The sequence below is a fragment of the Plecotus auritus genome (assembly GCF_963455305.1).
Source record: "Plecotus auritus genome assembly, chromosome: 1".
Classification (NCBI taxonomy): domain Eukaryota; kingdom Metazoa; phylum Chordata; class Mammalia; order Chiroptera; family Vespertilionidae; genus Plecotus; species Plecotus auritus.
This window is the reverse complement of record NC_137770.1, coordinates 171,978,565-172,049,008: the sequence shown is the minus strand read 5'-3', so window position 1 is coordinate 172,049,008 and position 70,444 is coordinate 171,978,565. Positions and strand designations below refer to the sequence as shown.

Sequence of the window (70,444 nt, the reverse complement as noted above, 5' to 3'; positions counted from 1 at the left end):
ATTGGTCCCACCTGCTTGTAGCCAAGGCTGTGGAGACAGACACAAACAAAAGGAGTGGTGGCTGGCTTGGAACTTCAACCTGGTGTTGACTACTTGACAGGAAACTGAGAAGTGGCAGACAGAACAGAAGAGTGGGGTCTTAAACCAGCCCGCATGGGGCATTAAAACTCGGCTGAAGTGAATGACACTTCACTTTTTTATTTTTTATCTGTTATTTAAAATTTTTTAACTTATTTTTTAAAATCTTTTTTTATATCATTTTTTCTTCATTTTTTATTTTTTATTGTTATTTTATCTTATTTTTTCTTTTCTTCCACCATTTTCTTCCTTATTTCTCACTTTTTCATCCAGTTTTCCCTTCTCCTGTCCCTGTGTTTGTTTTTTCCATCCCTTTCTTTTTACCCCTTGTTAAAAATTGATCTTCTTTATCTGCTTTATGGATGAGTTATTATTATTGTAGTCTCTGTTTGCTTACTTATATATCTGATTTCCTCTCCACTGCTCCAAGTCCATGTACCTTTCTCTTTTATCTTCCTTTGTTAGTCAAATTTTTATGCTTTTGTTTTTCCTCTGCTCTCTTCTTCTAATTGTTTAATTATTTTTACACACTAAACTCAAGCCTATCTGCTCTCTCCTCTATTCTTTTCTAAAAATAAATTAATATATAAATTAAATAATTAAAAAATGTTTTATCTTTTTATTTATTTATTTTACTTTTCTTTTCTTCTTATCCACTCATCCTCTTTCTACCTCTGCTATACTGAACCATGGCCTTACCATATTCATTTAATTCTTTAACCTTCCTTTCTATATATAAACTCTGCCTCTGCAGATTCTGTTCTTCCCCGCCCCTTTTCCTGGGTGTTTGTTGTTTGCATTTTTTTTTTTTTGCTTTATTTGTTTGTCTTGTGGCATTTTCCCCCACATATTGTTTTCTTCTGTCTTATCTTTTTTCCCCCTCAATATCATTTTTGCTTTCTTTTCTCTCTCCCAATTCTCTTTCCTCTGGTGGTCATTTTTATTGGGGTTATTGGTGTTGTAAGTACATTTGTGTTTTGTTCCCTTTGTGTTGTGTCTTGTCTAGTTGTATTTTGTGCTGTTCGGTAAACATGGTAGAGAGCGAGCCACATAACAAGACACCCTGAGAGGAGACTGCATCCTCGAATGGGACATTAATACTCAAGACCCAACTACTATATTAGAGAACCCAAATATCCCAAGTAGGGGGCATCACCCAGCCCAGAAGACCTGAGAGACTGCACCACTGGGTCCCACGAAACATCTACAATATAAGACAAATTCAAAAAATCTGGGTGGCATAGCAGTTTGATCTAATACATAGAAAGAATCACAAAGGAACAGGAAAAATGGGGAGACAAAGAAACAAGCCCCATACAAAAAGGAGGAATCACCAGAAAAGGAAATAAACAAAAGGGAGGTAAGAAGTTTGTCAGAGAATGAATTCAGAGCAATGGTTATAAGGATGCTGAAAAGGATGGAAGACAAATTCAACAACATGTAAGAATCAAGAAGAAAATGAAGAAAAATCAAGAGGAAATGGAGAATGATATAGCGGCAATAAAGAATACAGTGGAGTGTTTCAACAGTAGACTAGAAGAAGCTGAAGACTACATCAGTGAGTTGGAAGACAAGGTAGAAAAAAACACCCAAGCAGAGCAGCAACTGGAAAAAAAATCTTAAAAAGCAGAAGGAGAGCCTAAGGGAGCTTTGGGACAATACAAGGCAAAACAGCATCCACATAATAGGGGTGCCAGAAGGAGAGGAAGCTGAACAAGGAATAGAAAACCTGTTTGAAGAAATAATGACAAAAAACTTCCCTGATTTTGGGAAGAAAATAGTCACATGAGTCTAAGAAGCACACAGAGTTCCAAATAAGATGAACCCCAAAAGACCAACACCAAGGAACATCATAATTAAATTGGCAAACATCAACGACAAAGTAAGAATCTTAAAGGCTGCCAGAGAGAGACAGAAAGTTAACTACAAGGGATCTCCCATTAGACTATCAACTGATTTCTCAACAGAAACACATCAGGCTAGAAGGGAATGGAATGAAATATACAAAGTGATGCAAAACAAGGGACTAAATCCAAGAAGACTATACCCAGCAAGGTTATCACTCAAAATTGAAGGTGAAATCAGGAGCTTCATAGAAAAAAAAAAAAAAAAAAAGGCTAAGGAAATTTATTACTACCAAGCCAGCAATGCAAGAAATGCTAAAGGGACTTCTTTAAAAAGAAGAAATAGAAAAGGAAGAAGGAACACAGGCATAAAGAAAAAAAATTGCAACAAAGAAGTACCTATCATTAATAACCTTAAACATAAATGGATTAAATGCTCCAATCAAAAGACATAGGGTAGCTAAATGGATAAGAAAACATGACCCATATATTTGCTGTCTACAGGAGACCCAATTCAGAACAAAGGACTCACACAGACTGATAGTGAAAGGATGGAAAAAAATATTCAGGCCAATGGAAATGAAAAAAAAGTTGGGGTAGCAATAGTTATATCTGACAAAATAGACCTCAAAGTGAAGGCCATAACATGAGATAAGAAGGGCCACTTCATAATACTGAAGAGAGCAATTCAACAAGGGGATATAACTCTGGTAAACATATATGCACCCAATACAGGAGCACCCAAATACGTAAAAAAACTTCTGGAAGGCATCAACGGAGAGAGTAACAGCAATACAACCATACTAGGGGACTTTAATACCCCATTGACACCACTGGATAAATCCTCTAAACAAAAAATCAGCAAAGAAACAACAATCCTAAATGACTCACTAGATCAGATGGAAATAATTGACATCTTCAGAACATTTCACCAAAAGCTAGAGAATATACATTCTTCTCAAGTGAACATGGAGCATTTACAAAGATAGACCACATATTGGGGCACAGGCAAAATCTCTTCAAATTCAAGAAGATAGAAATCAGATCAAGCATCTTCTCAGACCACAGTGGCATAATATTAGAATTCAACTACAATAAAAACAATAAAAAAAAAAAATCAAACATGTGGAGGCTAAATAGCATGCTATTAAACAACTAGAGGCCCGGTGCATGAAATTTGTGCACTGGGAAGGGGGTTGTCCCTCAGCCCAGCCTGCACCCTCTCCAATCTGGGACCCCTCGGGGGACATCCCTCTCACAATCCGGGACTGCTGGCTCCCAACCACTTGCCTCCCTGCCTGCCTGATTGCCCATAACCACTTCTGCCTGCCAGCCTAATCACCCACTAACCACTCTCCTGCCAGCCTGATTGACACCTAACTGCTCCCCTGCCAGTCCGGTTGCCCCCAACCGCCCTCCCCTGCAGGCCTGGTCCCCCCCAACTGCCCTCCCTCCCCTGCAGGTCAGGTCGCCCCTCAACTGCCCTCCCCTGCTGGCCTGATCGCCCACAACAGCCCTCCCCTGGCAGCCATCTTGTGACCACATGGGGGCAGTCATTTTGTGACCACATGGGATAGCCATCTTGTGCAAGGGTGTGACGGTTAATTTGCATATTATCTCTTTATTATATAGGATGATTGGTTTACCAAAGAGATCAAAGAAGAAATAAAAAGCATCCTGGAAACACAACAATCCAAAAATCTATGGAACACACTGAAAACAGTCCTGAGAAGGAAGTTCATAGCTCTACAGGCCTACCTCAAAAAAATAAGAAAAAGAAAGAAAAAATGATAACAAATTATCTAACCCTACAAGTTAAAGAATTAGAAAGAGAGCAACAAGAAAAGCCCAGAGGAAGGAAATAATAAAGATCAGAGTGGAAATAAACGACATAGAAACCAAAATAATACAAAAGATCAATAAATCCAGAGCTGGTTCTTTGAAAGGATAAACAAGATTGATGAACCTCTAGCCAGGCTCACCAAGAAGCAAAGAGAGAGGACCCAAGTAAACAAAATCATAAATGAAATAGTTGAAGTAACAACCGACCTCACAGGCATACAAAGGATTGTAAAAAAATACTATGAACAACTCTTCTCCAACAAACTGGGCAACCTAGATGAACTGGATATATTCCTAGAAAAAATACAACCTTCCAAAACTCAATCAGGAAGAATAAAAAAACCTGAATAGGCTGATAACTATCAATGAAATTGCAACAGTAATAAAAAAAACTTGCAGCAAACAAAAGCCTTGGACTGGATGGCTTCACAGGGGAGTTTTATCAAACATTCAAAGAAGAACTAAAACCTATCCTTCTCAGACTATTCCAAAAAATTCAAGAGGAAGGCATACTTCCAAGCTCTTTCTATGAAGCCAGCATTACCCTAATCTCAAAACCAGATAAAGACACTACAAAGAAAGAGAATTATAGGCCAATATCCGTGATGAACATAGATGCTGAATTCCTCAATAAAATTCTAGCAAATCGGATCCAGCATTACATTAGAAAGATCATACACCATGACCAAGTGGGATTTATTCCTAGGATGCAAGGCTGGTACAATATCTGCAAATCAATAAACATGATACATCACAAATAAGCAAATTGAGAGATAAAAATCACATAATCATATCAATTGATGCAGAAAAAGCATTTGATAAAATCCAACACCCTTTCCTGATAAAAACTCTCAGCAAAGTGGGAATAGAGAATCATACCTCAACATAATAAAAGCCATATATGACAAGTGCTACCATAGTGATAAGACAAGAAGAAGAAATAAAAGGCATCCAAGAAAAGAAGAACTAAAATTGTCATTATTTGCAAATGACATGATATTGTACATAGAAATAAATCCCAGAGCTGGTTCTTTGAAAGGATAAACAAGATTGATGAACCTCTAGCCAGGCTCACCAAGAAGCAAAGAGAGAGGACCCAAGTAAACAAAATCATAAATGAAATAGTTGAAGTAACAACTGACCTCACAGGCATACAAAGGATTGTAAAAAAATACTATGAACAACTCTTCTCCAACAAACTGGGCAACCTAGATGAACTGGATATATTCCTAGAAAAAAATTACTAGACTTAATAAATTAATTTGGCAATGTAGCAGGATACAAAATTAACACCCAGAAATCTATGGCTTTCTTATACACCAATAATGAACTCACAGAAAGAGAAACAATAAAAACAATCCCATATACCATTGCACCAAAAAATTTAAGATACCTAGGAATAAACTTAACTAAGGAGGTAAAAGAGCTGTACTCGGAAGACTAGAGGACATTGAATCTAGGGCAATGGAAACTAAGAAGAAAGTAAACAAATGGGACTACATCAAAATAAAAAGCTTCTGCACAGCAAAAGAAACCATCAGCAAAACAACAAGAGAGCCCATTGCATGGGAGAACATATTTGCCAATGTTATCACCGATAAGGGCTTAATCTCCAACATTTACAGGGAACTCATACAACTTAACAAAAGGAAGATAAACAACCGAATCAAAAAAATGGGCAATGGACCTAAATAGATACTTTTTGAAAGAGGACATATAAAAGGATAAGAGACATATGAAAACATGCTCAAAGTCACTAATCATCTGAGAGATGCAAATAAAAATGACAATGAGATACCACCTCACACATGTCAAGATGGCTATCATCAACAAAACTTCCAACGACAGGTGCTAGCTAGTGAGGATGTGGAGAAAAAGGAACCCTCGTGCACTGCTGGTGGGAATGCAGACTGGTGCAGCCACTGTGGAGTACAGTATGGAGTTTCCTCAAAAAACTAAAAATGGAGCTCCCATTTGACCCAGTAATCCCACTTCTAGGAATATATCCCAAGAAAATAGAAACACCAATCAGGAAAGATATATGCACCCCTATGTTCATAGCACCACAATTTACGATAGCTAAGATTTGGAAACAGCCTAAATGCCCATCAGCAGGTGAGTGGATTAAAAAACATTGATACATCTAAACAATGGAATACTGTGCTGCTGTAAAAAAGAAAGAACTCTTACCATTCATAACAGCATGGATGGACCCGGAGAGCATTATGCTAAGCAAAATAAGCCAGTTGGAGAAAGATAAATATCACATGATCTTACTCATTTGTGGAATACAATGAACAACATAAACTGATGAACAAAAATAGATCCAGAGACATAGAAGCACTGAACAGACCATCCAGTCTCAGTGGGGGGTGGATGGTGCTAGGAAATCAACCAAAGGACTTGTATGCATGCATATAAACATAACTTATGGACACAGACAGTAGAGGGGTAAGGACATGTGCTGGGGTTGGGGGTGGCCGTGGAGAGGTCAATGGGGGAAAAGGAGACATATGTAATACTTTAAACAATAAAGAATTTAAATGAAAAGAAAATTGTCCCAGCAGCCCTGGCTGGTGTTGCTGAGAGGTTAGAGCATTGGCCTAAACACCAAAGGTTCACAGGTTTGATTACTGCTCAAGGGCATGTACCTGGGTTTCAGGTTCACCCACTGCCCCTGGGCAAGGCTGGTTTGGGAGGCAACCAGTTGATGTGTCTCTTTCACATGGATATTTCTCTGTCTCTCCTCCTCTCTCCCCCCTTTCCACTCTCTCTCTCTAAAAGCAATGGAAAAAATACCTTCAGATGAGGATTAACAAATCAAAGAAATTGTCCAAGCAATAAAAGAAGCTCTGTCAGAGAGATTATGCAACAAACATCTTTTCAGACCAACACTGGAGAAGCAATCCAGCTCTTCCACATGACAGATGTCCCCCTGGCAGCCACAACCTCCACACCATAAAATCACTCTACAAATGTGCTGGTGGGTCAGATATCACATGACCATGGTAGCATCCCCAGGATGCCATGGTCAGAAATTCATCAGTTTCCTTTTCTTTGAAACACTGAGGCACAAAAACACAACCTGCAGGTCCTGCCTTAGACATAGAACTATGGAGCAATTGAGCTACAATTGCCAAGATGACCTGCATCATTTCAGGGCCTGATGGAAAATAAAGTGCTAACAATGAGCCTTATTGGGGATCTTAAAAAAAACACACAAAAAACACATAAAAAACCCCCAAAAACAACCAACCAACCAACCAAACCCCAAACTGCATTCCATAAATTCTAATAATTCCTAAGATAAAGAGAGAAGACAAGATTTTAACCAAACGTAGCCTCATATGGAAATTCCCAGGGTCAAAGCCATGCTTTTCAAATTCCTCCAAGAGACCCAGGATAGTCATGTGATCCACAGAAAATCTCTTATTGGCTCGTCAGTGTCAGAACTTGGCCCAACAAGCACAATGTGGCTGCTCACCAATCTGTTGGTGCTGCTCTCAAGACCCGTTCCCTGCCTGTCCTGTTCTCTGCTCTGCATCACATGGAGCCACCTGGGCTTCTGTGCTCTGGAAATACCTCTTTTTCCTCTTCAGCCTGCAGTGGGTAATGACTCTGAATTGCCTCATTGTCCCTGTTTGCCTGTTGGGGTGTCCCAGCAGGACTATATTAACTATACCCTATTGCCCCACGTGGCACAGGTTGTGTTTTCCTGCTGGGCCCTGCCTGACACAGAGCCTTTCACAGGACAGCAACCTGTACCCAACCACAGCCTCTCTCCTGAGGAGCTGGACTTGAGACTCCGGATTAGCCGCGCAGCAGGATCAGGGGCAGAGAAAAGCAGAGCATTAGAGGAGGTAGCCACTGATGCCCAGGGGACAGAGCGGTTTTCTCTCCTGAGCAGTAACTGTGTTCTCTGTGGCATCTAATTTTGCAATTTCCACTTTGTCCTGCAAGATATTCTGGTTCCACTTCCTTCTTTATGTTCTTATGGCATACTTGAGTGTACCTCTCTTCCCTGTAAGGTGAAAGACCATAACCAAACCTGAAAGTTCTCTCTCTAAAGATGAAAATCCTGCAACTGTATTAGGACTTAGATGTCTCCAAGCTATAACTGAGGAAGGAGACTTCAAACTTTAAAAAGAAATGTTTTCTCTCTGTTCTAGGTTTAGGTAACACCATGAAATAGACCAGCTATAGCTTCTGGCTAGAATCAGGGATGGTGCAGTGTAGGAGTACAGCCTGGTGTATCTCTATCCAGTCTTTCACTTTTAATCAATTTGTGTCTTTTTAAAAAATATATATTTTATTGATTTTTCACAGAGAGGAAGGGAGAGGGATAGAGAGTTGGAAACATCGATGAGAGAGAAACATTGATCAGCTGCCTCCTGCACATACTGGGGATGTGCCCCTGACCAGAATCAAACCTGGGACCCTTCAGTCCATAGGCCGACACTCTATCCACTGAGCCAAACCGGCCAGGGCTCAATTTGTGTCTTTATATTAAAGAGGGTTTCCTGCAGGTAACATACAGTCACAGTTAAGAAGCAACCTCTCTCTTTAAATTGGAGTGTCTAGATAATTTAAGTGTAATTTGATTATCGATATGGCAGGCTTTAAATCTACCATATTGCTATTTGTTTTCTATTTCACCCATCTGTTCTTTGTCCCCCTTTTCCTTTTTTTAAATCTGACTTATTTTAGATTAGTTGAGTATTTTTATGGCTCCATTTTATCTCCTTTGGTAGATTCTTAGTTATAACTCTTTGGTTTTCTTATTGTATGGAGTGTGTGTGTGTGTGGTTGCTTTAGAGTTTATAGTATAGATTTTATCATAGTCTAACCTTAAGTAACATATCACTCACAAGAAGTATAAAAACACTAGAGGCCTGGTGCACGAAATTCGTGCATGGTGGGGGGTCCCTCAGCCCAGTCTGCACCGTCTTTAATCCGGGATCCCTCGGGGGATGTCCGACTGCCAGTTTAGGGATCAGGCCTAAACCAGAAGTTGGACATCCCTCTTGCAATCTGGGACCACTGGCTCCTAACCGCTCACCTGCCTGCCTGATTGCCCTTAACCACCTCTGCCTCAGCCCCCACACCCAGGACCCAGGCTTCCCTCCTCTGGCCAGCTTCAGGCAACAGGAACCTGGGCTTCTCTCCCTCTGGCTAGCCGCAGGCACCCGGGACCTGGGGGTGGGATTCCTCAGCCCAGCCTCCCCGCTCTCACAGTCCAGGAGCCCTTAGGGGATGTCCCACTGACAGCTTAGGCCTTCTCCCCTCGGGGGGAATGGGCCTAAGCCGCAGTCTGGCCTCCCTCTGCGGGAGGTGACCAGGCCAATCAGGGGAAGGTGCTGCCCCTATCACCCCGCCACTGCTGCTGCCTCTGGCATCCTCTGCAGGAGGCAATCAGGCTGATTAGGGGAAAGCGTGCCCCCATCACCCCAGCCACTGCTGCTGCCACTGCCAGCCTCCGCAGCAGCAACCTGCCCTCGGCCCTCACAGCCACCACTATGGCTGCCTGCCCTCGGCCCTTGCAGCCACCTCCCATCTAATTAGCATATTACCCTTTTATTAGTATAGATTACAAAAGGATACTTCCATTTCCCTCCTCCTGCCTTTGTGCTAGTGCTGTCATATGTTTTACTTCTACAAATGTTATATACCCCATGATATATTATCTTTGATTTAAAGTCATCCATCTTTTAAAATATATTTTTTAGAGGAAAAATATTTTATATTTTATCCAGTTATTTATCACTCAGTGCTTTGTTCTTTATTCTATAGATCCAGATTTCCATCTGGTATTGTTTTCCTTTGCAAGACTCCATTAATGTTTCCTATAGAGCAGGTCTGCCAATTATGAATTCTTTTAGCCTTTATATATATTGAAAGTCTTCATTTTGCTTTTGTTTTCAGAAGACATATTCTCTGGGCATAGAATTCTAGCTTGAAAGGTATTTTTTTCCTTTCAGTACTTCAAAGAAAATGTTCTCTTACCTTTTGTCTTACATTGTTTCCAAAGAAAAATCTACTGACATTCTTCTCCTTGGCCCTCTATACATAGTGTCTTTCCTTCTCCGGCTGATTTTAAGGTTTTCTCTTTACTAGTGGTTTTAAGCAATTTGATTCTGAAGTGCCATAGTGTAGTTTTGTTTATGTTTGTTTTGTGTGTGTGTGTGTGTGTGTGTGTGTGTGTGTGTGTGTGTGTGTCTTTTGGCTTTGTTGTGTGTCTTGGATCTGTGGGTTTACAGGTTTCATTAAATTTGAAAAATGTGTTCATTATTTCTTTAAATATTTTTCCTGCTTCTTTTTTTTGTTGGATCTCCAACTACAGGTAATATCAGGCCCCTTGAAATTGTTATTGTCCTTTTTAATTTTTTCCTTGCTGTCTTTCATTTTAGAAAATTTGGTTGTATTCAAAGTTATTAATTTTTTATACAATGTCTAATATGCTTTTACATAATAATATTTCATCTTAGATATATTTGTCATCTCTAGAAATTCAGTTTGGGTCTTTTTTTATATCTTTCATATCTCTTCTTAACATGCCCATGTGTTCTTCAACATACGGAATATAGTAATAACTATTTTAAGTTCCTTCTGTACTGATTATATCTTTGTTTCTGGGTCAGTTTTAAGTCCTGATATTTCTATTCATTGTGACTCATAAGTTCCGTTTTGCATGTCTGGTAATTTTTTTTATGGGATGCCTAAAATTGTGGTTTACCTTTTTATGAGTGCCGGATATTTTTGTATTTCTTTTTATTTTTTTGAGCTTTGTTCTAGAACTTAGTTATTTAGAAAGAATCTGATACTTCCGAGGCTTGCTTTTAAGCTTGCTAGGTGGTACCAGATCAGTTTTTCATCTAGAGATAATTTTGCTCTACTGCTGAGGTAACAACTTTCTGAGTACTCTGCTTGATGCCCCATTTGCTATGAGGTTTTTCCACTGGCTCATTGACAAAACTTAATTTAAAATATGAAACAGAGAACTGCCTGGGTTAGTGTGGTTCAGTTGGTTGGACTGTCATCCCATACATAGAAAGGTTGTGGGTTTGATTCCCAGTCAGGGCACATACCTAGGTTTTGGGTTCAGGTTCAATCCCCAGTTGGGGCATGTACGAGAGGCAACCTATTGATGTTTCTCTCTCACATTGATGTTTGTTTTTTCTCTCTCTCCCTCTCCCTTCCTCTCTCTAAAATCAATTTAAAAAACAATAAAATAAAATAAATAAAATATGAAACAGAGAAGAGTACAGAATTAAGATCTAGGAAGTACAATGACTGATGAAAAGTGTCTGAAATTTAGCCTAAATTAGATTATTGAATCCTTACCAGATAGGATTACTGCCTCTATTTATGGAGAAACTGATCTTCAAAGAGGTCCAGTGGCTTACCCTAAGTCACAGTCAATGAGTGTGGAGCTGGGAGCTGAAACCCTCCTGGCTAATGCTGGAGCCCAGGCCCTCCCTACGACCCTGCAAGGCCTCCCATTCAAACAGTTACTTTAAAGGGTGGGAATCATGGCCTCTTCTGGGCTCAGGCCACACTTAGTTAGGTCAAGATTTCTGTCCCATGGACAGACTAGACGATTTTCCACCAAATGGGATGAGGGAAGCTATACCTGGAAATATCCATTACTTGATAACTATTTCCACTATTAGTCTGAAAACAAAGGAGATGTTGTATATTTCACCACTGGGTTCTATGAGATTATGAATGAGTAAACTATGATTAAGGTTGATTAGGAAGAGAAACATGGGAAGGGAACTTAGCGCAGTCATTAGCTTTACTATGAAACAGGAATTTTAGGGGAATATAGGCAGGTTTAGGGAATTTTTAGAATTGGGGTCCATGGAAAAACATATAGGGCTACAGACGGGGAGAAGGTACATTTCCATAACACAAGGAAGCCAGGTGCAGTTACAGTTCCATAAGACAAGGGAGTAGCAACAGGTATATTTCCATAGGACAAGGGAACTGAAAGTAGCCAAAAAAGGTCTATATTTACAAAATAAAGAAGAAGGAAGAAAACCTAGAAGGAATAGGAGGACAATGTGGGGGAGGGCCTCAGGAGTCACTATAGTAACCAATTCGAAAGGGAATATTGACCAATCAGAGGGGATATCAGGACACAGGAACTATAGCCTTTATAAACCATGGAAACGGGAAGTCGGTGGGACTCTTTCCCCCTCCCTATGTGGGATTCTGTGCTTTGAGAAATCTTTCCTTTCCCCACGTGGGAGTCTGTACTTATCCATATCCATATATATAAAAAGCCAGTGACCAGAATGCCATAATGACCAGAACGACCTGAAGCTATGACGCCCAATGCCCACTGGAGCAAGCGAACTGGCCCGATCAGGGGTGTGAACCTCTCACAGCCCCAGTCCCCTGCTGGCCCCACCCCTGATTGGCCTGATGCCCCTCCCCCCAGCCATCCCTGCCCCTGATTGTCCTCCCTATTTCAATAGAGGGCAGGGCCAGCCAGCCAACCTCCTACAGACCCTCCCCCTGGTTGGCCCCGCCCCCAATAGACCCCCCCCATCCGCCTGCAGCCCTTCCCCCCAGATGGCTCCACCCCTGATCACCTCCCCACCCAATAGGGGCAGGCCAGCCCGCCAACCTCCTGCAGCTCCTTCCCCTGGCTGGCCCCATCCCTGATCAGCCTCCCCCACACCAATTGGGAGCAGGGCCAGCCAGCCCACCACCCACAGCCTTTCCCCACTGCTGGCCCCGCCCCCAATCAGCACCCCCACGCCAATCAGGAGTGGCCCCGCTGGCCAATCGCCTACAGCCTTTCCCCGTCAGCCCAGCCCTGATTGCCCCCATCAGCCGGGCCGGCTGGCCAACCTCCTGCTGTCTCCTCCTTCCAATAGGCCTGGCCCCAATCTGCCCCAATTGGGGCCAGGCTGGCCAGACCCCACCCGTGCATGAATTCGTTCTTCAATAAATTTCCACCTTTGCTATATCACCTTCTGTTCATGGATTCATTCTTCAACTCTGGCAGACAAAGAAGCTGGGTTCCAGTCCAAAAATTCCGTTTCACTACTATTGATACCAGGCCAGAAAGGCTTTCAACTTAGGGGCAGCGCATTAACCAATTTAAATAAAGGCTCTTAAATGCAGAGACGCCTCCGCCCCTGCCTCCCCTGCCACCACCTCTGTCCCCGGGCTGCCAGATTAGGGAGGCTCTCTGGGAGGCAGGAGGGGTCCCCGTGAATGGCTGGCTCTCTGTCAACAATGAGCCTGCTTATTCTTATTATCCTGTCTTTTAGGCCCTCTATAAAAGGGAAAGCCATTTATCATCCATCCCAATACCTCAGAATCAAGTGGCAGTGACATCGATACGGGAGGATAAGAGGGCTCATTCAAGGTGAAACGGATGATACCTTGGGGTTTATCACGCAGCACAAGGGGAGGAAGGAAGGGGACACAGGAAGATGGAGCCATGCCCCCCACAAAGGGACATGGCTGAGGGTGCCAGTAGCCTTTCCTTCCCAGAACACCAAAGAAGCCATTGTTACCAGCTATTTTGGCCTCGACATGAGACACCTGATCCCAGTTTAGAAATTTATTTCCACGGCAGAACTGAAGCAGTCTGTCCCGACACAGGGGAGCCCCGAGAGCACGGCCCTGCCAGTCTGTGCTTGGGACCTGGCTCTGCGAGTCTCTGACACACACAGGGTGACCCCCGCTGGGCAGCCTCCACGGGAGACAGCCACTCCGGGGTCCGCAGGAGTTCACTGTGCGGTTCGCAATGCCACGGCCCACTTCTCTCTTCCTCTGCCTCTTTCGTTGAGTCACTTTTCCAGCACGGAGGACCCCTCACTGAAATGACTGAAGGGCAGATGCCAGGGAGGGGATGTTTTGCTCTCGGTTCTCTGGAAGGTGGGCAATTGGTCAGGGCTCTTCGGAAAGAGGTAGGTCCTTGAGGCTGACTTGCCTGGAGTCAGGGCGCTAAGCAGATCCTGGTTTGTGTTTTTACTTTCCTGCTCCCTGGGGTAGGATGTTCGGTTGCAAGTTGGTGAGGAAAGATAGGCAAGGTGAGGTTTGTATTACAGGACCCAGTGGCACAGAGCCACACGGGACAGGAGCTAGTGGGCACGGAGCCCGTCAGGACTTTTAGTATCTCTGTCTCTGTGGGTCTGACCTCTCGCTGCCCTGGGGGAGGTGCCACACTCACTAGGAACCAGTGCTGACTAATGCCTGGAGATTTAACTTCCAAGCCCAGGGTGTCTGGGGTGAATTAGTGTAACACCTGATACTCTCCAGAGTTGATTTTTTAGAAAAGCTTTCTGGAGAACGAAATTCCCAGAGACCCGGTAGCTTAAAAAGTAACAATATTAAAAAAGAAAAAAAAAAGTAACAATATTGATGTTAAGCTGACATCCTGGGAAGAAGGCGGCTCCATAAGATGAGCTGCGCTTTAGTGTGGCTCCAGCCGAGCCCTGCCAAACCAGCAGGCTGCCAACTTCCCGGCGGCCTCCCGGGCAACCCCAGCCAAAGCTGTCACAGTTCCTTCCTTCAGTGACACTGAAGGGTGCAGTGAACAATCCCCCCACTTTGGGCTTTACTGCCTTTAAGTTACAAGAGGGTAAACAAGTAGGGGAAAAAGGGAGAGGCCAAGGTTTTAAAAGTTATGAACTTCAAAGGAGGAATAAGTACGACCACAGGAAAAGTGGTCAGAAATGTGATACCCTTTCCGTGAGAGCCCGGGAGACCCCAGCCTGCCAAACCACGGTATCCCAGGAGGCATTGCTCGGACTGAAGCTTCCAGAAACCTTTGAATGACTCATTTATTTTCCTGGGGCTGAAGTTGATGGGGTAATTGTCAGGGGAGGCTGTGGATCTGACTGATGCCCGAGCCAGCGGCTTTCACTGTCAGCCAGGAATTACCCTCAGTGATTACCCAGCGCAGTGTGCCATCCAGAGCCGCGTGTGCGTGTCTGTGTGTCTGTGGGTGTGTGTGTGTGTGTGTCTGTGTGTGTGTGTGTGTGTCTGTGTGTGTGTGTGCGCGCGCGCGCATGCTGTGGGTAGGGAGTAAGAGGAAGGATGGCCTCTCTGTGCTTTTAAATCCAAGTCAATATTTTTCTCTGCTTAGTGTTTATACCACAGAGTCGTCAGAGAGACATGAAGGCATTGAAGTTTTCTATGAGCTCAACCCTGCGCTAAGGATGAATTTCCATCCCCCCTGTAACGCCAGCTTCCCCAGGCCTCACCAGTCTGACAGGATTAGATTAAGGGTAATAGTCTAAATATCGCAGCCTTTCCCCCAGCTGCATGGCCTGGAGACTCCAGCTCCATTCAATTCTCACTCACTTTTGGATATTCCTCAGGAGTTCTCCGAGCCCCCAAGCAACAGCCCTTTATGCACTTCCGTTCAGGGTTCCCTGGCTGGGGACCAAGAAGCCCCTGAGGGTGGCTGTGCCTCTCCTCACCTCTGAACAGCGCCAGTGGTCTCCTCCACAGTGCAGATGTGGTGCCAGGCGCCTTGTCTTCTGCCTTCTTCCCGCAGCCAGGTCAGCAGGGCGCTGGGGAGGTGCTGTACTTCTGGAGGCCTCCGGTCCCACCCCCGCCCCCATTCTGTCACTTTTGCCTCCTTGGCTGCCTTGATCACACTGCCAGGCCATGCATACCTCTGTGAGAACATCTCCTCCATCTTCTGCCCGGAGCCCCCCTTTGCATGCAGTGCAGATAAAAACTCAGGAGGCCGACATCCTAGCCCAGTGCTTCTCACCCCTTAGCACTTATGATAGTCACCTGAAGGCTTTGTTAAAACACAGGTTTTTCTAAGCCTGATTTAGTCGTCTGGAGTGCGACTCAAGATTTTACAGTCTAACGAGTTCCAGGTGATGCCGACCCTGCAGGTCTGGGGACCACTTTTTGAGAGCCCCTGCTCTAATTCAACACTAAGCTGTCCCAGGACCCCGTCCCAACAATTATCTTGTAGGTGGCTTCTGCCCACCAACGGACTGGCACACCTAGGCATGTGCGGATCTTAGCATTATTTAGGAACTCCAATTTAGGTTCAAGCCAGCACTTCCATTACCACCACAGAAAATGAGAAAACACCGATCCTCCCAGGTTTTGCTTTTAAAGCAGGCACCACGTGCCTGCATTCTGGCAATTTAGGATTTGACTTGGGAACCTAAATTTGCACATTCCTTCTGTATGAATTGTTGACTGACACCACTCTGAGAGTGGGTTTCCCTTAAATGCTAAAGAATGACCCTTGTGTGACCTTCTCCCTCTGATGACAGAAATCATTATATTTGGGGATAGCAATTTTTTTTTTTTTTGGTCCTTGGTTAACAGGTGAAGTTACTGATGGATGGGAGTGAGGAGCTACAGGTATGCCTTGGAGATAGTGAGGGTTTGGTTCTAGGCCACCATAATAGAGTATCACAATAAAGTGAGTTTAATCTTATTGATGGTGAAGGGTCTTGCCTTTAATTTGTAAAAAACGCAACATCTATGAAGTGCAATAAACAAGGCACACCTATAGTCTCATCATGTATTAAATGGGCTGTGGGCCGGATCTAGGAGTCTAAACCATGTGGAACATTTCTGCTGAAAATGTGTTGTGAGGAGACACAAGCTCACCTTCCAAAGGGAACTCAACTTGCTGCGAATGAGAGTTTCAGTAACCTACTTTTGCTCAGTAACATGCTTTTGCTCTCCTATGTTTACCATTTGTCATGCTAGGGAGGAAGTCCAAATCATATCTGGCATTTGCTAGGCTGTTGAATTATTGTTATTATATTGGGTTTCCCATGTCTTTCCCGTGGAATTACAGAGATCAACACTATGGCGTCTGCTGGATCCAAGCCGACGTGAGGATGGAGAAGCCAGGCCCCTGGAGACAGCGCATCCACACTGCAAGCTTTAACCTATTCGTTTGTTCCAACTTTGGAGTTTGGCTTGAGGTGACACTGGGCACCAATGGGACCAGCGCAGAGCCCTGGGAAAGGAAGTGTGAAAGCGGAATCTTCCAGTATTGAGGAACTCTAGGGTCTCCAAGTGAATCTCATTCAACTCGCCCACTCTATAGATGAGAAACTGAGGCGCAGGGAGTCAGAGTAACCACACAGCCTGAGGGTGGCCACCTGGGGTCGGCCTCCTGCCGAGCAGGTGCTAGGTGAAATAAGGTCATGAAATACCAGGTTAATCATTAAATGGATACCTTTGCGGTAAGACATTTAAGCTTTAGTATGAGATATGTATTCTGAATCTCTAAGAGGAGTTACGGTAGACAGCCTCTTTATCCCTCAGAGCATTTTGTAGGAGTAATGCTGCATGGAATTCCCTTTGGGGAATGCTGTCCTATGTGCCTCGTTCTTACGATCTCCTGCCTGGACTAGTGCCCCGGAGAACAAATTTGCTTAGATCCCCATGTAAGGTGCACTGGGCGTAAGGTTGTCAGATAAATACAGGATGTCCAGTTAAATTCAATTCCCAGGAAAACAAATAATTATCCTATCTAATAAAAGAGTAATATGCAAATTGACCGTCACTCCAAGACACAAGGTGGCTGCCCCATGTGGTCAAAGATGGCTGCCCCCATGTGGACACAAGATGGCTTGCAGGGGAGGGCAGTTGTGGCCAGTTAGGGGTGACCAGGCCAGCAGAGGAGGGCAGTTGGGGGTGACCAGGACAGCAGAGAAGGGCAGTTAGGGGTGACCAGGCTGGCAGAGGAGGGCAGCTGGGGGGGACCAGGCTGGCAAGGGAGGGCAGTTAGGGGGTGACCAGGCCAGCAGGAGAGAGCAGTTGTGGGCAATCAGACAAGCACAAAGGGCAGTTAGGGGTGACTGGGCCAGCAGAGGAGGGCAGTTGGGGGAGACCAGGCCAGCAGGGGAGGGCGGTTGGGTGGGGGACCCAGGCCTGCAGGGGAGGGCAGTTATGGGTGACCAGGCCAGCAGGGGAGGGCAGTTAGGGGCAATCGGGCTGGCCAGGGAGCAGTTAGGCATAGATCAGGCTGGCAGGGGAGTGGTTAAGGGGTGATCAGGCTGGCAGGCAGAAGCGGTTAGGGGCAATCAGGCAGAGGCAGGCGAGTGGTTGGGAGCCACAGTCCTGGATTGTGAGAGGGATGTCCCAGATTGGAGAGGGTGCAGGCTGGGCTGAGGGACACCCCTCCCCCCCGTGCATGAATTTTGTGCACCGGGCCCCTAGTTTTAGTATAATATGTCTCATGCATTATTTGGGGTATCTATACTAAAACAATTATTTGTAGTTTATCTGAAATTCAACTTTGATGAGACATCCTATATTTTTATTTATTTAAATATTTAAAAAATATTTTTTTATTGATTTTTACAGAGAGGAAGGGAGAGGGTTAGAGAGTTAGAAACATTGATGAAAGAGAAACATTGATCAGCTGCCTCCTGCATACCCGCTACTGGGGATCGAGCCCACAACCAAGGTAAAAGCCCTTGGCCAGATTCGAACCCAGGACTCTTCAGTCCACAGGCTAATGCTCTATCCACTGAGCCAAACAGGTCAGGGCCATCAATCTGGCACCCATCTGGGAGAGCCTTCACTACCACTGCTATGGGTATTAGCTCAGGAGGAGAGGCAAGCCAGAGCCGTCAGCAGCAGGCAGGCAGGCAGGCAGGTCCTGCTTTAGGAAGGCGACAAGCACAGCTGAAGGCAGCAGCCTTTGGGGGGCTCTGTGCTGAGGAGGGAGCCCAGGTGTTCCTTAAACAGGAGTGGCTCCTAGCTACCCCATTTTGGAAATTTGTGGGAGAATTTTGGTTGTGATCATTGAAATCCTGCTGGCACTTGGTGGACAGAAATGTCTGATGTCCTTAATGAATGTGGCAGACCACAATTCACTCCATATGCCTTTTCAGTGTTCCATCTGATATGCATATAAGTAAGTATATTCTCACCTTTTTTGTTGTTGTTGTTAATCCTCACCCAAATATATTTTTCCGTTGATTTTTGGAGAGAGTGAAGGGAGCAGAGGGGAAGAGAGGGAGAGGAAGAGAGAGAGAGAAACATCAATGTGAGAGAGACACATCAATTGGTTGCCTCCCCGACGTGCCCTGACCGTGGATGAGGATCATAACCTGCAATCCAGGTACACACCCTTGACCAGGAATCAAACCCAGGATCCTTCAATGTGAGGGCCAACACTATAACCACTGAGCAACACCAGCCATAGCTATTCTCACCTTTATTAAATCCAAGCTTATTTATGTCTAGAGGCCCAGTGCATGAAATTCATGCACTCGGGGTGGTGGAGGGGGGTGGTGGGTCCCTCAGCCCGGCCTGTGCCCTCTCGTAGTCCGGGAGCCCTCGGGGTATGTTCCATGGGGAGCGGGCCTAAGCCGTCAGTCAGACATCTTTAGCGCTGCAGTGGAGGTGGGAGAGGCTCCTGCTACTGCTGCTGTGCTCACCAGCTGTGAGCCTGGCTTCTGGCTGAGTGGCGCTCCCCCTGTGGGTGTGCACTGATCACGAGGGGGTAGCTCCTGCGTTGAGAGTCTGCCCCTTGGTGGTCAGCGCATGTTATAGCGACCGGTCATTCTGCCATTCGGTCGATTTACATATTAGCCTTTTATTATATAGGACTAGAGGCCTGATGCACGAAATTCGTGCTTGGGTAGGGTCCCTAGGCCTGGCCAGCGATCAGGGCCGATTTGTCAGGCAACCGGTGGGGTGATTGGGGGGGGCACTGACACCTGCCTTGGCCGGCTTGGTGCTGCCCACTTGCTGGCCCCCCCCCCCTGCTGCCGTCACCACTGCCCACTCTCCAGCCAGACCCACCCCCCACTGCCACCCCCGTTGCCTCCCTCTGTAGAGCGACCAGCGGGGCAATTGGGGGGCCCCCACTGGCACCTGCCTTGGCTGGCCTGGGGCCTGTGGGCTGGGGGCAGCTCCTGCATTGAGCATCTGCCCCCTGTGGTCAGTACACTTCATAGTGACTTGTCGTTCTGCTGTTCAGTTGATTTGCATATTAGGCTTTTATTATATAGGATATGTCGGTGCAAGCAACTAACAAGTTTCATTTCTTCTAGAGTGGTCCTGCTTCAGCATTTATGTGTTGAAATATGGTATTTTATTATGAGCCACTTTACTTTTTTTTTTTTTAATAAATCTTTATTCAGATTATTACAATTATTTCTCCTTTTTCCCCCCCTAGCTCCCCTCCACCCATTTCCCACCCCACCTTCTGCCCTTACCTCCCCCCCACTGTCCTCATCCATAGGTGTATGATTTTTGTCCATTCTCTTCATGAACCCCCCATACCCCTTTCCCCCTGAGAATTATCAGTCCACTCCCTTTCTATGCCCCTGATTCTATTATATTCACCAGATTATTCTGTTCCTCAGGTTTTTAATTCACTTGATTTTTAGGTTCACTTGTTGATAGATATGTATTTGTTGTTCATAATTTTTCTCTTTACTTTTTTCTTCTTCCTCTTCTTTAAGAATACCTTTCAGCATTTCATATAATACTGGTTTGGTGGTGATGAACTCCTTCAGTTTTTTCTTATCTGTGAAGCTCTTTATCTGCCCTTCAATTCTGAATGATAGCTTTGCTGGGTAGAGTAATCTTGGTTGTAGGTTCTTGCTATTCATCACATTGAAAATTTCTTGCCACTCCCGTCTGGCCTGCATAGTTTCTGTTGAGAAGTCAGCTGACAGTCGTATGGGTGCTCCCTTGTAGGTAATTAACTGTTTTTCTCTTGCTGCTTTTAATATTCTCTCTTTGTCTTTTGCTCTTGGCATTTTAATTATGATGTGTCTTGGTGTGGTCCTCTTTGGATTCCTTTTGTTTGGGGTTCTGTGGGCTTCCTGGACTTGTAAGTCTATTTCTTTCACCAGGTGGGGGAAGTTTTCGGTCATTATTTCTTCAAATAGGTTTTCAGTATCTTGCTCTCTCTCTTCTTCTGGCACCCCCATAATTCTGATGTTGGTACGCTTGAAGTTGTCCCAGAGTCTTCTTACATTATCTTCAACTTTTTGGATTTTTTTTTTTGCTTTTTGCTTTTTCGGTTGAGTGTTTTTTGCTTCTTTGTATTTCAATTCTTTGACTTGATTCTTGGGTTCCTCTATTCTGTTTCTGGGTCTCTGTATAATATTTTTTATTTCAGTCAGTGTATGTTTAATTTCTAGTTGGTCCTTTTTCATATCTTCGAGGGTCTCGTTATATTTATCGGCCTTTTCTAGGATATTCTTAAAAAGTCTTATAACCGTGGTTTTGAATTCTATATCCAGTCGTTTGTTTTCCTCCATTTCTTTCGTTTGTGATCTGATTCTTTGACCCCGCATTTTCACTGATTCCCTGAGTTGGTAAGGTAGATATTTGTGCTAGGTTTCCAATATGGCCCAGTGGGTCTGCTTCCCCAGTTAACCTGAGGTGGACACTCTTGGTGCACCCCTTTGTGGACTGTGTGTACAGCCTTGTTGTAATTAAGTCTTTATTGTTGTTGGTATCACTGGGAAGAAATGACCTCCGGGCCAGTTGGCTGTAAGGATCAGCTGTGTCTATGCTGGGAGAAGTTCGGTGCTGGAGACAGCCTTATAGGATTAGACTTGCCAAATTGCAATAGCCTCTGTGCTCAGCTTGGATGGGGTGGAGTCTCAGTCTTGGCTTCCTGTCAGCCTTGCCTTTGCGCGCCTGTGCGCTTTCAGTCCTCCGCCTTCCCCAGCTCGAGTCTCCACCTGAGAGTCCAGACTCCCCCCACAAGAGCGTGGGTCCCCAGGGGCTCGCCTGGAACTGGGGTTCACTGCAGTCAGAACTGGGGCTCAGTGCCCTCAGGAGCCTCTGACTCCCTTCCACTAGGGAAAGCCTGTGGCAACCTCCGCAGCCTTTGTGCGCACTGGCGCGCACGCACGTGTGCGCACTTTCAGTCCTCCGCCTTCCCCGGCTCCCGAGTCTCCGCCCGAGAGTCCAGACTCCCCCCACAAGAGCGTGGGTCCCCAGGGGCTCGCCTGGAACTGGGGTTCACTGCAGTCAGAACTGGGGCTCAGTGCCCTCAGGAGCCTCTGACTCCCTTCCACTAGGGAAAGCCTGTGGCAACCTCCGCAGCCTTTGTGCGCACTGGCGCGCACGCACGTGTGCGCACTTTCAGTCCTCCGCCTTCCCCGGCTCCCGAGTCTCCGCCCGAGAGTCCAGACTCCCCCCACAAGAGCGTGGGTCCCCAGGGGCTCGCCTGGAACTGGGGTTCACTGCAGTCAGAACTGGGGCTCAGTGCAGTCAGGATCCTCTGACTCCCTTCTACTAGGGAAAGCCTGTGGCAACCTCCGCAGCCTTTGTGCGCACTGGCCCGCGTGCGCCTTCAGACTTCTGCCTTTCCCAGCTCGAGTCTCCGCCCGAGAGTCCAGACTCCCCCCGTAAGAGCGTGGGTCCCCAGGGGTTCGCCCGGAACTGGGGTTCAGTGCAGTCAGAACTGGGGTTCAGTGCGGTCGGAGGCTTCCTTCCCCCTTCCGCCAGAGAAAGTCAGCCAGGCTCTCAGCCGCCCTTCCTCTCTGCGCGCACAAAGCCCCTTTGCCGTACCTCCAATTCTCTGTGAGCTTTCCTCTTTCCTTCTAGTTGTAGAATTTTCACTCAGCCAGCTTTCCTGTGGTTCTGGATGGTGTCCGTTCTGTCTTTTAGTTGTAGTTTTGAAATTGTTGTGCGAGGCAGCAGTTTAGGTGTTTACCTATGCCGCCATCTTGGTTTCTCTGGTCGCCACTTTACTTTTATTTATCCTTTTTACTCTAGTTAAGAATAGTTCAACAGGACTTAGTACATTTATTTTTAAATGCTTGTGTGTATGGGTGAAGGGATAGAAAAGAAGACAGATAAGTTAGTTGGCTCCCTGGTTTTAGGCCTCATCATGAAGCAATGCTGACCAAGAGATGGAATGGTAGGGAAGGATATTGGGTTCCAGTCCCCTTCTGGCCATGCCTTGGTATCAAGGGGATGTGCACAACTTGGGCTGTGAGCCCAAGATCCCAATCGAGGAATCCAGAATGCTGGGATTCCCTCTGCACATAGTGCCTCCATCTTTGTTTTTACACAGGCCTGGGAAGTACCAGAAGCAAGTAGATTGCCCCTCCTGCATCCCCCACTACTTTTACCTCCTGTGATTGCCACTTCCTCTTAGCTCCTAGTTGCTGGGAATTCTTTCTCTTCTACATGCAGTGCCTTCCTCTTCTACTCATCAGAGTACACTCCTGCTCCTCATTAGATTTCAGCAAAAGGGTCTCCCTATCACCCCCAGCAAATCCGGCAAGTGTTCTCTCTAATTGCTGCACTTTGACTCACCTCCATCTGGCCATGTTCTAAGTCCTCCAGGGCATCGCTGGCTGCTTTTCCATTTTCCTTGTATTTCCTACCCTGTCTTGGCCCGTAGACACCTTGAACAAAGGAAGCAACCTCTAACAGCCAAAATCCATCTTGCCTGCTCAGTTTCACCATTGCTTGCCTTTCAGTGGCAGGAGAGTTTAGAGAAAGCACACAGCAGCATGGGCGTGAGGCAGCTTATATTATTCATTACTAGAGGCTGGGTGCACAAAATTTGTGCACGGTGGCAGGGGGGTTGGCGGGAGGGGCCCTCAGCCCCACCTGCACCCCCTCCAATCCAGGACTCCTCGGGGGATGTTTGCCGGTTTAGGCCTGATCCCTGTGGGTGATCTATTGGTGCAAAATGTGCAGCTGCTCCTCCTCCAACCATGATGAGGCATTTCAACACACAGAAGACTATTCCTGGGGAAGCAAAGTTTCTATGTGGCCAGTTAGTACTTTTCATTGAGGAAAGTAGGTAAGGCAACAACAACAAAAAAAGATAAACATAACCTGCTAACTTTTAACTCCAGCTTTATTTGGTATGAGTACTTGTAATAAGACACATGGTTAAGGTTGTTTTTAAAATTAGAAGTCCCAAGGGGGAGATTTGGGGGGAGAGAGAAATGGGGGGGGGGGGGAAGGGGACATATATAATATTTTCAACAATAAAGATTTATCTAAAAAATCCATAGTCCCAATATAAAACTTATTCTAAGGAATTACATATTGTGGCAGTGGGTTTTTTTTGTTGTTGTTGTTTTTGTTTGTTTTGTTTAGGTTAAACAATTAGACTGCTTTTATTTTTTACTTTTTTGTATTTTTATTATGTGTTGGTTTTGGTATACAGCTTAGTGGTTAGACTGTCATATATTTTAAATAGTGTTCCCCTCTATAATTCCAGTATCCCATTTGGCCACTATACATGGTTACCACAATATTATTGACTACACTGAGTGGCCAGATTATTATGATCTCTGAACACATAATAATCTGGCCACTCAGTGTGTATATATATATATATATATATATCCCAGTGCATGAATTCATGCAAGGGTGGGGTCTGTCCAGCTTGGCCAGGGGGAGGGGACATGGGTGGTTGGCCGGCCTGCCTGCTGGTTGAATTCCTGGTCGAGGGGACAATTTGCATATTACCCTTTTATTATATACTAGAGGCCTGGTGCCCGAAATTTGTGCATGGGGGGAAGGTGTCCCTCAGCCCAGCCTGCACCCTCTCCAATCTGGGACCCCTTGAGGGATGTCCGATCCCTGTCCCACTGGGATCGGGCCTAAACGGGCAGTCGGACATCCCTCTCACAATCCAGGACTGCTGGCTCCCAACCACTCTCCTGCCTGCCTGCCTGATTTCCCCTAGCCCTGTGGTTGGCAAACTGCGGCTCGTGAGCCACATGCGACTCTTTGACCCCTTGAGTGTGGCTCTTCCACAAAATACCATGGCCTGGGCGAGTCTATTTTGAAGAAGTGGCGTTAGAAGAAGTTTAAGTTTAAAAAATTTGGCTCTCAAAAGAAATTTCAGTTGTTATACTGTTGATATTTGGATCTGTTGACTAATGAGTTTGCCAACCACTGCCCTAACCGCTTCTGCCTGCCAGCCTGATCAACCCCTAACCACTCCCCTGCCAGCTCGATTGCCCCTAACTGCCCTCCCCTGACAGCCATCTTGTGGCGGCCATCTTGTGTTCACATGGGGGCAGCCATCTTTGACCACATGGGGGCGGCCATCTTGTGTGTTGGAGTGACGGTCAATTTGCATATTAGGCTTTTATTATATAGGAGGATATACACTGAGTGGCCAGATTATTATGCGTTCAGAGATCAATAATCTGGCCAGTCAGTGTATATTTCCTGTGCTTTACTTACTTCCCCAAAGATCAGCAAGAATTGCAACAACTTCCACAGCAGCCAGCTTGTGGCTGTGTGACACACCCTTCCCTCCTGGTGGACCCCGTTTTAGAGTGAGCCTCTGAGAGAAAGGGCCTGTTTCCTTCCTCTCTGGCCCTTAAAGTGCCCCTGCCAGCCTTAGCACTTTTTCTGTCTTGGCTAGTTAATTCCCACCAAATGGAGGGGAAAAGACCTCAAGCAAGAAGACAGTCTGAGGTTTACAGTGCTTTCAAGGATGAATTAATAATAAGGTGGAAAGCTCTCTTCTGGTCAGTTAACAATAACAAGTATAAAAACAGCTACCCTTATTTTCATGTGTTCTCTGTGCTAAGTACTATATGTCTTATAACCATTTTCATCTTCACACCTCATACCTCACCTGTAAAGCAGGCACGGATCAATCCTGTTTAACAGATGAGGAGGCTGAGGCTGAAGGAGGCAGAACAATTTGTCCAACATCACATATTCCGCAAGTGGCAAACTGTTTCAGTCCAGGCAAAAGCCCCCACCTTGAGAAGTGGTCTCGTTAGGGAGAGCCCTGGCTCACAGGGAAGTGCAGAACATCTGTAGCCTGTGCCTCACAGTTATGTCACTGTTCCCTTTTAAAGCTCCTTTGTGCTAACCCTTCTACCAGGACCATGCACGGTCTCTTTAAAATTATCATCCACTGCATATCCCAGGGTGCAGTCACATACCTGGGACTTAATCATTGTTGATTGATGCTTTTTATGTTGTGAACAGTGATTCTCTTCATTCATTCAATAAACACTCACTGAAGCCCACTTCTGTGCTGACAGTGTGCTAGTTTCTCTGAGGACTAGTGAAATGAAAATGCTACTCATCCTGCCTTCAAAGAAGTCTAGAGAGGGGAAAGAGTCATAGATTTAGGGAAGAGGAATCCCTCTCACATTTTGCCTGTTCTCCTTCCTTGTTCCACCTTACAAACAGAGATAATGCTAATCTGATTGGTCTGGTTCTTGAACATTGTTTTTGGGCCACACTTACTATTGGGCAGGTACGATGGTTAATTTTATGTGTCAACTTGACTGGGCCACAGAGGGCCCGGATAATTGGTCCAGCATTGTCCTGGGTGTGTCTGTGAGGGTGTTTCTGGATGAATTAACATTTGAATTGGTAGTCTGACTGAAGCAGATTGCCCTCCCCAGTGTGGGTAGGCCGGGTCCAATCTGCTGATGGCCTGATTAGAACAAAAAGGTTGACCATCCACCAAGTAAGAGAGAACTCTTCCTTCTTGATGACTTTCAAAAATGGGACATCAGCCTTTTCCTGCCTTTGAACTTAAACAGAGATATCAGCTCTTTCTGGGTCTCGAACTTGCTGGCCTTCTGACTAGAATTACCACATCAGCTCTAGAGTTCTTTTGGGACTCCAGCTTGCCACCTCACCCTGCAGATCTTGGGACTTGCCAGCCTTTGTAATTGTGTGAGCCAGTTCCTTATAATACTACTAGTGGCCTGGTGCATGAACTTTGTGCACATTAAAAGAGAATTAATTAGAGGAAATATTTTAATATTGCTATTTGCCCTTTCTCTATAATAGAAGTGTCAGAGATGAAAGAAAATTAGTAAAATGTATATGAAAATCTACCTCCTGTCAGAGTCTGGGGCACGCTGCGGGACCTAGAGTCAAGTCCCCACCCACCACCCGCATGCGCTTCGAAAACGCAGCAGGAGACCCAGACCCAGCCGGCCCCACCCCTATTGGGTGAGACCTAGATCCAGCTGGCCCCAACCCTGTCAAGCCCCTCAGGGAGGGGGGGCGCAGCCTCAGGTCCCCCGTCAAGCCCGACTGATGGAGGGGCCTGAGGTTCCCCATCAAGTCCTGCTGGGCGGGGGGCATGGCCTGAGGTCCCCTGGCCCAGTGCTGGGGCGGGGGTCGCAGCATGAGGTTTCTTGGCAGAGGCAGAGGGCATGGCTTAAGGTCCCCCATCAAGCCCTGCCAGGTGAAGGGTGCGGCCTGAAGTCCCCCGTCAAGCCCCATGGGGCAGTGGGTGTGGCCTGAGGTCCTTCGCCACGGCCAGGTGCTATGCAGCCTCAGGTCCCTGGTGTTCGGTTGTGGTGTTATGGCATCCTGGCTAATTTGCATATTCCTCTATTTTATATATATATATATATACACACACACACACACATATACATATATATATATATATATATATATATATATATATATATATATATATATATATATATATATATTCTGTTTCTCTAGAGAACCTGGCTAATACAGCAAGATTCCTGTGGTTTAAGAGGTTAGCTCTTCTCTTACTTACATTGCAGTTGTTACCGTTGGTAAGCTGAAATCAGGCCCCTTTAGTTACCTGGGCATTTTTTGTTGTGGTTGCTCTTATCTCTTTATATGCTAAGCTAAGTGATCTTTTGTTTTAGCTCCCATGCCATATGATAAACTAGAGAATGGATTCCAAGATTTAGACTCTACCACAAGCCGGAGTCTAAGCTATGAGTTCTAATTCAGGTTTACAAAAGCTCTGAATTGGGAGATAGTGTTCACTGTTCCAGCCATAAATTGGTACTTGTTTTGCACTTGCTCTTTTCCCTGGTGTGTAAATTTCATTTGGAAGCTTGGTAGAGAGGAGTTGTGATTGGCAGGGATTTTTAGGTCTCTGCTTTAATAATACCCCTCCCCTCAGCCGAAACCGGTTTGGCTCAGTGGATAGAGTGTCGGCCTGCGGACTGAAAGGTCCCGGGTTCGATTCCGGTCAAGGGCATGTACCTTGGTTGCGGGCACATCCCCAGTGGGAGGTGTGCAGGAGGCAGCTGATTGATGTTTCTCTCTCATTGATGTTTCTAGCTCTCTATCTCTCTCCCTTCCTCTCTGTGAAATATCAATAAAATATGTTTAAAAAAAAATAATAATACCCCTCCCCCCCAAAAAAAACCCCAAAAAACTATCAAAAGTTGACATAACCCACTGGCTACATCACAGAGGCAGAACAAAGTGTTATCATTGAAGCAAAGCCATCCACTATGGGACCCCAGGAAAGCATACTTTTGACTTGATGGTAAAATAGGAATTTTTAGAGGTGAAAAAGGCAGGTTTAGAGAATTTTTACAATTAAGGGGGTCCATGGAAGAAACAGAGCTACAAAGGTTACATTGGACAAGGGAATTGGAAGAGGCAGCAGTTACATTTCCATAAGACAAGAAAGCAGGAAGCCAGCAGAAATTTCAGATCCATAAGACAAGGAAGTTGGGAGAGGCAGCAGTTATCGTTCCTTAAGATAAGGGAACTGGGAGTAGCCAAAGGTCTACAGTATATTTACAAAATAAAGAAGGAGGGCCTCATATGGCCCATGTGAGGTTTGACCTTTGAACTAAGGAGTTGCTATAGTGACCAAATCAAAGGGGAATAGTGATCAATCAGAGGGGATATCAAGGCACCAGGATCTGCAGCCTTTATAAACCATGGAAAAAGGAACTCGGTGGGACTCTTTCCCCCTCCCCATGTGGGAGTCTGTACTTGTTCTTCAATAAATTTCCACCTTTGCTATACCATCTTCCATCTGTGGATTCATTTTTCTACTCTGACGGACAAAGAATCTGGGGAAGCCATTCTGCCCAGGGGAACACCACGTGTTCCAGTCCAAAAATCCCGTATCAATGGCATTGTGGAATGTATGTGTTTTTAGGTCTCTTTTCCAACACTGGTCCAAGAAATGACCTTGAAATATAAAGAACATTGAGAGCTAAGGAATGACTGTGATAGGGCAGGGTTAGACTGTGACATCACCCTTTGAAAAGAGACTGATACACAACCTGGGTAAGCAGGGCCAGCAACTCTGGCTGTATCTGCAGTAGGAAAACAATGCTTCTTATTATCTATGTAGAAATAGACACCCACCCACACGCATTTATTAATGCCCTTTATTAGTCATAATCCTTAAAGCCTACTAAATTCAAATAACTTCCCAGGTACCTATTAGAGAATGTGATAAACCACCTACAACGTTTTGTACACCATAACAAGTTTAGACACAGCCTTTCAAAAAAAAAAAAAAAAATCAGGGTCACAACCAGTAACACTCTATATTTATACTCTAAACACCAGGACTCCATTACTCTACTTATTCTTATGAATATATTTGCATGTGATGTGATCCTATCCATTTAAAATGGGCATCACTCTCTCCTTATTGTGGGTTTTGAGTATGTAATCCATTTACTTCTCCCCTCTGCAAGGATAAATGGCAGTGATCTCACACAGATGCTACTGAGCAGAATCACCTTCAGCAGGTGGGAGATAAACAAGAGCTGCTTTTCATCTCCCAGCCACTGATTTTCTGAAAGGCAAACCACACAGCTGCTTTGAAGTCCAGGAGAGAGCTGCAAAGGAGCAGGGAGATAAAACTGAAGGAAAGAGTGGATTTGAAATAAAGTTAGTCTCTGTCATCTAGATGTAGATGGCTATGGGCAAAGCTGAAACTGCCAGATTCTATCAAAAGAGAATTTAGATGATTGTTAAAAGAGAGTGTTCTTTTTTTCTGTTCTCATTTTTAAAAAATAAATCTTTATTGTTGAAAGTATTACATATATCCCTCCCCCCGCCATTACTCTGCCTCTCCCCCAAGCCTTCATGACCCACTGTCTGTGTCCTTAGGTTATGCATATATGCATATGAGTTCATTGGTTGATCTCTTCCCCCTGTCCACCCTCCCCTGCCTTCCCTCTGATGTTTGACTGGGTTAGGGGAAGGGTGGTAAGTAAAACAATGAGAAATTTTAAAAGATCTTGAATAAAATGTTCAAGTTAGCAGAAATGGTTGCTTTTAATTAAACAGTAGCCAGCGTGTAGTGTACAATGTTAACACTGCTCATGAAGTCTTCCCTTCTGTTTACGTTGCATAATAGAATACTATCTAATAAAAGAGTAATATGCAAATTAACCATCACTCCACTATACCCACAAGCCACGCCCACCAGCCAATCAGGAGTGAGTATGCAAATTAACCCCAACCAAGATGGCTGCAGCCACAGAGCGAGCAGGAGGGAGGCTTGGGTTTCCCCAGCAATGGAGGAAGCCAAGCTTTTCGCACACCCTGGCCAGCCCAGGCCTGCACTCCAGGCTACAAAGTTTCAATTATAGAAGATAAATAAATCCCAACAAAAATGGCTGCCACCACAGAGCAAGCAGGAGGCTTGGCTCCGCTCCAGGCTACAAAGTTTCAATTGTAGAAGATAAATAAATCCCAGATACCAGGGCCTCTGCTTGGGTCGCCGGGGGGCGTGGCTGGCCTGCAAACCACCACAGGTCCCTCACCCAGGCCGCCCCATGCCCCAAGGGAACCCTTACCCTGATCCTGGGCACCCTTCAGGGCAAACCAGCTGGCCCCCACCCATGCACCAGGCCTCTATCCTATCTAATAAAAGAGTAATATGCAGATTGACCATCACTCCAACACACAAGATGGCTGCCCCCATGTGGTCAAAGATCCTGCCCCCATGTGGACACAAGATGGCCACCACAAGATGACCAGCAGGGGAGGGCAGTTGGGGGGGACTAGGCCTGCAGGGGAGGGCAAACAGGCTTGCAGGGGAGGAGTTAGGGGCATCAATCAGGCTGGCAGGGGAGTGGTTAGGGGTTGATCAAGCTGGCAGGCAGAAGCGGTTAGGGGCAATCAGGAAGGCAGGCAGGCGGGCAGTTGGGAGCCAGCAGTCCTGGATTGTGAGAGGGGTGTCCGACTGCCTGTTTAGGCCCGATCTCACCGGGCCTAAATGGGCAGTTGGACATCCCTTGAGGGGTTCCAGATTGGAGAGGGTGCAGGCTCGGCTGAGGGACACTCCCCCTGTGTATGAATTTCGTGCACTGGGCATCTAGTCATATATATGGATTGTAAAAGTAATTATTTTGTATCAACTTCTTCTTAAAAAACAACATGATAGATAAAAATTTTGGCTTGATAGTTTTCTAGAACAGTTATGACTTCTATAAAAATTGTAAACATATTACTTGAGTAATAATTTTCCTTTTTTAAAATGCTTTCCCATGAGCTTCAATATAAGCCTGGGAGATAGGCTGGAAAAATGCTCTTATCTCCACTTTACACATGAGGAAGTAAAACCTTCCAGAGCCCACTTGAATTGCACAGGGACATGGAGAGAGTAACAATGGCGAGGCCAGAAGAATCTAGGTTCTCTGATTCCTGGCCTCTTCTTCCTTCAGACTCCCTCTAATTTACGGTTTATTTGGAGAGGAAAACTCTCTTCTCTGTCCTCTTTCTTTTCTTTTTTAAAATATATTTTTATTGATTTCAGAGAGAAAGGGAGAGGGGACAGAGAGACAGAAACATCAATGATGTGAGAGAATCATTGATGGGCTGCCTCCTGCATGCCCCACACTGGGGATCCAGCCCAAAACCCAGGCATGTGCCCTTGACTGGAATCGAACCTGGGACTCTTCAATCCGCAGTCTGATGGGTTCTCTTTCCTCTTTCTGTAACATGTATTGTATTGTTTTTCTCAAGGTGATCTTTTGACAATTCACTCTTTTTTTTTTTTGCTATTATTTTTATTGCAAGTGACAACAAATGGGACTAAAACATGCCGGCCAGGTACATAGAAGAAAGTCAAGGCTGGAATTCCCCTCTTTTGTCTACACAATATTTCTCTTGTTGTCTGAGAATAGGCAGGGTGAGGCTGGGCTGATGAAAGATGAGAAGCACAGAATAGTGGGAAGGGTGGGATCAGGAGACCTAGATTTTGGTCCTAGGTCTGTCCTACTCACTGCTGGCTTGGTGCAGTCCTCTATCCTCTCTGAATCAACAGTGCCTCGCCCCCCCCCCCCCCCCCCCCGCAGGAAGGAGGAGGTGGGCCCACATGACTCTGGAGCCCTGTCCCCTAAGACGCACTGGCTTCAGAGGATGGCGCATGTCCAGCTATCTTCGCTCTCTCCTTGGAGCCCTATGTCCCAGGAGCCCACTGGAGACCCATCCTGATTCTTCAAGCATGGGTAACTCAACCAGGCTGCAGCCTCCTGTGCCAGCCACCGCCAGCCGTCTCCACCTGCTCCACCTGCAACGTTCCCTGTAGGGTCAGCTGGGTCCAGAATCACAGGCCTGGGTTGCTTGAGCTGTGTCACCAGATATTGACCAATAACAGGATTTTCAGAGTCGTAATACTTAGTCCAGTAGACGCAAAGCTGCCGGTAGTCCACAACTAATTCCAAAACGGTCCGAAATCCCTCGGCTGTGCGGAAGTAGGTCTCCCTGCACCCACGCTCCCAGGCGTAGACGGTCAGCAGCTCCAGGGCGTACTGTGGGGGCAGCCGCTTCCCCAGGCGCTCCTTGCTCAGCTGGTACCAGTGCTTGACCAGGCGGATGAGGCTCTTGAGCTTGGGGGGACGCTGCCGCAGGAAGGCTCGCTGCAGCTCCGTGAAGCAGGGGGAGAACTCGCCCTCCTTCCCCAGGCGTGTGCACTCTTGGATGAGCCTGACGTAGATCTGGGGATCAGGTCTGTAGCCTTCGTGGATGTGCGGCTCAGGACCTTCTGTCCACAGACCCAGGACGTCAAAGGCGGGCAGTACATCAAACTCCACCTTGTCGTCCAGCTCGGGGGACCGGAACACAAAGCTGAGCGCCCGGGGCTTCTCCCATCGAGGCTTCTGGATCTCAAACTCCACTCTGGTCTCTCTTTGAAAGGCTTCCAGCTGTCGCATGATTTCCCAGATGAACTCCCCTCGGCGATCCAACTGCTCCTGAAAACTTCTGAGCTCGCTGAGGAAGACCACGAGGTCAGCGTCAGAGCGGCCTCTGAGGGTCGTGCCTTTGCCCGAGGAGCCGCCCTTCACAACTTTGGACACCCGGACACGGTGGGGGGCACCTTGGAAACACCTCTCCTTGAGGAAACTGCAGATGTCATTGACGGCTTTTTTGACCCTCCTGCGGAAAGGCGTGTCTGGCAGGAGATGGTCTTCGATGAACTTGTCCAGATGCCTGGCCGGGGTTAGGATGAGCTGCATTGTGATGATCCGGCAGGGACAGGAGAGCCGCTGGCCACAGAGCTGGCTGCAGAAAGTGTTGGCCTCTCTTATATCCATCCAGCTGCCTGAGTCAGCACTGCTTTCGGTTTCGTTTCCTGGGAAGGGAGGAGCTGTGTCTTTGGTTTTGCTTCTTGGCAGATCAAACAATCCTGGGATCCCGGAACAGCGTCTGCTCTCCCAACCTGCTCCTCCCCTTGCTGAAACGCACTCTCTGCCTTTATGATCAGCCCTTTCTTCAGACTGTACTCGGCAGATGTTGCTTTAAATCCCCATTAGTGCCAAGAGCAAACATAATTCAAATCTGATTTTTGGTTTCCTTCTTCCTGGTTTTTGTTGTTGCTGCCGACACAATTGTCTCCTATGATCTTTATAGTCCCCTATGATCTTTTTTTTTTTTTAATTTTTAGTTACAGTTGACATTCAATATTAATTTAACTAGAGGCCCCGTGCATGGCATTCCTGCACTTGGGGGGGGGGGAGGGAGTGTCCCTCAGCCCCCCACTGGCAGTGGGGGACCCCTGGGGAATGTCCTTCCTGCCCTGAGCCCAGCTTCTGGCTGAGAGCGCCCATCAGGGGCCAGCTCCTGAGTTGAGCATCTCCCCGCTGGTGGTCAGTGCCCGGCAGTTTAGTCGCTTTGCATATTAGCCTTTTATTATATAGGATTAGTTTCAGGTATACAGCAGTTAGGCATTTATACAATTTATGAAGTGATCCCCTGGCTATTTCAAGGACCCATCTGGCATCCTACATAGTTACTACAATATTGTTGCTACTGAACTCAAGGAGTTTGCCACTTGAGTTGTCTATTAAAAAATGAGACCTGGTGGTTGCAAGGTAATTTTATTTACTTGCAGCAAGTAAAGGAGATGGATTCCTATCCACAGCTCTGTCTCCTTGAAGGGAGGCTTAGCTATTGCTTATGTACAGGTTGATTTCTTCTCTGTAGTTGGCCGCATTCCTCCAGTTGAGCGCCTGTCAGCTCATCCTGTTACTGCTGCATCTGCAAAATACTGTGCTGTATTTTAACATTTAGCAAGAAATAATATCTGGAACTACCCAACCTTTTGACCTTTGTCCTATCTAACAACAATTGACTATATTCCCTATGCTGTACTTTACATTCCCATGATAATTTTGTAACAACTGATGCTGGAGGCTAAGTCCAGCAGGTCATAATAAATGTGAAAGTCCTCAGAAGGCTGATGGACATCTTCAGCAGGGCTGAAGATCTGCATATTATTACCTGCTGCCAAATGGCTGAGGGCAATTCCCCTGGCCTGAGAATCCTTTATTGTTTACCAAACCTTACCTTTGATATGTCTATCTGCTTTGCTAAAGGGCAAAATGTGTGAATAAAAAGCCTTGGGTCCGGACATTCAGAGAGCTCACCACTAGAGTGAAGCTTCCCCTGGCTCCCCCCATTCCTTCCAAATTTATATTTCTTGTCTAGTTTATCCATTTATGTGCAGCCCTTCTCCAGATTCCTGAACCCTTGCAGTGGGAAAGACTGTGGCAGACTGATTATACTTCTTACGCCCTTCACTTTTTTCACCCAGGCCCTCAACCCCTCCTCCAACTGGCAACCATCAGTTTGTTCTTTGCATCTCTGAGGCTGTTTATGTTTTGTTTGTTCATTGATTTCATTCTTTGGATTCCACATAGTATAAGTGAAATCATATGGTATTTTTCTTTCTCTGAGTTACTTCACTTAGCATAATACCTTCTAGGTCTATCCATGTTGTTGCAAATGGTAATATTTCATTTTTTATGGCCAAGTAATATTCCATTGTATATATGTACTACAACTTCTTTATCCTCTCATATATTGATGGGCATTTGGGTTGCTTCCATGTCTTAGATATTTTAAGTAACTCTGCAATGAGCATAAAGATGCATATATCTTTTTGATTTAGTGTTTTTGGATTTTTGGGATATATACCTAGAAGTGGAATTGCTGGGTCATAAGGTAGTTCTCTTTGTAATTGTTTGAGGAGCCTCTATACTGTTTATAGTAGCTGCACCAATCTGCATTCCCACCAACAGTGCACTTGAGTACCCTTTTCTCTACATCCTCACCAATTCTTATTTGTTGTTGAGGTATTGATGAAAGCCATTCTGACGGGTGTGAGATGATAATCTCATTGTGGTTTTAATTTTCATTTCTCAGATGATTAGTGACATTGAGCATCTTTCCATATGTCTATTGGCCATCTGTATGTCCACTTTGAAGAAGTGTCTATTCAGGTCCTCTGCCCATTTTTAAATTAGATTGTTCATTTTTTTGGTGTTGAGTTCTATGAGTTCTTTATAAATTTTGGATATTAACCCCTTATTGGATATATCATTGGCAATTATCTTCTTCCATTCAGTAGGTTGTCTTTTTATTTTGTTGACTAGAGGCCCGGTGCACGAAATTCGTGCATGGGGGGTGGTGTCCCTCAGCCCAGCCTGCACCCTCTACAATCTGGGACCCTTTGAGGGATATCCGACTGCCCGTTTAGGCCCGATCCCATTGGACATCCCTCTCACAATCCAGGACTGCTGGCTCCCAACTGCTCACCTGCTTGCCTTCCTGATTGCCCCTAACCGCTTCTACCTGCCAGCCTGATCACCCCTTAACCACACCCCTGCCAGCTTGATTGATGACTAACTGCTCCCCTGCCAGCCTGTTTGCCCCTAACTGCCCTCCTCTGCAGGCCTGGTCACCCCTAACTGTTCTCCCCTGCAGGCCTGGTCCCCCCCAACTGCTCTCCCCTGCAGGCCTGGGTCCCCTCCAACTGCCCTTCCCTGCAGACGCAGTCACCCCCAACTTCCCTCCTCTGCCAGCTGGGTCACCCCTAACTGCCCTCCCCAGCAGGCTTGATCGCCTCCAACTGCCCTTCCTTGCAGGCCTGGTCCCTCCCAACTGCCCTCCCCTGCTGGCCATCTTGTGGTGGCCATCTTGTGTCCATATGGGGGCAGGATTTTTGACCACATGGGGGCAGCCATCTTGTGTGTTGGAGTGATGGTCAATCTGCATATTACTCTTTTATTAGATAGGATAGAGGCCTGGTGCATGGGGGGGGACAGCTGGTTTGCCCTGAAGGGTGTCCCAGATCAGGGTAGGGGTTCCCTTGGGGCGTGAGGCAGCCTGGGTGAGGGGCCTGTGGTGGTTTGCAGGCTGGCCATGCCCCCCGGTGACCCAAGCGGAGGCCCTGGTATCTGGGATTTATTTATCTTCTACAATTGAAACTTTGTAGCCTGGAGTGGAGCCAAGCCTTCTGCTCTCTCCGTGGCGCCAGCCATTTCTGTTGGGATTTATGTATCTTCTATAATTGAAACTTTGTAGCCTTAAGCAGAGGCCTGGGCTGGCCAGGGTGTGGGGAAAGCTTAGCTTCCTCCATTACCGGGGGCAACCCTAGCCTCCTGCTCTCTCCAGCTCTGTGGCTGCCGCCATTTCTGTTGGGCTTTATTTATCTTCTATCATTGAAACTTTGTAGCATTGAGTGGAGGCCTGGGCCGGTAAGGGCAGGCGGAAAGCTTGGCTTCCTCCATTGCCGGGGAAACCCAAGCCTCCCTCCTGCTCTCTGTGGCAGCAGCCATCTTGGTTGGGTTTATTTGCATATTCCCTCCTGATTGGCTGGTGGGCGTGGCTGGTGGGCGTGGCTTGCGGATGTAGTGGAGTGATGGTTAATTTGAATATTACTCTTTTATTAGATAGGATGGTTTCCTTTACTGTTGATGGTTTCCAAAAACTTTTTAAATTTGATTTGCTTATATTTTCTTTTGTTTCCCTTGGCCAGGATATATCAGAAAAAATATTGCTATGAGAAATGTCCAAGATTTTACTACCTATGTTTTCATCTAGGATTTTTATGGCTTTAAGTCTAACATTTAAGTATTTATCCATTTGAATGTATTCTTGTGTATGGTGTAAGAAGGCAGTTTAGTGTCATTTTTTGCATGTATCTGTCCAATTTTCCCAACATCATTCATTGAATACACTGTTTTCACCCATTGTATATTCTTGCCTCCTTTGTTAAATATTAACCATAAAGGCATGGGTTATTTCTGGGCTCTCTATTCTGCTCCATTTATCTATATTTCTGATTTTACGCCAGTGCCATGCTGTTTTGATAGTAGTATAGTTTCATGTAATGTAGTGTGATTCCTCCAACTTTGTTCTTTTTAAAGATTGCTGTGACTATTTGGGGTCTTTGGTGATTCCATATAAATTTTGGGTTATTTGTCCTAGCCCTGTGAAAAAGACCATTGGTATTTTGATAGGTATTTTATGGAAACTATAGGTTGCTTTGGGTAGTATTTTTATGATGCTAATTCTTTCTATCCATAAGTATGAATATGCTTTCATTTATTTGTATCTTCTTCAATTTATTCAATGTCTTATAATTTTCCTAGAATAGAAAATTCTTGGTTAAATTTGTTCTAAGGTATTTTTTTAATGCAATTGTAAATAGGATTATTTTCTTAATTTCTCTTTTTGATAGTGCATTATTGTTGTATAAAAATGGAACTTTCCCACCCAGTTTAGCTCAGTGGATAGAGTGTTGGCCTTCGGACTGAAGAGTCCTGGGTTCAATTCCAGTTAAGGGCACGTGTCTGGATTGCGAGCTAGATCCCCAGTAGGGGGTGTGCTGGAGGCAGGCAATCAATGATTCTCTCTCATCATTGATGTTTCTATCTCTCTCTCCCTTTCCCTTCCTCTCTGAAATCAATAAAAATATATTTTAAAAAAATGGAACTTATTTCCAAATATTTATTTTGTATCCTGCTACTTTATTGGACAGTTTACTCTTACTATGATAAAATTGGGACCTTGAAACGTATTTTCTTATTCTCGAGGAGTCTGGAGGTAAAATTCTGGCATGGGAGGTTGGGACACCCTGCTCTGAAGGCAGCCACAGTGGAGGCTGAGCTTCCTAAATGGAAGCAGGATTTACCATGATTCTGGTGGGCTTAAGGGTATTTAGTGTTAGGAAATGAAAGATCCTTGAGAAAATTCAACCCTTCTCAAACATGAACACTAAACAATTACCAGCCAACCTGAAACCTCAGTCCACAGTTCTTCCTCATTCCAACCTTCCAAGACCTGGGCAAACAAAACTACACATGCCATTCGAGGGAAAGGCGTCATGGAGGAGGTAAGGTTTCACCTGCCCTGGAGATAGCTGAATCACTGTGTGCTCTCAGGGAGGAACGAAAACATGGCCTGGGGCCAAGACGTGTCAGGAAAAAGGTCTACATTCGAAATTACAGCCTTTGGAGTTGTCAGTGGGACCCTTTTACAATTTACTGTTTTCATTTGGTTATTTTTATACAACTAATTTGCACCAGATATTTAATTTAGCATTTTGATCATATCCTAAAAATGATCCTTTTGTTCTAGCTGATAAGTAATAAAGTACACACCCAGTAATACACTCATATAAAATTTCAATCAGGCTTTACAATAAATGCCTAGCAGCTTTTTAGAAGACTCAGTTAATGTCCCAGGCAGGACAAGCTAATTAAAAGGGCTAAATAATTACAATAAATAATTTCCTCATTAATTCATTCTTCTCAACTTAATATAATTAATTTGGCTGACATAATGAACTTTAACATGAATTTTGTTATTACTACACTTAATCAAAAGGGGCAGTTTTAAATTCATTTTAGAATGTCATACAGTTATTTATAGGGCACCTGATACAGTTAGGTACTGTCATTTTATGGGGTAATTTCTGTATAAGTAGGTAACATCTTGCTTTATGTAAGTTATGTAAGTCACCACTGAAATTGTAAATAGTTGTTACATTGCTACATGGAATTCATGTTAAAAATGACATTTCCAGAATCTATTTTGAAATGAGTTAAGATGTAAATTATTTATTAAAATCATGTCCTAATTATTTTATTCACTTACACATACACAGTTTAAAAAATGTGATTTAAAGTGAACATATTTTGGAAAATGTGCTCAAATGCCCAAACAGCACTTTTCATTTCCAATAGGTTTTATAAAGTACTAGCAGCCAGATAAATATATATAACCATATATATAAATATATATAACCAGCAGCCAGATAAATATATATAGACATATTTATTTCTGAAATCTGAAGTAGTCCTTCTCTATTACCTGGGATGCTATTAGACTTGATCTGGCTAGGATTCATATTAGTTAATTTAATGTAAAAAAGGGAGGGGTATTTAAAAAATGACCTTGTTATCAGGAAAACACTCATCTTGTGACTTTTAGTTTCCAAAGGGTGGCATAAATCAAAATGACTATTTGACATTAAAAATAAGGCATGTTGATATTTAAAAAAATCTTGTTACAAACAAAACATAGATACAGCACAATTTGGTGGACTATACAGCCATTGAGTTGTAGTAGCCCCCAAGTAGGGTTAAAAGCTTTCTAACACTGATCAGTCTCTGTCAGACTAATTTGGCAAAGTAAATAACTGAAACTAATCTCCTAGCTCTGAATCAATATTTTGTGATAACTTTAATTTATTTTTTGCTATACACAGGCAAATGGATAAATCCCTGGAAAGAATTCTGCCTGTTTACACCAGTTGCTCAGGGTAGGCCTTCATCCCAAGGCAAATCTCAGCAAGGCCTCTGCAGAGCTGTCATGCTAGGGCAGGAGGGGGACAGACATGCACTGTTTTATCCTGTCATCTTGTGTTGCCATATGTAATTAAGAATAATGTATGAGTGTAGAGATTGCTTTTACTCCTCACTATCCATTAAAAAAACCCCCATGATTCTCACCCAGCTGGCATGGCTCAGTGGTTGAGCGTCGACCTATGAACCAGGAGGTCACAGTTTGATTCCCAGTCAGGGCACATGCCCAGGTTGCGGGCTTGATCCCCAGTATGGGGCATGCAGGAGGCAGCTGATCAATGATTCTCTCTCATCATTGGTGTTTCTATCTCTCTCTCTCCCTCTCTCTTCCTCTCCAAAATCAATAAAAATATATTTAAACAAACAAACAAACAAATGACAACTCTCCTTGATTACACACCACTATGCAAATTACCGTGTCATTTCATTTGGCCTCATTCCAGTAGTTGTATCCTCATGCCTTTTTGATCCCTAATGACTGACCCTATACAGAGTCCATGGGGATGAATGCAGGCTACAGGGGATGATTAATGATCTTAAAGGTAATCTTAGAAAAGATATGCTATCTGAAAAGAATTATCAGAAGAGTTAATCTCAAAGAATAAAAATAAAATTTTAAGTTAATAAATGACCTAAATGAGCTCCATTTCTTCTATGATTAATAGACTAGAAACTAGCTACCCACTCCCACTCTCTGCTGGTCCCCCTCTGGTTTCCACACTGGGACACTGATACCAGGACTTTCCTGATTCTTTGAGCCTGGTCCCTGGCTAAGATATAGAAGACAAAGGTTAAAGGTCAAATTTGGCCTTGCATCTCTCTCTTTTTTTTAAAAAAAATCTTTATTTTATGGGAAGATATGGTAGGGCTAGTGAGTGTCATCTGCTAGGAGCTGATACTAAGTGGCACTTCTACATCATAGAGTCGACAATGAGCTTAATCAACATTTTCAGCGCTTCCTTTTTGTATCCCACACATCATAGAACACAGGGCCTGACCTAAGATTGACCTGTAATAAGTATGTAATTGGTTGAAATTGGTGTCCTTTCCCTCCTCTATCTGTGGTAAGCAGAGAAATGGATTAGAAATCAGGAAAACAGAATTGTAATTGTGGATCTTTTATTAGTACATGATTTTTGCAAAATTATTTCACTGTTCTTATTGTTTGAAATTATGATGTTTGGATTAGATGAACTTTAAAATTCCTTTTACATTCATGATTTGTAATCTATAGATAATATAACAACCATAGAATGGTTAAAATAAGTGGTTTTCTGGTAAATATTATGGACTGGCTTTCAAAATAGAGAAATAAATAAATGGGTACAGTCAGCTCTCCCAGCCACTAGGAGCCAGTTTCAGTACAACATATGCCTTAAAATACTAAATTATTCTACCTCAAAGGACTGAAAAGTATGCTAATATAGTCGCTTGTTACATAAAGTGTAAACTTGGATCTTGGCAAATTCAGGATTCTACAGTTATATTGTGATATTTATAGCTTAAGGCCTAATGTCTCCTCTTAGATTGGCATTCTGTAATAGCCTTTCTCGTCCCTTTCACAGGACCCATTTTTAGTTTACATTATCTGCAGCATTTCAATAACACTGTTCTGTTCTAATGTTCACTGTGACCAATAAACAGTGTGTAGATGGGTTCCAAGGCACTGTATTGCCATCCTTCCTGGATATTATTAATCCCCTGGGCATTGAAGGTTAAAACACTGCCCTGTCTTGGCTTAAGACTAATCTGGGAGCTATAACAAATGAATTTAAAGCATTAGATCAGATTTATAAATATTGCTTCCTGACACACTAAAAGATTCAACTTTTGAAAATATTACTGTTCTTGTATATATCTGTAACTTAAAAAAAATAGTACATGTTCTATTCTTAAAAACTGTAATAATGGGATTACAAGTTAAAACATTACCACCTGAGATAATCCATATATTAATTTTTTTATTAACCCTAGAAACTTATTTTTGTTTCCCATTATGAACAAGAAAATTACTCAGAAAATATATAAATGCATGTAACTTTTAAAAAGGGTATCTAACTTTTTTTTTTTAATCAGACTATAAGGCTTCATCTACTTTTTAAAAAAATTTAAGTTCTTGCCCTGACTGGTTTGGCTCAGTGGATAGAGTGTCAGTCTGTGGACTCAAGGGTCCCAGGTTCGATTCCAGTCAAGGGCATGTACCTTGGTTGCGGGCACATCCCCAGTAGGGGGTGTGCAGGAGGCAGCTGATTGATGTTTCCCTCTCATCGATGTTTCTATCCCTCTCCCTTCCTCTCTGTAAAAAAAATCAATAAAATATATTAAAAAAATAAAAAAATTTAAGTTCTTTATTGTTTAATGTATTACGTAAGTCTCCTTTTCCCCCCATTGACCCCTCCCCAGCCACCCCAACCACCAGCACATGCCCCTCTCCCCTGTCTGTGTTCATTGGTTATGCTCATATGCATGCATACAAGTCCTTTGGTTCATGTCTTACCCCCTCACCCCCTGCCTTCCCTTATAGGTTGGACAATCTATTCGATGCTTTTATGACTCTGGTTCTGTTTTTGTTCATCAGTTTATGTTGTTCATTATATTCCACAAATGAGAGAGATCATGTGATATTTATCCTTCTCTGAGTGGCTTATTTCGCTTAGGATAATGCTCATCCATGCTGTTGCAAATGGTAAGAATTATTTCTTTTTTACAGCAGCGTAGTATTCCATTGTGTAGATGTACCACAGTTTTTAATCCACTCATCTGCTGATGGGCACTTAGGCTGTTTCCAAATTTTAGCTATGGTAAATTGTGCTGCTTTGAACATAGGGGTGCATATATCCTTTCTGATTAGTGTTTCTGTTTTCTTGGGATATAGTCCTAGAAGTGGAATTACTGGGTCAAATGGGAGTTCCATTTTTAATTTTTTGAGGAAACTCCATACTGTTCTCCACAGTGGCTGCTCCAGTCTGCATTCCCACCAGCAGCGCACTAGGGTTCCTTTTTCTCCACATCCTTGCCAGCACTTGTCATTTGTTGATTTGTTGATTTGCCATTCTGAGAGGTGTGAGATGGTACTTCATTGTCGTTTTGATTTGCATCTCTCAGATAATTAGTGACTTTGAGCATGTTTCATATTTCTCTTGGCCTTCTGTATGTCCTCTTTTGAAAGGTGTCTATTTTGGTCCTTTGCCCATTTTTTGATTGGATTGTTTATCTTCCTTTTGTTAAGTTGTAGGAGTTCCCTATAAATTTTGGAGATTAAACCCTTATCAGAGATAACATTGGCAAATATGTTTTCCCACGCAGTGGGCTTTCTTGTTGTTTTGTTGAGCAGAAGCTTTTTATTTTTATGTGGTCCCATTTGTTTATTTTCGCCTTAGTTTCCAATGCCCTAGGAGCTGTATTGATAAAGATATTGCTATGACAAATGTCTGAGATTTTGCTGCCTGTGGATTCCTCTAGTATTTTTATGGTTTCCCATCTTTTGTTTAAGTCCTTTATCCATTTTGAGTTTATTTTTGTGTATGATGTAAGTTGGTGGTCTAGTTTCTTTCTTTTTTTTTTTTATTTTTGCATGTATCTGTCCAATTTTCCCAACACCATTTATTGAAGAGACTGCTTGACTCCATTGTATGTTCTTGCCTCCTTTGTCAAATATTAACTGAGCATAATGGCTTGGGTCGATTTCTGGGTTCTCTGTTCTGTTCCATTGGTCTATATGTCTGTTCTTGTGCCAGTACCAGGCGGTTTTGAGAACAGTGGCTTTGTAATATAGCTTGATATCTGGTATTGTGATCCCTCCAACTTTGTTCTTCTTTCTCAAGATTGGGTAGCTAACTTTTTAAATAGAGTATTTATAATGTGTACTATCTATAATAATAAAAGTGTAATATGCAAATTGACAAAATGGCCAAACAGTAGGGAGATGGATCAATTGGGGGGCTCCATGATTGCCCCAAAGAGGGAGGCCCAGGTTACCCTGTGGCAGCACTGTGGTGGGTGGGTGGGGTCTACCTCTGTGGGGGTGATCCATTGCAGAGCTCCTGCACTGTGAGAGGTCACAGGCCAGTCTGAGGGGACACCCGCCTCCCCCCCCCCCAAGTGCACGAATTTCATGCACCAGGCCTCTAGTTTCTAATAATAAATGAGATAAAACTGGATTGCAAAACCTAAAGGTTGTGTGAGAACAACTGCATATGTTAAATTTCTAGTGTCTGACAGTTAAGGTTTGTAACATTTCCCTGTTTTTCTTCCATATAATATCTAAGTTGGCAGTTGTGAAGGGTCTTTGTTTGAATACACAACAAAAAATCTATCTCAGATATAATCATTTGCTTCCACTCTTTGGCTTACTGAATGTTTATTCATGTAAAACTGCATTATTTGGTTAGCAGCAGGCATCTGTAAAGCCAGCATGTATATCAACGAGAGGACTATGACTCTGATAGAAGGAAACACCACCCACCCTACAGCTGCCGTCTCCCCTTAGAGTGGATTTGGCCAAGTGAGACCACTGCATAAGATCCATTAGAGAGGATGCGCCATATTGCTTTTTTGTAACTATTGGGAGGAGTAAAGAGAGGAGTCAAACAAGATATGGCACCATCTATGCTTTCCAAACGTTTGATATAACTCATTGTGCTCATTTTTAAATAGTCAGATGAACACATGCCCTAAAGCCTGTTCCAATTTGGGGACTTACCTCAGCCTTTCCATTGAATCCCTCCATCTGTCTACATCAGATTTGAATTCCTTCACTCAGAATACCAGGCCAGGACAACCTCCTCTTGTAGCTTCCCGATTTGGTGGGAAGTTATTCCTAGTCATTTCATGGAACAGAGTTCTTTGAGACTGTCACATTGTGGTCTTAATACCAACTCAAGGCTCAAGGCTGTGTCTTTCAGCTCCCTGTGCATGTTAAAACCTCAGTTCTCAATGTCTTATATTAATATCTGATATCCTTTGGGCCTGATAGTGTGTCAGTTCCTTTTTTGATCTGACATCAAGGAATTTCCGATTTTTTTCAACTTTGGTAAAATTTTTAATATTATTTTTTAACCTAGCATTTCTGTGTTTTGGAAAAGGGATGCAACTAGTTTAGCCTTCCCTGTTGCTGGAAGTTATCTGTTCCAACTTCTAGGATTATAACATTTTAGAGCTGGGTGGTACATTAGAGATCCTTTCTTCACTCAGTGAATTGAGTTTTAATTTATTTTTCTTCATCAGGTACCAGGTTAAGTTTGACACTTGAAAAAAATTACCTGGGTTGTTTTAATATTTTTCTATTCATAAGAGATCCTAAAATCCCAAAGCTAGAGATTCCATTCAATTCAATTTTACATTTATCAAGCATCTCCAGTGCAATGGCTTGGTGAAAAGAAGAAGAGTTGTACATTATGGTCTCTGACCTTAAAGGAGCTCATATTTTAATATCAGGTCCAAATGTGAACAGATAATTGCAAAATGATGTAATAAGTCTATTATTACAAGGATAAGTGAAATTCTTTGACAGACTTGAGGCACTTAGGGTAGCATGGGAAAGTTAGAGTCTAGAGGAGATGCTGCTGATGAAGAATTATGAAGAGAGAGACAGTGTGTGTGTGTCTATAGGGCTAGTAGAGGTCTTAAGGGCATTCCGGGAAGAAGAGACTGCTGATGCCAGAAAAAACAACAAAAAACAGTGCTGAAAGTGATAGTGTAGAAGTCAATCATATAATTACAAGTACCTCTATAAATTGTGTTTATACAGTTTAATCCAACAAATAATTGTTGAGGTCAATATTGTTGAAACCATCTGTTATCGAATACCATGCTCTGTATGTACACCTGGCAGTGACTTTATGTTATGTCTTATTTTACTGTTGAGAATATTAAATGTTATTTATAATTTGAATGTTTAGTAACCTTTCATTTTTTCAGCATGTGTCAAGTTTTAAGAAAGATCAAATGCAAGGTTGTCATGGTTAGCTACTATTATCTTCTCACACAGCTCTCCTCCAGCACTAGGTCTTTATCCTCTCCCACTACCTACCACCCATGTAATCCAAATTCCCACCCCTCCATCCTTCTCTGCTTTCCCAGTAAGGCTAAGTTAGGACTCAGACCCTCTTTCCAAATGATCACCAGTGCTGCATTATGACCATGAAGTCACAGAAGTCATCGAAGATGGAAGGAAAGGATAGGAGGATTTAATACTTCTCTAACCAGGGAAGATGACAGTCCAAAAATGATGTTAGAGAAACTGTGGCAAAATTTTGTTTTCTCATTTATTCTTACAATTTTTCTTTGTATATAATGTAGGGTATCTCAGAATAATATAATTATTAGTATGTCAGTGTCTTGCACATACTAGTAGTAGATATCAAAACATATTTGGTGAATTACTATAATTTAATTGAGAAAAATAAACAAAATGGCCCCTGGGACAACTTGATACCCACATGCAAGAATAAAGTTGGAAATCAATTACACTTTATATACAAAAATTAAATCGAAGACCTTGGAAAGGGTTAAGGGGGAACGACTGCTAATAGGTACAGGTTTTCTTTACTGGGGTGATGGAAATGTTCTGGAATTTGGTGATTGCACAATTTTGTGAACATACTAAAAAACACTGAATTGTACATTTTAAAAAGTGAGTTTTATGGTATGTAAATTATCTCAATAAAAAAAAATAGATACAGAAATTCAATACAAACGGCAACAATGAACCATGCCCAGAAAGTTGAAGTGAGGCCCTTATTAAAATGTTCTACATAGGTAGTTCTAACACTAAAGAGGAACATAACTTAAAGATGAAAGAACATGTTTCAGTTAGACTATATTCCTAGTTTTCCTTATAGCTAGGTGTGGCCATATATCTAAGTTCTGGCCAATGGTATGTAAGTGGAAGTAGTATGTGCAACTTCTGGTTTTTGTCCTTAGAGAAGAAGCACATTCTCCCTTCTCTTTCATGTTTTCTTTCTTCCTTCTTTCTCCCCTTCCAATTTCTTTCCTTCCTGCTCTTCCCCATCCCTCCTCCTTCCTTTCTTCCTTCTGAACTGGAGATGCGATGGTGAGAGCTGAGCAGCCATCTTGATCCATGAGATGGAAACAGTGTGTTGGGGGTGGTAAAACAATGAGAAAATACACCTGAGTTCTTAGTGATTATGAAAAAATATACTGTCCCTAGACTGACTAAGCGAGAAAGAAAGAAAGTTCTAGTTTGTTTAAGTCACTCTTATTTGGGGTTTCTTTGCTACAGAAGCTGAACTAATATTCTACCTAATTTGAACAGTTTCATTCTTTCATTTTTTTGTAAGTAGACTATTATTACTTTCTTCAATGAGCTAAATTCTTCTTCCTCTAAACTCTTTTTCCTTACACACACACACACACACACACACACACACACACACACACACACACACACAAAACACTTGTCTGGGCCAAAAATGAGTTACCAAATGCAGCATTTACTTATAAGGAATGCATTATGAATAGCCTTTCACTTTTCATTACCATTGAACGATGATTTCAGCTCACATTCAATCTATATTTCCAAATGCCTTTGTTAGGGCTGTCTGTTCAGTGCAATAGAAGACAGTTTTTTTAGTGCAAGTAAGATTTCTTGATAATGCCAAATCTGCCTTGTCAGCTGAATTCCTCTGGCTTATTGTCACAATGTGCTAAAAATACATGATCAGATTTCACTGTTAAGAAAATTCTTTCAACAACACATGTACAGTCAAGTTTGTTGCTGGGTAGTTGAACATCTGGGTCATGAGATTTAAAAAAAAGTCTCATGACAACACTATGGAAATGTAACCCCCGGAAGCCCACTTCTGTCTTAGAGCGGCAAGGTTGTGAGGAGCCGTGCTGCTGGGAGCTGATGTCCCTCCGTCCTTTTGACAGTCATCCTCTTGGTTCTTCATATTTGAGGAGAGGGGACGGTGAGGAGGCCTGTTGGCTTGATCTTATTAATGCCACCATCTAGAATACAGATTCTTGGATATTTCATCTTCACAAGATGTGCTGCAAACTGGAAAAAAAAAAAAGGCCAGTTTTATAGAGGATATACAAAATTTGTATTTGCCCAATCCCATTTTTTTTCTCAAGCTGTGAAAAACAAAACTAAAAATACTATTGCTGTCACTGTGGTAACGTTAATTTGGTTTTAAACAGAAATTAAATTATCACATGTTGACACACAACTTCTTTATGCTATGAAATATATATGTCTGTTTAGTTCTCTTTTAAACTTGTTTGGATAGGCAATAAATATTCATGTAAACAATTCAAACAGCATAAAAGGGTATACAGTGAGAGGTAAATCTCTTCTACCTCTATTCTCAATATCCCTCTCGAGAGGTGATTAATATTCCTATTTTTCATGTATGTTTCCAATGATAGTCAAAAATTCTCAAATCTATACTGAACATTTTTTAATTCTCACGCAAGGATATGTTTTTATTGATTTTTAGAAAGAGAGGAAGGGTAGGGTGAGAGAGAGAGAGAGATCGACATGAGAGAAACATTGATTGTTTGCATCTCATACACAACCCAACCAGGTATGGAACCCACAACCTAGATATGTACATTGACCGGGAATCGAACCTGCAACCTTTTGGTATACGGGACAACGTTTTAACTAACTGAGCCACCCAGCCAGGGCTATATTAAACAATTTTTTATATTATTGACAACTTGTTAGTTATGGAAATCCCACGCACAACATCCCAGAGAGGACCTATAAACTGGTTGTGATATGTTTTTGGAGCAACTGCAATAAACAGTTTGAGACCATAAGCTTGAGTGAATTTGAAGGACTGATTCAAGAAGTCTTCTAGATGTCTAGCAAAAAAAGGACTTTGAAGTTATGAAGACATCCACAGGTGTCCCCGATCTGGTCCGTGTCCACCTACCCAGGATCACTGATTATTTTTCTCCATTCCTTATACCTTTGGTTGTGCAGGTCACCCTCTGTTGGGAACATGCTCCATTTCCCACCAACTCCTGGCCCCCCCTTTATTTCCTCCTCAAAAGCTCCCCCACCCTCACCTGTCTACCTAACTTCTTCCTTTTTAAAAAAATTATTTATTTTCTTTATTGATTAAGATATTACATATGTGTCCTTATTCCCCCATTGCCTCTCCCCCCGCCCCCCACTCATGCCCTCACCCTCCTAGTGTCTGCGTCCATTGGTTATGCTTATATGGTTGATCTCTTCCCCTCTCTCCCTCCCTCCCCTGCCTTCCCTCCAAGGTTTGACAGTCTGATCAATGCTTCTCTGTCTCTGGATCTGTTTCTGTTCATCAGTTTATGTTGTTTATTATATTCAAATGCGTGAGATCATGTGATATTTATCTTTCTCCAATTGACTTATTTCGCTTAGCATAATGCTCTCCAGGTCCATCCATGCTGTTGCAAATGGTAGGAGTTCCTTCCTTTTTACAGCAGTGTAGTATTCCACTGATGTACCTCAGGTTTTTAATCCACTCATCTGCACTTAGGCTGTTTCTAAATCTTAGCTATTGTAAATTGTGCTGCTATGAACATAGGTGTGTATATATCCTTTCTGATTGGTGTTTCTAGTTTCTTGGGATATATTCCTAGAAGTGGGATCACTGGGTCAAATGGGAGTTCCATTTTTAGTTTTTTGAGGAAATGCCATACTGTTCTCCACAGTGGCTGCACCAGTCTGCATTCCCACCAGCAGTGCCCTAGGGTTCTTTTTTCTCTGCATCCTCGCCAGCACTTGTCATTTGTTGATAATAGACATTCTGACAGGTGTGATTTGGTACCTCACTGTCATTTTGATTTGCATCTCTCAGATAATCAGCATGTTTTCATATGTCTCTTGGCCTTCTGTATGTCCTCTTTTGAAAAGTGTCAAGGTTCGTTGCCCATTTTTTGATTGGACTGTTTATCTTCCTTTTGTTAAGTTGTATGCGTTCCCTGTAAATGTTGGAGATTAAAACCTTATCGGGTTTAAATATGTTCTCCCATGCAGTGGGCTCTCTTGTTGTTTTGTTGATGGTTTCCTTTGCTGTGCAGAAGCTTTTTATTTTGATGCAGTCCATTTGTTTATTTTCTCCTTAGTCTCCATTGCCCTAGGAGCTACATTGGTGTACTTAACTTCTTATTTCCTAGGAGCCCTTCTTCTCAGCCCTCTGGGCCTGCTTCCTGTCCCAAACTGTACACCCCCCTAGGATTGTGAATCTGTTCTGTTTCTCTTTATCCCTAGTGCCAGGCACATAGCAGGACTCAATATGTGTTCTTGGAACTGAATTAAACTATGACCAATGATATATAACCCGGCACAAAAGGATGACACAAAGGGCTCTCTGGCCATTCTCTCCCTATTCCCTCCTCTTGGTGGTGTCCTAGTCCTTCCCTGAGATATTTGTGTCCTCACATTCTTTTTAATTACTTTACCATAACCTGATCTCAGATCTTATATCTGCTCATAGTGGTATTGCTTTCTGGAAGTATTTGAAACTTAATAGCTGATAAGTCTCAAGCCAGCAGTCTAAACTTCATGGTTCAAAAGGATGAGCTGAGTGGTTTGGTCAAGGTAAGTTCAAGACCTCACACCAGAGATTCTGCTTTGTTGATCTGGGGCTCAGGAATGTGGTGTTTTGTTTTGTTTCTAACAAACACCACTATATTGTTCTAAAGCAGGTAGTCCATGGACAATATTTTGAAAAATACTATCTTAAGCCAAAAGGATAAAGGTATCGGTATGTAGGGGGACTAGATGCTGCTGGACTGGGATCTCAGTAATCTTCGAAACAACTCACATAAATGGATCCCCATACTGCTGACCCTGCTGATCTTCTCCATCTTTCTCTGCAGTGCCTTTGCAGAGATTCAAATGGCCGTTCACATTTCATAGTAATTAACTTTGAATAGCAAAAATGCATCAGTATTTCAAAAGGTACCACGTTACCTAGAGTGAGCTGCTCTTCATCCTGTTCTCGATATTTCTCTTTGAACCCAGTCCTTAAGAACAGAGGCACCAGGCTGAGCTGCCCCGAGTCATGTGCTGGCAGCACAGCCTCTGGCACCATATGATTATTGAAACACCTTGGCTTCTTTCTCCCACTTGTGTCAGTACAATTACCATTTAGGGTGGAATTCTAAGATAAACATGCCATCACTCAAAATGTCTTGTGGATAAGCAGTCTTAGTGCTCAGTACTTTCACAACACTGAAGAAGTCTGAAAAAGAGTAAGCAAGGACTTACTGCACATTTAGCTAATCTCCCTTAAACTATGCTGTAAAGCTGGGAAGAGTTCCCCCTGTTGCTGTGAGGAGGACAGAGGATGGGCTGCAGGGAGCTGGAAGTGGGGAAGGCAAAGCAGGCAGACAGAGCAAGCGGGGCGCTGCTGTGTGGGGTCTAAGAAGAAAACCAGAAACGGAGTATAAAGACGTAAGAAAAGTTTAGGTGCCTTGAAGAAGAAAGCAAGGTTGTGCTCAAGTAATGAAAAAGAACAAATGTTACTTAACAAAAAGAAGTTAAACAACCCAATCAAAAAATGGGCAACTGACCTAAATAGATACTTTTCGAAAGAAGACAGAAGGAAGGCCAAGAGACATACGAACACCTGCTCAAAGTCACTAATCATCAGAGAGATGAAAAAGAACAAACGTTGAGTTTTCAGGTTAAATTTGTGAGTTCTGTTCCTCTGATCCTCTGTGTGTGGTTCCAATGATCCGTGTTACATATGGGCTCGAACAGTGAGGCCATCACTTCATCTTTTCCACTCCGATCATGGCAACAGCTCCTCTTCTCCAGCTGGTCATTCATTTGCTCATGCAGTTATCAATCACATGGTCATGGAGCACCTACTAAGGACCAGGCGCTGCTCCAGTTTTTGCAGTGCTTGTAGTTTAGTGGAGGAGAGAGTAACAAGCAATATCACGTGGAATGGACGGCTACTACAGAAGCAGTTCAGGACTTCTGAATTCAACAGGAATTAGAAGAGACGGTCCCCCTTCTCCATCCTCTTTCATTATTGATACCTGAAGGGAATGGGGACCCGGATGTGGTGGACACGTGCATGGGTCAAGAGGACACATAGAAGACAATGTAGCATCAGCTTCACATCCATAAAACCAAGAAAATGAAATTACTACAGCTGCTCATCACAGGATAATTGCCAGTTCCCTTTCAGTTCCATGCCCAACCAAAAGTGATCATTTCAATATCCAAAATTTAGCATTATTTGCGGGGGCAAGGAATGGACAAATAAAATGGGAGAGAGAAAAGAACTTCTCAGATTGAGCTTCATCAGAGTGTTAGCAGACTCATGCCAATTGTTCAGTCCCCATTATAAACTTAAAACTCACGAAGGCCAGTTTCACATGAAGAAAATTAGCTGTCTTGCAACGTGCTCCTTGCAGAATCTTGCAGAGCCGGGTTTTCTTAGCTTCAGGCTTCTACCAAAACCTGAGTCCTACCACACCCGGTGACAAACATGTTTCTGCTGTGTGCACCTCTCAGACCTCACCTCTCCTCAGCTTTTCAGTAATTGGCCTTAACCTGCACTTCTCTATGGCAGATCAACAATCCCTCTCCTTCATCCTTCTCCTGCTACAGCAGAACTTGACTTCCTCTGGACACACATACCAGCCTCTTCACAGAAAACGAGATGGAGTGGCACCACAAGAGCCTGCCATTCTGGACAGCGCTGTTTTGAGGTGTGCCAAGCCCAGCCCTAGAAAAGAACACTACCGCCAGAGCCTGCTAACCAGAGGCATGACGGAAATGCAAGAGCACCACCCACAAATGCAGCTGAGCCCAGTCTGTGATCCCAAATCATCTCCCAGCAAATCAGGACCCACATGGGATGTGGCTCTCTATCTCAGCTGCTTGTGCCTTTTGAGGAGCCCCATTCTCTCCGCCTAGGATTGGTCTCACCAATTGCAGCCCTACGAACATTTAGCCTCTTCAGTGCAAAGTAACTTACTCTCCACACGGGACTAGACCTATAAAAATTGCAGTTTGAGGTCCCAGACACACCTGACCAGCAAATGACTCCCGTTATCTAATAAAATGATTTTCAATGCTGGCTACACAATAGAATCACTTGGCAGGCTTTAAAAACAAACAAAACACAAAACCTGGAGCTCCATCCTAAGGAACTGTTTATTGGCCCAGAGTATCACTGTTTACCAAACAGTGACTTCATAACCCCTGGTCCAGTATGGTATCCTGCCACTTCCACCAAGAGCCGTGCTCAGTATCTCTAGGTGCATCATTTCCATTTGACCTCCGGCCTCTCCCAAAGCTGCAGCTTTGCAGTCTGCACTAGTACCTTAACCAGCCAAGTCCCGTGCCCTGCAGGCTCACTTGCTGACGCTGCCAAAGCCCTGCCTGATGGAGAGCAAAAGGTGGACGGAAACCTAAACTCCGCATGCCTGGTTCTCCTCTCTTCAGCCATCTCTTCTCCATGAGTGATGCGGCTTTTTTCACAAGATAGAAACCACCCCTGTACATTCACAGCCCTTTCCTCCTCCCTGACCTGTCAAGCTATAGCCACAGAGAGCATGTTGGTGAAAGGCTACAAAGTTTCAGTTATGCAACATGAAAACGTTCTGGAGATCTAAGGTACAGCATGGTGACTGCAACTATTACATATAGCAAGTATAACAATATTGTATTGTATACCTGAAGACTGCTAAGAAAAAGGAAAGGAAACAGTAACCGTGAGGTGATGAACATGTTAATTAGCTCGACTGTGGTGATCACTTCATAATGTAGACATACATCTAAACAAAGTTGCACACCTTCAATATATACAATTCCTATGTGACAATTATACCTCATTAACACTGAAAAGAGCACTGTGAAACCATTTCCATAGTAATAAACGGTGGCTGCCTTACTTCCTTATTTCACTCACAGAAGTTAAACCAGCAGCAGGGCTAACGCAAGAAGGTGAACACAAGGTGAGTACTCATCTTGCATCCTCCTACAGGCACTTGTGACAAGGAGTACAACAGGGAATTCCAGGAAGTTACATACTGGAAAATGGTTAAATTTGATAAGAAAAAATTGAGAGTTTACAAAACACTATTATGTGGTCCAGGTTTTCTAAACACTTAACCATGTTTATTTTAAGGACAACTATTCTAATGGTGCCTTGGATATTCAGAATCTATGCTATGGTGTATCTATAGTCTTATATTCTTAGAAGCATTCTTTGAGATTAGGAAATTTGATAGTGTTAAGATATCTTAAAATTTTTTAATAGTTTGTGTTATATATGGGAATATATAACTAATTATAGTGCATTAACTCAACTGTTTTCTGTTGCCTACAGTTTCTGTCTCCATTTCATCTCTTCCCATTCTCTCTCTTTAATTTTTTATTAGGAAAAATATAAAAAATATATATAAACCAGACAATCAGATGCTAGCCCTGCATGTGCTGTGCATATTGTAATTTTATTAAAATAAAAAGTTGAATTGCATATTCAAAAAGAACCAGACAAGAATGGTAACTAACAAACACCCAGTTTCAATAATTATAACTCATAGCCAATTAATTTCCTTTATTACTCCCATCACTCCTCTCAACTACATTTATTGTTTTTATGTAAATCCCGTAAGTCATTTAGTCCATAAATGTGTCTTTGAAATAAAGACTTTTAAAATATATCCATAGTACCATTATCCCACCTAGAAAATCGTAACAATAACCACTTAATATAATGAAATATTCAGTAAGTGTTCACATTTCCAATTACTTCACAAATATCATCTATTCATCTACGTATCATCCATTCATTTAATTATATTTACAACCTGTTTATTTGCATCAGGATCCAAACAAGTTCCACACACTGTGATTAATCGATGTCTTTAAGTCTCTTTTAATCTATAGCTTTGTGTGCTCTATTTTCATTTCCTTGCAGGAAGCCTATTCCCTCTCAAATCCATTTTAATCAGACTTTTGTCTCCAATCACTCCCCCAAAATACACATATAAAGCTCAACAATAACATCTACTATGTCACATTGCCAAATCTAATTTTTAAAAGTGAATTTGAATCTGACTTGACCCATCAGCATCCTCTGACACATTTGATCATACACCTCCTCCTTTCAAAACCCTCCTTCATTAGCCTTCAGTATACCACTCTCTCCTACTTCTCCTGCCTCTCTAGCTGGTCTTTCCAGTCTCCTCTGGTGTGTTTTCCTTATTTTCTTGACTTCCGCCCCATGCCTGTCTTCTGAGTTTTTCTTTTTTGTCTCTACATTCATCCCCTAAGTGATTTAATCTAGTCCCATGGGCTTTAAGTCCCATCTATACATTGATGACTTTAAATTTATGACTTCGGCCTCTAGTAAGCTTCTCAAAGTTAAGCTTCAAAAGAGAACACTTGCCTGGCCAGTGTTGCTCAGTGGTAGAGCATCAACCTATGAACCAGGAGATGGGAGAGAGAGAGATATCCAGAGATCCATGTGAGAGAGAAACATCCATCCTTGCCTTTCATATGATGGAACCTGAAACCTAAGTTATGTGCCCTGATCAATATCAAACCTGCGACCTATGGTGCACAGGACGACACTCCAACTAACTTATCCACCTGGCTGGGCTCCACATTCAACAGGCACACAGCTGAGTCAGTTCTCTCTGTGATTTGTCTTGGATCCATTTCGTCTCTTCCATTCCCTGCTCCTACTCCATTTTAGACCCCAATTACTCTTGAACCACTTAAGTGGCTCTTACGCTTTAGTTTACCTGCACTTTGCTGCCTACATTAGGAAAGACTCTCATGAGATCCTGAGACCCCAGTCACTGTTGTATACAGATTTTTTTCCTTCTTCGGGCTATTGTCCTTAAGCAAAGTGAGTCAAGACCTGTGGGTCCCTTCCAAGGAATACCTTGCTTATTTACAGTCAGAAAGAACATTGGGTAGTACCTGAAAGCTCTTACTGCAAGTTTCAGTGAGAAACTTCCAAATAGTATCTAAAGTTTCTTTGCATTTTGAGGACAAGAGAAATTCTTTATTTCAGACTTACCATACTCGCCTATTGCTTATATAAATACATGCATTTATTCATCTTTAGATTAATGGTTAATGAGAAGGGTGTCCTTTAGTGTCAAATAAGGAAGAGAGGATAGTGCCAGGATGCCATCAGATGCCTTGAATCACAGGATACAGCAGTGAGGCCATTTCCCTAATCTCCTCTAGAAAGTTGCAGAGCTTTGGCTGTCAGTCTCAACAACCCCCTTCTGTGGTCTCTTCCCTGAAGCCACTGGAGTTTGCTAACACTGGGAGCTTAGAAACTATTTAGATAGTGGGAAATTGCAAGCTTGTGACAGAAGATCAACATAAAGGTAGAATCGGGAAGAATCTGCATTGAGTGAAATTCTTAAATTGGTCTCCAGTTTTTGGCGTTTTAAAATTCCTATTTCACTGGGATCAAGGGTAAAAGGGAGAGAAGACACTTTAAAAGTAATTTTTCAAATGACTTTCTAAAATATAGCTGATTGTCATGTTTCTTCTTAAAAACCTTTAATAGCTCCCCACTGTAAAACTGTAAACTCCTTAGCACAGCATTCAAGGCCATCTATCACCTGACTCTCCACCCACCTGGAAACAGCCTTACCTGCAGCCTGTGCTCTTTCCCTCGCCTGGAATGTTCCCTCCTCACTTTGGTCCTTGTCCCAACACTTTTCCTTACTGAAAGTCTACCCATAATTCAAAGGTTAGGTCTGTCATCACTTTCTCTAAGAAGCTTTAGGAATCCCTCATTGAACTGGAAGAAATTTTTCCCTTCTCAATGATTTTCTAGAACTTTATAAATTTCATATAGCACATGCCACATTCTGCTTTAAGTTTTAATCAGTTGTATACATGTCTTATCTTATTAATTAGGTTGAAAGTTTACTGAGGGCAAGGGACTATGTCTTTCTCATTTCTGTTTCCACCATGTAGACACTCAGTGTTTGCTGCCTTGAATTAAACTAGTACTTGATTTCAGTGTATTTTCCTTTTGTCTTCCTCTTTTTATCAATTTCTGCAAATGGCTATTTGACAGAAAACTACTATTTTCATGTGTTTATTCATGAACTTAGTCATTAATTAAACCATCAAATATTTATTGAGTGCTTACTATTTGAAAGGCCCTATGCTAGGGTTTGGGGGGTATAACAATGAATAAAACATAATCCCTGTCCTTCATGAGCCTAGAGCAGCCTTGGGCAAACTACGGCCCACGGGCCGGATCCGGCTGTTCTATCCGGTTCTCTTGCTCCCCCCTCCACTCCTTTACTTTGAATTTATATTAGTTCACACAAACACTCCATCCATGCTTTTGTTCCGGCTCTCCGGTCCAGTTTAAGAACCCATTGTGGCCCTCGAGTCAAAAAGTTTGCCCACCCCTGGCCTAGAGTTTAGTGGGAGAAGCAGATGAGTGAACAGGCAATTACAATGCCATTTGACAAATGCTACACAGAACCACCATTATGGCTGTGCAGACTGTCTTTGCATGAGAGAACCTGGAAAAGAGGTAAGTGGAGCATGAAATGTAGCCCATCCTCTCTCCAAGCATTGTGCCCTTACATGGTGTTCTTGTTCTTACTAGTAAAGGAAGGATGGGTTTTTATTAACATACAGAGAAACTCCACATATGACAGTGGTCCCACTGACATTATAAGAATAAGTAAAAGGTTTTCTATGAGCACTTGGGAAGTGCACTTAGTTCCAGGTTTGAGGAGTTAAAGAGTTCCATGAAGAAATGCTATATAAACAGCCTTTCAAGACAAACAGGAGTTACCCGATTGAACACAAGTGGGAAGAATGCTCCAAATAGAAGTACAAAAAAAACCTACATATACTAAATTGCAAGTAGTTAATTATGGCTGGAATCCAGAGGGTGAGGGAAGCAGTGAGGGATGGAAAACAAAGCCGAGTCCGGATCACCAAGAGCCCAGAAACCATGAGTAGGATTTGAATTTTATTTTGGAGGCAATGGGAAGTCACAGAGGCATTTTGGCAATGATTATATTTACTTTCAAAATGTTCACTCTGGTTGTAGGGTACAGCTGGAGAAAGGAAGGGGACTGCAAGCAGGGACAATGTAAAGCTGCAGCAAGTCAGGCAGGAGATACTGGTGACTTGAGTAAAGATAGTTGGGTGCAGGGGATGAGAGAATTTCAGATCTAATTAACAGGGTGATAAGACAAACAATAATTTTTCATATAATCTGTTGCCCTTAGTCAAGCGGGTGAGAGAATTCACTGTTTCATTCAAACAGCCTGGGTGGTAGGAGGAAAGTGGAGGAACTTTGTGGTTAGCACAGGGTTTGAATCAGGGTTCTGTCACTGGTTAGCTGTGGGTAAGTCACTTATTAGCTTTTTGGCCTTAGTTTCTTCACCTGTTAAATGTGCAATAATACTCCACTTCAGTGGTGCACTTAAAGCATTTTGGGGTGGATTGGATTAGATATCATATGTTTAAATGCTTGAATCAGAGTAAATACTCACTATAAACTAGTTTCCTACTTTCCTCTGTCCCCCCAATTAATTCTTGAACAGGAGAGCCATTTACACCTTGCAAATATATAGATTCAATCTTAAGAGGGAGATTAGTCTACAATGGGGACAAATCAGTGTTCATGTGAACTGTTTTTAATGGAACAGTAATTGATACGTGACTCTTACCAGATCACAGATACTTTTGGTAAACAGATGACAGCTATAGATGTATTCTCTCTATCAATAAAAGACAAATATGCACAACACTTTACATATAATTTCAATTAGATCAAAGACCTTTTAAAACTCATGATAAACTCTAGGTCAAAAAAATTTTCCTTTATACTAATTCATTTAATTTTAAAATTTATGATAGTTGATTGTGACCTAGTGTCTAGGCATTGGAATCTTCCTATAGACTTACAGATTAGTGTTTATCAATACCTTATGCTGTCAAACAGTCCTCCCAGGAAAGGCTACCTGGAAATTTTTTAAAGTTCACATTTAGAAAAAGAAGAGAAAACATTTTTAGATATGACAGAATTTGTTCTAATAAAAAAAAAAGTACCCTGGCTCACAGCAGAGAATAAGCCTCTTCTGATAAAATCCCATCATCTAACACCATCGTGGAGCAGGAACTCCAAAGAGCCTTCTGTACATTTTCCTTTGATCTGTGATATTTGGGGCTAGAATTTCAGCAACAATCATTCATTAACTTCTGTTTACACTAGACAACAGAGAACAGTAAATTCATACTACATCCAAGCCACTAGTCATATTCCATACAGTATACTATGCTCTGAAAAGAATGTATACAATAAAAACTCAGATTCAAAACAGTTATGGCTATGATGGATCACAGTCAAGTTCCAACCTCTGTAGGGTCAAGCGGGAGGGCGACTATGGTTAGTTTTTATTCAGCCACAAACATTCCTGTGGTAAGGAGTAATTAATTAAATGGCGGGCTGTGGAGGGCAAGGTGGGTGTGTAGAATAACACATAATGAGACAACATAACTTTCATCCTCTGATGGGTCATGAATATAGGTGCCAGAGACCACAGCATTCAGATGATGACTTGGCAGTTTTTCCAGGGAATTGGAAATGAGCTCCCACTGTCTTTTTAAAAACTGCTTATACACAAAATAAATCTAGTAAACATGTTAAAAAACAGACAACCAAAGTTAGGATTAGGTGTTTTAAAGTCCCCTTTACTACAACTCCAATCTTCCTTTTTATTCACATCATATTTGAAAACTATGAGAATAGGGACCTACAGGGCAGCTTTTATTTTAGTTCATGGGTCTTTGAAAAGTTATCCTCCCTCACTTAACAAATGCAGTTATATAGGATAATTTTTACTGTAAAGCCTCATATGATGTCCAGTGTGTTTAAATTGCATTACTATGTAAATGGTTTCCTTATAATCTGACATAAACCCACAGACAAAAACGTTTGCTGACAAGAAGACAAGAAAAAAGTCAGGAAGAAAGCCAAGTTTAACCATGGGCAGTGATTATAGGTCTAACAAGACAGAGAAAGAATTACTTGCATATTTGGAACTCGTAAAGGAGATTCACTTCCCATTCTTTATCAAAATGCAGAAGGTACAATTATAAAGAGGCCTAATACATTTTCTGACAGGGAAAAGATCTCACACAAAGTGGCTTAAAAATACCATATTAATCTGAAGAACTAGGTAGATACTGTCTGGAGTCAGAGAAGTTTACTGCAGAGACAACACATATGCTTGATTGGTTTTCAGAGTCACTTGGTCCCCTTTAAGCACATACCGGAGTATGATAATCTCTGATGCTCGCGACCAAAGGCTAGAGGAAGAGCTTGAGCAAAGAGAGAAAGCAGACAGGGCTAGAGGGAGAAAAAGGGACCAGCAATGGTAAGGGCTATCAGTGATCATTACAAGATCATAAAACTTGGTTTAGCTTGGTTAAGGGATTCAGGAAGTAATGGGGTGGGACGGGAAGGTGGCAGCCTCATATTACTGCTGTACAAACAACTTCCAACCTAAAATCCAAACCAAATTACCTTGGCCCCTAGAGGAGTGTAAAGGAACACAATTGGACTAGTATCTTATTTTTAAAAATAGCTTCAAAGGCATGCTTTACTTATTATAAATCTGATTATTTTCAGTTGAAAACGATGCCATATTTTAAATTTAATCCTTGCATGCCATGTGTAGAAAGCACCAGCCACTCACACTGTTTAGTCACAGAATCTCCACAAAATCTTTCTCTTATCTAGGTTTTGGAATCAAATGTTAATCAGAAATATATGTTTTGTTCTTTTCTTTTTTGGGGGAGGAGGAGAGTAGGGGTTGCTTCGCTTTGTTTTGAAGGAAAGAATAATAGCACACATGACATTACTTGCCATTGGCTTTTATGTTCTCAGATGAATATTTCTTTAGATGACAAAAGAGTGTTGATTTAATGCCAAGAATATAACATTTTAAGGGTAAAATCAGATGTGCCTAATATTTCCCAAAGGATTGATAAGACAAGTACAGGTCAGATAACCACAAAATATAATTTTATATAGAGAGCAATTATTTTTAAAGTCTTGTGAGTTTCTGTGACCAACACAGCAATATGATGTTTATGGTTTTTTCTTAAAGACTCACTAAAGGTAGAGAAACACCAGTTGGAGTTTTATTCTGTTCTGGTCCATGTTGTTGGCCATTTTCCAGTCTGAGACCTATCACTAGCTCCGGAGATGGATCCCATGGGGGAGAAAAAATAACCCAATACCACATTAAAGTATGCCATCATGCTAAGTTATCATTCTTGCTAAACATTATAATTTACTTCTAGGAAGGAGGTGGGTTCATGATGGTGTTTTGTCAAGCCGAGATAACACTGCCTTACTCATATTTAGATACTGGCTAGATTAATTCAGCACATTTCAGTTTTGTAAGAAGTATCTTTTATGGGGCTTTCTGTACACATCATACTGGCATGTATTCCCTTTATACCCAGGGAATTTAATGCTAGTTTAACAATAGAAGGTGCAGTTTCTCATTTGAGTTTTTAAAACTCAGTGAGTGAGACAAGAATGAGTCCTTGCCATATTTTCTATTTAAAATGTGACACAAAGCTTGAATTGGCTTTACTGTTGTTTTGACACAGAGGTCTTCCTGTTCCCATCAACCCTACCAATAGATGCAGTCTATATTTGTTTGCCTTGTTAAGTTAAACTTGGCCAGGCAGCAGCAAGGATCGGCACAAAACCTGATCCCCCCTTGGAGCATCAGCACACCATTTAGACTTGGGACTCTACTTCACCTGCATGGGACTGACTTTCCTTGATGCTGACATAACATTGTTCACAAAATATCGAATGTGCTTGATTATCTAATAATTCACTGCTTTATTTAACCTGTTGGGTAATGTGAATTAAAGATTAACTAACAAGTGATCTTTAATAGGATTTAATTATGGCATAGAGAAGAATCTACATGGGACCCTAATTAAACTGAGATCTTTGTAGTCCTCCTTTTTTGCCCTCTCCTGGGGAAAAACAATGTTTTCTCTCAATAAGAAATGGCAGATTCTAAAGGTTTTCTGTTATATTTAATTGTGGAAGCTAGGCCACATATAAAAGATTTATGAAGTGGTAATTGTAAAGAAACCATGTAATAGCACTAAATGGTTAATCAATTGTAATTACAGGAAATAGCTAATGAATACATAATTAAAATGGCATCATGTATCTTTTGATTATAGTTATTGAGGTACATGAATAAGCAGTATTTCTCAGATTTGTTCTGTCTTCTATGCGATTTTAGACAATATATCCAATACATCTGGTCATTATAGAGTAATGCCTTCACATTTGTATTAAAGAAGACACTGGTCTTAATTTGCATGTCAAATAGGTGATTATAATAGCATCATATACTAGAAGAGCGGTTTATTCATTCCTTCTTGCAGTTGTTCAATGATATTTTGCTACTTGTGAAATTCAATATTGAGAGCCTTTTCCTTTTATTGAGTTACTAGAGGTCCAGTGCACGAAATTCATGCACGGGGCGGGGGGGACAGCTTGGGAGGGTAGGTCCCTCAGCCCAGCCTGCACCCTCTCAGCAATCCGGGACTGCTGGCTCCTAACCACTCACCTGCCTGCCTGCCTGATCGCCCATAACCACTGTGCCTGCCTGCCTGATCATCCCTAACTGCCTCTTCCTGCCTGCCTAATCACCCCTAATGCCCCTAACTGTTCCCCTGCCGGCCTGATCGCCCCTAACTGCCTTTGCCGGCTGGGATGATCACCCCTAACCGCTCTCCCCTGCCAGCCTGATCACCCCTAACCGCTCTGCCTGTCTGCCTGATCACTCCTAACCACCTCTGCTTCGGCCCTGCCACCATGGCTTTGTCCGGAAGACATCTGATCTAAGTAGCATATTACCCTTTTATTAGTACAGATGGTCGATTTTATTTAATATTTTCATTTGTTGGATTTTCAGTCTAACTCTTTTATTAAGTCTTTACAGAAGATGTAAAACTAGAAAACTTACAATCAATGCCTACTGTGTGCAAACAAAAAATTCTCAGTCCAAATATGAATCTGACATGAAATCATAAACATTTGCAAAGATAATTTGTAACTGGCACCTCTGCTTCTTGCACAGCATTCAACTGGGGCCTCCTTGGTCTTTTCAAAACAGGACTCTGCCAGCTGCCAGCTGCAGTGCACTGATTTTAGTTTAAAAGAAAAGCTGCTACTTGTTTGGAAATCACTGTTTTTCTGTTTGTTGGTTTTTGCTTTAAAAAAATAATACCCACAGAGAAAACTGTTGAGACCTGATCAGAACAGCTCCAATAAAAGATTTTCTACTACCATTTGACCAAGAATTGTAACTCTGAGATTAACTGAATTTGGGTAGCCTGAACACATCAAACCCTAGAACTTTTTTTTTTATATTAAGGTACAATATATATAATATAAAATTTGCCATTTAAACAATTTTTAGGTATACAAGTCAGTGGCATTAAGTACAACTATAACCACTAATTATTTTCAAAATTTATCAAACCCTGTGCCTGATACTATTGAAATAATCTGGTAATTATTTAACAGGAAAGGAATAAAGGGAAGATTAAAAAGTACAGGCATGCCACTTATACAGCTTTGCTAATTTAACACTCTCCAAGTCTGCTGGTTGATGGGGAAAAGGACTGGACAAAGGCAGTTTGGACGCATGCTCAGTAGGTCTGAGTGATGTGGGAAGGTATCTACCTCTCTGTCATTCACACCTTGGAGCTAGAATAGGCGTGGCCACTGCAAGGGCACAAAACCTGAATATTTAAACTTCTGAACAAAAGAAGTACCCTCTCTCTCACATAGGACTCTTGCCTCTCCTGCTTGCCTGTGCTCCTGTGACTTTTGCTGCAGGGGGCACGCTCTCTGCACTCGCCCATGTGGCTCATGGCCATGTGAGACCCATACAATGGGCTAATAGACTGAATTTGGACTGAGGCTGAATTGGACCCGGCTGTAACATGGAAAGAAAGCTCTGAACATGGGCCCTCCTTTTGGCTCTGCAGGACTCCCAGCTACACCATTTTCAGGACTGGGTTAAGGGACATAGGACTTTATAACTCAAGGAATATAACTCCACACAAATAAAGCCTTTTATTTTATTATTTTTTAAATTTTTTTATTAAGGTATTATATGTGTACATATCTTACCATTGCCCCCCCACCCCACTCCCATACATGCCCTCACCCCCCAATGTTTTGCATCCATTGGTTACTCTTATATGCATGCATATAAGTCCTTCAGATGATCTCTTATTTCCCCCACCTCTCCCTAACCTTCCCGCTGTAATTTGACAGCAAATAAAGCCTTTTATCACATCTCAGTCTTCCATGGGGGCTTCAGAAAATGCTTATTTCAGTGGTAGCCCAAGAACCACACTTGCACTCATGTCTGGGAAATTTGGCCCATTAATTCATCCAGCAGCATAACCATTAAGCAAAAGTCACATTCCACCCTCCTCCATTCCCTAGTAGTACTAACTTACTTTCTGTTATGGAGAATTTGCCATTTCTAGATATTTTATATAAGTGGAATCATAGAATATTTGTCCTTTGTGTTTGGCTTACTTCAATTTAGAATAACATTTTCCAGGTTCATCCAGATTGTAGCATAAATCAGAACTTTATTCCTTTTTATGGCCAAATAATACAGTGTGGCAAAAGTAGGTTTACAGTTGTTCATACTATCTAATAAAAGAGTAATATGCAAATTAACCATCACTCCGCTACACCCACAAGCCACACCCACCAGCCAATCAGGAGCGAGTATGCAAATGAACAAAACCAAGATGGCTGCGGCCACAGAGAGAGCAGGAGGCTTGCGTTTCCTCGGCAATGGAGGAAGCCAAGCTTTCCGCACACCCTGGCTGGCCTAGGCCTCTACTCAAGGCTACAAAGTTTCAATTATAGAAGAGAAATAAATCCCAACAAAAATGGCAGCAGCCACGGAGCTGGAGAGAGCAGGAGGCTTGAGTTGCCCCCGGTGATAGAGGAAGCCAAGCTTTCTGCACACCCTGGCTGGCCTAGGCCTCCACTCAAGGCTACAAAGTTTCAATTGTAGAAGATAAATAAACCCCAGATACCAGGGCCTCCACTTGGGTCGCCAGGGGGCGTGGCCGGCCTGCAAACCACCACAGGTCCCTCGCCCAGGCCGCCCCATGCCCCAAGGGAACCCCTACCCTGATCCAGGACACCCTTCACCCAGATGTTCCAAACCAGCTGGCGCCCCCCATGCACCAGACCTCTATCCTATCTAATAAAAGATTAATATGCAAATTGACCATCACTCCAACACACAAGATGGCTGCCCCTATGTGGTCAAAGATGGCTGCCCCCATGTGGACACAAGATGGCTGCCACAAGATGGCCAGCAGGGGAGGGCAGTTGGGAGGGACCAGGCCTGTAAGGGAGGGCAGTTGTGAGCAATCAGGCCAGCAGGGGAGGACAGTTGGGAGGGACCAGGCCTGCAAGGGAGGGCAGTTGGGGGCTATCAAGCCTGCAGCGGAGGGCAGTTAGGGGTGACCAGGCTGGCAGAGGAGGGAAGTTGGGGGTGACTGGGCCTGCAGGGAAGGGCAGTTGGGAGGGGACCAGGCCTGCAGGGGAGGGCAGTTAGGGGTGACCAGGCCTGCAGGGGAGGGCAGTTAGGGGTGACCAGGCCTGCAGGGGAGGGCAGTTAGGGGTGACCAGGCCTGCAGGGGAGCAGTTAGGCATCAATCAGGCTGGCAGGGGAGTGGTTAGGGGGTGATCAGGCTGGCAGGCAGAAGCGGTTAGGGGCAATCAGGAAGGCAGGCAGGCGAGCAGTTGGGAGCCAGCAGTCCTCGATTGTGAGAGGGATGTCCAACTGCCCGTTTAGGCCTGATTCTACTGGGATCGGGCCTAAATGGGCAGTCGAACATCCCTTGAGGGGTCCCAGATTGGAGAGGGTGCAAGCTGGGCTGAGGGACAAAACCCCTCCCCCACCCCGTGCACATATTTCATGCATCGGGCCTCCAGTATGGAAAATAATGCAATAATTAATACCTAATAATATAAGAATAAACTCTGTTTTTCATACTCACAACTATAAACTTATTATTGCCCCAGCCTGTATATTGTATGTATATATCACTTTTTGTTTATTCATTCAACTATTGATAGACACTTGTATTATTTCCACCTTTTGACTACTATAAATAATGCTGCTATGAACAATGGCATACAAGTATCTGTTTGAGTTATTGTTTTCAATTTTTTTTGGGTATTTACCTACGAGTGAAATTGCTGGCATATGATAATTCTATGTTTGCATTTTGAAGGAATTGCCAAACTGTTTAATGATTTCTACAGAAGTTGCATCATTTTACATTTCCCCCAGCCATGCATAGGGAATGGGGGAAGTTCTAATTTCTCTACATCCTTGCGAAACACTTGGGTGTGAAGTAGCACCTTACTGTGGTTTTGGGTTTGCATTTCCCTAATATTAGGTATCTTTTCATGTGCTTTTTGGTCATTTATGTATCATCTTCAAAGAAATGTCTAAAATGTCTAAATACATGCCCATTTAAAATTTTGTTGTCTTTCTGTTGTTACGTTGTAGGAGTTGTAAATAAGTAGATATATAACTGATCTTTGTGTTGATTTCATATTCTGATATCAGATATATGATTTACAAATATTCCCTCCCATTTTGTGGGTGACAAGGATTGCTAGCTACCACCGCAAGATGGGAACAGCCTATGAGAGATTCCACCCAGAGTCGCATAAGGAGCATGGTTCTACTGACATCTTGATTTCAGACTTGAGCCTCCAGAACTATGAGAGAATAACTTTGTTGTTTTAAGCTACCCAGTTTGGGTTACCATTTACCATAGTTCTGAGAAATGAACAGATGTTCCAACTTTGATATCTTTTATTTCTTTTTCTTGCCTAATTGCTCTGGCTCGAACTAACAGCAATCCTTTCAAACTCTTGCAACACACTTAAGAGGTGGGAAGACTTCCTCATGCTATGAGGTCAGCATAATACTTATACCAAAGCCAGACACAGACCCAAGAGGGCTTCAGACAAGTACCCCCAGTGAATACTGATGCAAAAATCCTCAACAAAATACTAGCAATCTGAATTTAGGAGCATATTAAAGGGATTATACACTATGACTAAGTAGAATTTATGCTAGGAATGCAAGGGTAGTTAAACATATGAAAATCAATCAATATAGTATATCACATTCATAGAAAGAAGAGAACAAAAACTCATAATCATCTGAGTTGATGCAGAAAAGGCATTTGAAAAAATTCAACACCACTTCTTAATCAAAATAGTCAATAAACCAACACGAGGAAAAAAATTTCTATGTGATAAAAGCTATATATGAAAAAGTCCAACTAGCAATACTCAATGGTGAAAAGCTGAAAGCTTTTCCCCTAAGGTCAGAAGAAGACAAGAAGGCCTGCTTTTGCAACTTTTATTCAACATAGTACAGTTTCTACTTGTTGATGTTTCTACAGAGGAACAGCATGGATCTGCCTACTCTGCCATTGTGCTGGTGTTACTCCCAAACTCTAGAACTTTTATACTGTCATCATACATAAAATAGTACTTAAATTCAGATATATGTAAATAATAGCACTGGAAAATAAAATTAACTATTAGCTAACAAATCACATCAAAATAATTTAGATACCATGGCTTTAGTTCTAAATTAAAAGATGTTTTCATTTACTTAAAATTGCACATTAATCATTAATTATACAGAGTTTCTCTGAAAAAAGTGTGTTTAGATTGTTCCCTGTCAGACACTAGATATATAAAAGAGGGGTGAGAGATTCATGATTTTTTACTAATCATCAATGAAACTTGAAGGATGACTTTCATTTAGTGTCAAAACTCAATATTACCATTAACCCTGTACTTGTGAGATAAAAATGGCCTACGTCCAAAAGTATTAAAGTTCTCATCTGACTACATTTCCAGTGTTCACATTTCTGGATTATTCTGTTTATTCAGACATAAAGAAATGTACATATTAGAGGGGAATACTGTATCTCTACTGCTAATTCCTTTGAGGAAGAAAATTTCCTAAGTATATTACTAACCTTTCTTTTTGTCTCTCTATTTTCTCTGCTCTGGGAAGTGGAGTGATTGGTAAATCTGGGAAGGCTCAGTCCTGCCCTTCTTTCTCTTGGGAATAAGCTGCCTGCAGGGAGAAAACCACCTCTTCGACTTTTCCAGGAGCAGACTCTTCCCTCCATTTAGAAAAAGGGCTGTACTGGTCTAGTGTTGCCTACATCTAGATGTGTTCTCTAATTCTGGAGGCTTTCTGAGCAGCCCCATTTGGCTCTCATATTAAACTATATTCTCCAACTTGCCTTTTATAAAGGTGTTGTTGTTTTTTATTACTACTCAAAGTTAAATCTCCTCTGTCACCATATATTTGACCCCCTTTACCCTTTACTACCACAATGTAACATACAGATGACATATTATAGAACTGTACACATGAAACCTATATAATTTTATTAACCAATGTCACCCCAATACATTTAATAAAAAATGAAGGTGATATCTTTGACCTTCACATTCTTTGTTTTGTTTTTCAGTTTGTTTTGAACATAGCCAGGGGAGAGGGAAGTCATTTTATTGTTTCACTTACTCCTCCTATCTAAAGTTGATATCCTTCCTGAATTCTCTATCATCAAAAAGCTTTGAGCCTATAGTAAACAAACCCGAAAATCCAACACAGGCTACCAAGAGCTTTTTGAATCTCTAATCAAGGTCCTATGTTTTTCTCCAATCAAAGGAATTGAGGGTACTTCTTTGCAATTTCAGAAAGTAGTTTTTTCTTTAAAGAACACCTTAGGCTATTAGGTTATCATTTGGATCTTTCTAAACTTACTATTGGACCTGATGTTGCACACTGAGGAAAAAAGCTTGAATCCTTTTACTGGGAAAAGGCTGACAAACTCTTCTATGTAAGAATATAGGTAGATCTTCAAAGTTCATTTGATATGTGATCTACTCTTGAAGAAATAAACTTTTAGACAATCTGTTCTAGGCAGGTAAATAACTCATTCTGCACATATGACATTTCTGAGTACACTTACCTCTGCTGTGTACTTTGCAGAATTCCCCACGATGACAATGACCTTTCCTTTGAAGCTTTGGAGCATAGCGGTGTGAGGGCCCTGGTTAAGTTCCCCTTCTGCGGTGAATGCAGTGCTGAATGGAATGTTGATGCTGCCTGAAATGTGACCCCGAATAAAACTGGGAAGGAAAGTTTAAGGAAAACACTTATTTGTGTGCAGACTTGAGAGAGAGAGAGAGAGAGGTAATTGATTCCCAGAAGATAGTACCGTAAAAATCAAACACAGAGACCAGACTTGAAAATTCCCTGAGTGGACAAAACCAGTTTAGTCATACAAGTACACTTAATTTAGCTTATTTTCCAAGACAAGCGAAGCTGACTTGACCTGGTTCACTTCTTGCCTATGCCTCTGAAAATCATAAGTGAAACTTAATTTGTTGCCCCAAATTGATAGGAAGTAACCGCTAACCCAGAGGTCAGCAAACTGCGGCTTGTGAGCTACATGTGGCTCTTTGGCCCCTTGAGTGTGGCTCTTCCACAAAATACCACGGCCTGGGCGAGTCTATTTTGAAGAAGCGGCGTTAGAAGAAGTTTAAAAAATTTGGCTCTCAAAAGAAATTTCAATTGTTGTACTGTTGATATTTGGCTCTGTTGACTAATGAGTTTGTCGACCACTGCGCTAACCAATTCCCTTTTATTTAAGAAAATTCGAATACTGTGACCAATAAACAGTCATTGCCTCCACACTGTATAAGCTGCATTATGACAGTAGGCCTCGGAACCTCAGTATTTGATGTTTTGGTTTGAGTGTTCTTTGGTGTGTGCACAATAAACGGCTACTTATTATTATTTTGATGATTCATTGGCTTTATTTATGAACTTTTGACAGTTCTAAACATCTTCCATGTTCACATGAGTATTTTATTTAAATGAAATAAGGCACCTCCAAGGGGAAAAAAAAGTTAAATATGAAAATGTAATGAAAAAGAGAAAGAAAGATGACTGGCCAAAGATGTAAAGAATTTCCTGATTAAATGAAGCATTGTGAAAGTGGTCAGGATGCAGCAAATCAATGGCAATTGCATGGGCCACATAATAATCATGCCTTTAAGTTCATTACTACTGCTATGATTACTCCCAAGCTCTGAAAGTAATATAGCCAAGCAGATATTCCCAGATATAATTTGATACTGCAAAAGCCTATCTACTTTGGGTAAGCGATTGCTAAATGGGACTCTATTTAGAATTGTTAAGGTCAACAGCACTGGTTAGAAACAGTTCTGTTGTTGGTTTACTTCTCAAGTAAATTTAGCTGACATTTCCACTCTTCAATTTTAGGTCTCCAAAGGGACTGTGGCTTATTATATTTGTGCTTTGGCAGGGTTCTGATGGTTTCATCATTGACTATAAATTTTATTTTTGGAATGAAAAGCATGTATTAGCTTAAAATATTTAGAAATACCTTAAGATCTTAAATAAAAATATATTCCCTCCTTAGTAAGTAAAAAGTACAATTAAAAAAGTACAACTAAAAAGATGATTATTTATATAGAGTCTATAGAGAAAGATATTCTTAAATATTATTATCCATCGAATAACTATTCACATAAGTAAAACAACTATAAAAACAGGTTTAAAGGAGATATATATTATGCTTTGGTAGGATATGTCCATTTGGAGAGAACAGGTAACGTTTTCACTGAGAAAGTAAGTGATGGCCAAATTAAAATTTGAAGAATTAATAAAAGTTATTTAGGTAAAGAAATGGAATGGAGA

At 42.6% G+C, this 70,444-nt stretch overlaps 2 protein-coding genes across 2 annotated transcripts in view; both read right to left on the bottom strand.

Annotated features, from left to right (window-relative positions):
• Window positions 1-31,837: 31,837 nt before the first annotated feature.
• LOC308241681 (2'-5'-oligoadenylate synthase 1-like) lies at window positions 31,838-32,941 on the bottom strand (the record flags this gene model as incomplete). Its single annotated transcript, XM_080655216.1, has 1 exon — window positions 31,838-32,941. The coding sequence occupies one exon, from the start codon at window positions 32,939-32,941 to the stop codon at window positions 31,838-31,840; it is 1,104 nt and encodes a 367-aa protein (XP_080511342.1).
• Window positions 32,942-45,820: 12,879 nt separating this feature from the next.
• TBCK (TBC1 domain containing kinase) overlaps window positions 45,821-70,444 on the bottom strand; it is a 205,610-nt gene continuing 180,986 nt past the window's right edge. The window contains exons 25-26 of the mRNA XM_080650862.1: window positions 68,688-68,847; window positions 45,821-47,597 (exon numbers count right to left, since the gene is read on the bottom strand). Coding sequence (XP_080506988.1) covers window positions 47,487-47,597; window positions 68,688-68,847 — 271 coding nt within the window. The 3' untranslated portion in view covers window positions 45,821-47,486. The remainder of the gene's footprint in view (window positions 47,598-68,687; window positions 68,848-70,444) is intronic.